Here is a 70,185-nt window from a genome sequence, read left to right as displayed (position 1 = left end):
ATACACCATCAGTCTCTTGACACCCAGTGATATGGCGATGTTTAATCCGTGTATCAAAGCTTCATACTCGGCTGCATTGTTAGAGGCCGGGAATAGCAACTGGAGAGCATACTTGAGGTGATCGCCTCCAGGTGCAGTGAAGAGAATTCCTGCTCCTGCTCCCTGCAGTTTCAGCGAGCCATCAAAATACATTCGCCATACTTCTGCCGTTTCTGGATTGTCTGGAACTTGCTGTTCTGTCCACTCTGATACGAAATCGACCAGTGCTTGAGTTTTGATGGCAGTGCGAGGTCGGAACTCGATATCATGGGATCCCAACTCGCAAGCCCACTTGGCTATTCGGCCAATGGCTTCCTTGTTGTGAAGAATGTCCCCTATTGGAAAACCAGTAACTACTATGACTTTGTGATCGTCAAAGTAGTGGCGCAGCTTGCGGGCAGTTAGAAGTACTGCATATAATAGCTTCTGAACCTGAGGATACTTTTTCTTCGATGGGCCTAGAACCTCACTGATGAAGTAGACAGGATGTTGTACCGGATAGGCATGCCCTTCTTCCACTCGCTCGACTACCAACGCAGTGCTTACCACGTGAGTCGTGCAAGAGATATATAGCAGCAAATCTTCAGCCGGTTGAGTCGGCGTAGCTCGCCGGGGCGGTTTTAGTACTGGTGGTGTTGTCAGGAATTTCTTCAGTGCGTCTAGAGCTTCTTGTGCTTCTGAAGTCCATTGAAACTTATCCACCTTCTTGAGTAGTTTATAAAATGGCAGACCTTTTTCTCCCAGCCTGGATATGAATCTGCTCAGGGCTGCCATACATCCAGTGAGTCGCTGAACCTTCTTTTGCGATCGAGGAGCTTCCATATTCATGATAGCTTCAATCTTATCTGGATTAGCTTCAATTCCTCGGTGGCTGACAATAAATCCGAGTAACTTTCCTGCTGGTACCCCGAAAACACATTTTTCAGGATTGAGCTTCCATCTATATCTTCTCAGGCTGTTGAAAACCAGCTGTAAGTCTTCGATGAAGTTTTCCGGATTCTCCGTTTTGATCACCACGTCGTCTACGTAAGCCTCCACACGCTTGCCCCAATGGTCGGCTAAGCATGTTTGAATGGCTCTCTGATAAGTCGCTCCAGCGTTTTTGAGGCCGAACGGCATGGAGGTATAACAGAAAGCACCAAACGGGGTGATGAACGCCGTTTTTTCCTCGTCTTCTTTTGCCAAGCTAATCTGATGATACCCAAAATAGCAATCTAAGAAAGACAGCACAGAACACCCAGCGGTGGAATCCACCACCTGATCTATCCTCGGGAGCCCGAAGGGGTCCTTCGGACAGTGTTTGTTGAGATCAGTATAGTCGACGCACATGCGCCAATCCACTTTATTCTTTTTGAGTACAAGAACAGGGTTGGATAACCACTCGGGGTGTAATACTTCTCTAATAAATCCGGCCGCGACCAAGCGGGCTAACTCGGCACGAATGGCCTCTCTCTTGTCGGGCGTGAAACGACGCAGCTTTTGCCGGATCGGCCTCGCCTGAGGATAGACTTTCAATTTGTGCTCAGCCAACTCCCTCGGGACTCCCGGCATATCCGCAGGTTGCCATGCGAATACGTCTCGGTTATCTTGCAGGAACTGGACGAGCGCGCTTTCCTATTTGTCATTTAAACTGGAGCTGATGATGGCCGCCTTGCGCTCATCAGCAAACCCCAGGTTGATCCGCTTGGTTTCTTCAGTCGGCCGCATAGAGGTCGCGGCCTGAGCTTCGTTTGCCGGCACGGCGAGGTCTTCCTCAGGCTTAGAGTTCGCCGGTGTAGAAGGAACCGTTGACGGCTTGGTGGTGAGGGCTGCTTGGATGGCCACTCGGAAACATTCTGCGGCGCCTTGGAAGTCGGCGCGCACAGTTATGATTCCTTGCGGTCCTGACATCTTCAGTATCATGTATGTATAGTGTGGGATGGCCATGAATTTGGCCAGCCCCGGCCTTCCGATGATGGCGTTGTAACCGCAGTCGAAGTTCGCCACCTTGAACCTCAGGAACTCGGTTCTGTAGTTATCCGGAGTCCCGAAGGTGACCGGCATGTAGATGTGGCCCAGCGGGTATTCCCCTTCCGTCGGTACGATGCCGAAGAAAGGAGTGTCTGACTCGTGGAGCTCTTTGAGGTGAACTCCCAAGCCTTGGAGCGTACGGGGGAAGGTGACGTTGATGCTGCTCCCCCCGTCCACTAGCACCTTCTTCACCCGGCTCTCTCGGATCACCGGATCGACGAGGAGCGGGTATTTGCCCGGGTGGTCGAAGTTGAGCCATTGATCTTCCCGAGTGAAAGTGATCGGGTGTTCTGACCACCGGTATGGGGCGAGAGGGCCGCTGGTCGCCACCAGTATCTGGCGGTCGTTGAGCTTTTGTTGTCTTTTGTTCTCCTGCGATCCATGTCCGCCGAAGATGACATTGACCTCTCTGTCAACGCGTGGGAAAGCTCCTCCTCCCCCCTCCTCCGGCTGATGGGGCTGTCGTGGTTCATCTGCCTCCCCTTGGCGGAGGAGGCGGTAGAGGTTGGAAGGGTCGGCCATGCCCGACGGAGTGCTTGAAATCCCGGCAGTTGCGGAGAGTGTGGCGCATGTCTTTGTGGTACGGGCACTGGGCGTCGAGGATGTCGTCCAGCGTGCGTTCGCCTCCACGAGGCCCTCCTCGGGCGCGAGAGGCGGGTGGTCCGGCGGCGTGTACTTCTTCACGAGGCCTCTTCTCCCAGCGTTTGTCGGGTGGCTGGTTCACATCGCGTCGTGGTGCTGTCGGTGCTGGTTTTGCTCCTCCGATGAGGTCCTGGGCCCGCTCGTCGGCGGTGATGTAGAGGTCGGCTTCCCGGAACAGCTCCTCGGAGGTAGTCGGCGCCTTTTGTAGTATGGCTCGGACGAAAGCCGAGTCGTTAGATCCTCTGTAGAAGTCCTCGATCACGGCCGCCTCCGTGACCTCGGGGATGCGGTTTCTCATGGTCTGGAACCTTTTAAGGTATGACCGGAGAGTCTCATCCCCCCGGCGCTTGATGGATTTGAGGTCCCATGGTTGCGATGGCTTGTCGGAGAGAGACTGGAAGTTGGCGGTGAAACGTCGACTGAAGTCTCCCCAGTCGTCGATGCAGTGTCGGGGTAGATGTCGTAGCCACTGCAGCGCATCTTGCCCAAGGACGATGGGCAGATACGCGGTCATAACGTCTTCGGATGCTCCGGCAGCCCGAGCAGCGGTGGTGTAGACGGCTAACCAACCCCCTGGATCCTGCTTAGGTTCATATTTGTCGACATTGGATACCTTGAAGTTGGGAGGCCATTGGATGGCCCTAAGGCGCGGAGTAAGGGCGGATACTCCGCACGTGTCCTCCTGTCGTCGAGGATGTCGTCTGTCCCGGGGAGGGGAGTGGCGGTGGTGGTTCCTCGACCGTCCCCGGGCAGTTCCACCAGTTGAAGCTGTTGCCGACTCAGTTCGGGTGGCCTGGCTTTGAGTCGGGAAGCCATGATCTCGGTCATATTCCTCCCGACGGCGAATTTCGTTCTCATGCCTCCGTTCGCGCGAAGCATTGATAGAGCTTCACGCGTCTCGGCGACTGTTGATGGCGTGTCGCAAGTCGTTCGGCGGGTGGGCGAGCGGTAGAAGATGGTTGGCCGCCTGAGTGAACAGGCGTCGGTACCCCTCGGCGTCGGGAGTCCGAGGAAGTCCGTCAGCTATCCGAGCTAGAACGCCTCCGACTTCGCTCGGCGTGTTCATAGCTCGGGCGAAGTCGGGGTTCAGGTTGCGCCCGAAGAGTGGATTCTCGCGTCGCTGCCTTGCATCTTGCTCGGCTTGCTCCTGAGTTCGCCGGCGATCACGTCGTCGGGAGTTCCTTCGTTCCCTGAAGACGCGTTCTTCCGGAGTTTCTCCTATCTCCGAGACCTCGTCTCGCGAGACAGGCTGCTCCGGATCCCGTTCTCCGGCTGCGTGATGTCGTCGAACGTTCCTGCGTCGGTTCCTTCATCGGCGGGATTCTCGCTGAGGTGGTTCTTCTCCAGGCGCGGTCGGTTCGTCGTCAGAGACGGCGGGCGACTCTGCTCTCCCGATGAAGAGGACGTCGGGGTAGAACGGTACTGCTGTCGCGGCGACTTTCTTTCCGTTCTCCTTTGAGGCCGGAGGAACGGGAAGATCGACTTGCCTCTCCCTGGTCTCCTTCTTTCTCACGACCCGTGTCCACTCTTTCGTCGGGGAAGTAGACAGCGGAGTCTTCCGGGTCAGCGAGCTTCCAGCTCCAGCCTCCCCGGAGACGATCTTTTTCCGAAGAGCCGGAGGTAGCGTTTTTCCAGCATTTTCGGAGTTTGTTGGAGAGAACTTCTTTTCCGGCAGATCTGCGATGCGGTGTAGAATTCCTTCTTCATCCGCTACAGATGAGATTGTCCCGAAGCAGAATACAGATCCGGGACGCACGGCGATCTTGCTGTGGAAGGTGACGGCCATTGAGCTAGCTTGGATCGTCGACACACCCCCTACCTGGCGCGCCAGCTGTCGGTGTTTTGGGTCCGACCGCACACCCGGGGTTGCCCCTCAAGGTGTTTTTAGGAGTAGGACGGTGTCAACGACTGTAGCAAAATGGTTCGTGCCGGTCGCACGAGGGACAATGGACAAGATTTGCAGGTTCGGGCCGCTTAGAAGTGCGTAACACCCTACGTCCTGGTGAGTATACGAGCGTGGTTACAAGAGGGTTCTCTGGATAGAGGGCGCAGAGAGTTTATGTGGGTGGCTAAGTAGAACAGGGTCGATCGTTCTGAAGGGGTGCCCCCTAGGCCTTATATACTCGGCCGTGGAGCAGTACATGTGATACGATAACAACAAGTAGCTAAAAGATAGTGAACCTCTTGAGTTTATCCCTACGTAACCCTCGTCGACTTATCCTCGCATGGCTCTGTTGCATGGGGGCTTCAGCGCGGGAAAGTTGGGTCTCTGTTGCGATTCATTCGTTCGACGTTGTGGGCCGCCTGGGTTTGCACTAATCAGTCTCACGTCTTCTTTGTTGGTTGTCTTTCCATAGGCCCACGAAAGAATGACCTTACGAATTATCGGGCCCTTGGGCCTTTCGTGAGGCCTTTTACTTCTTTAGTGGACCCAGGGGATATCTATCCCCCACAATTGATACCTTCGGCTTGCTTGAAGGTGCTGACGCGGGGACGATTACAATCCAGCGTGAACATACAGTGTTACTGTTCATCTATTTATAGGCACAGGACGCAGCCCAGGTAAAATTACATTTATGACCTTCAACATTTGCTCATAATCATGACATAAATCACTAGGGACTAGCTAGTCTTTTCATTCTCTGTTTGGTTTGAGCCGAAGCTAGTGGCAGCTTTGGCGCTTGCCATCGTTGCTTCCAGATGAGATCTTCGTCTTGAGGAGCTTCGACAGAGAGAAAGGAAATCCTCAGTATTATTTTGCCGATGGTTTATGTCTTGAGGACCTTCGGTGAAGAAGAAGACCCCCAACATATACTTAGGGGGTATCACGGGAATGTACCTTCTTATCTTTTGCCATGAGGCAAGTGTGATGTTCGTTGGGGAAGAGGGAGGATTTATTGAAGGCAGAGGTAGCAAGTCCTTCATCGTCGGAGTTGGATGAAAAGCAGTCCGAGTTCCATTCCTTGCCAATTTGTGCCTCGCCCTTTGTCTTCCTGTAGAATTTATTCTTCTCCTTCTTCCCTTCCTTATCTTGTACCTGGTCATTCTCATTATCGGGACATTGAGCAATAAAATGACCAGTCCTACCGAATTTGAAGCATGAACGCTTTCCCCTTGATTTGTTCTTGTTGGGGGTAATCCTTGCGTCCCTTTAATGCAGTCTTGAAGCGCTTTATTACAAGCGTCATTTCTTCCTCATTAAGTCTGATAGCCTCCACTTGTGCCACCTTGTTTGGGAGTGTCTCCGTGCTGGTCGTTGCCTTGAGTGCAACGGGCTACGGCTCGTAAAGAGGAAGAGGTCCATTGGCGATGTCGTCGACGTACCTTGCTTCTTTTACCATCATGCGCCCGCTTTCAAATTTACCAAGAATTTTCTTGGGCGACATTTTGGTGTACCTAGGTTTTCACGAATAATGTTAACAAGATGGGGATCAATTACAGTTAATGACCTTAACATGAGGCGCACGACGTCGTGATCCGTCCATCTCGTGCTTCCATAGCTTCGTATCTTGTTCACCAGGGTCTTGAGCTTGCTATATGTTTCTGTTGGCTCCTCCCCCCTTTTCATGGCAAATCTCTCCAGTTCGCCTTCCACTAACTCCATCTTGGCGATCATTGTACTGTCATTTCCCTCATGAGAGATCTTGAGGGTATCCCATATTTGCTTGGCGTTCTCCAAGCCACTAACCTTGTTGTATTCATCCCTGCATAGAGATGCTAAAAGAACAGTATTAGCTTGGGCATTTTTATTGATTTGCTCATTGATGAATATGGCATTATCACTACTATCAAAATGCATTCCATTTTCTACCACTTCCCAAATACTAGGATGAAGAGAAAATAAATGACTTTTCATTTTATGACTCCAAAAAGAATAATCTTCCCCATCAAAGTGAGGGGGCTTGCCAAGTGGAATAGATAATAAATGGGCATTTGAGTTGTATGGAATGCAAGAATAATCAAAAGAATAATTTTGATTAATCATCTTTTTCTTTGTAGAGGAATCGTCATCATCGTCATCCTTTGGTGAAGACGAGGAGGCGTCGCTGTCGGAGTAGATGATCCTCTTGATGCACCTCTTTTGATTTCCGTCTTTTCTCTTGTTGTTTGATCCTGAGTTAGTGGGCTTATCACCTTTTGGCTCATCAATGTTGAGGGTCTCCTTCTCCTTATCGGTGATCACAAGCCCCTTGCCCTTAGGATCCATCTCTTCATGCGGCTAGTACCTTGATGAAGAGAACAACTCTGATACCAATTGAGAGCATCTAGGGGGGGTGAATAGATGATTCTGCAAAAATCAAATCTAAAAAAGACAAACTTAGTTTATGATACGTGTTAGTGAAAGCTAAAACCAAGTTGTTGTAAGTAGAGGTGGAGAGGAGAGTAGAACTCTTAAATTGATTGTTCCTTTGATATGTGTATTAAACTTAGGAACAACAATACAAGTGAAATATGAGAACTGTTTGGAAGACAACAATCGCAGTGAAGTAAATGCATAAGAGATAAGGCGATTTTATCCCATGGTTCAACCAATGCCTACTCCAGTTGTGGTGACCTCATTCGGTCAAGGGCTGCACTCAACCCCTATCAAATGATCCAAAGATCAAACTTGAGTACCACATTTTTCTTCCTTATATCAAATCCCTTTGTGAGGAATCTCCATAAGTTGGAGTTTCTCACGCCTTACACAAATGATCTCAATAAAAGCACAAGAGTAATGAGGGAGTAGAAACACACACAAGAACTCAATCCACAACAACAACATCCACACGAGTCAAGAAAAGAGCGCACAAAACAAAACAGCGAAGTCACATCTCAAGAACGTGCTCAAATCTCTATCTAATGAAACAGCAGCGTGGTCGCGGAGTCTCGAAGTTGTAGTAGGCTCAAAGAATGCTTGTGTGCCAGCTCCATGCGCCTAGGGGGTCCTTTTATAGCCCCAAGGGCCAAAGGAGTTCTTGCTTCTTCGTTTGGAAGGCCCTAGTTGCCTTTTATCCGTGGGTGCAACAGACTGTCCGGTGTACACCAGACAGTGAACAGTACGCGATTTCTTTCCATATCAGCCACACTGACCGTTCAATTATCTGTTGCATCCTTTGCCTGCTCGGTACACCAGACAGTCCGGTGGCACACCGGATTGTCTGGTGCTGCCACGTGTCAACCGTTGATTACGTGCCGTCTGTTGGCGCTAACGGGAGCCATTTGCTGCCTGGCTCACCGGACAGTCCGGTGCACACCGGACAGTCCGGTGAATTATAACCAGCGGACCTGGCTCTTTTCCCGAGAGCGGCCTGTTCAACCAGCTGATAGCCTTGGCACCGGACACTATCCGGTGCACTCGGGATAGTTCGGTGCGCTCAGGCTGGCGCAAGTTTGGCTAATCTTAACCAAACTTCTTTGCTCCATTTTGTCTCGACTTGGAGAATTTCCTAGCACTTTGATGAGCATAGTTAGTAACTAAAACAATTGACTAATTGCTACATTGAAACCTTTGATTCTCCATTTCAATAGGATATGTAATGTGCTCATACTCATAGTGGGCATGTTAGATCAAAGTGATGTGTTGGGCACTTAATCACCAAAACATTTAGAAATGGCCCAAGGGCACATTTCCCTTCCAGGCGTCTGTGGGCGCATCCTTCTGGATCTAGGCCAGCTTCTTAGTCGCTGCGAACAACGTTGCGAGCTCGCAATTAGCCACTCGCAGTTGTAGGCCGCCTTGAAGGAGGCGCTTGCGGTGATGATCCCATGTAGGGTGTCCATCTTCAATTTGAGGTAGGTGTGGTGGGGATAACCATAAACTTGGTGTAACATGGCCTTTTGAGGATGGCATTGTAGGACCCTAGGAAGTCCACCACATCAATAGTATAGCCGTTCAATGCATAAGTTGGTGGGGTCGCCGAACATGAAAGGCAACATGATCTACCCGAGAGGTAGGCCTGGTGCCCTAGGATGACACTGTGGAAAGGCGCTAGACTAGGGCGTAGCTTAGAGCACGTGATCCCTAGGGCGTCTAATGTCTCAATGTAAATGATGTTGAGATCACTACCCCTGTCCATGAGCACCTTAGAGAGGCGCTTGGGACCCATAATGGGCTCAACGACGTGGGGCTAGGTCCTAAGGTGTAGGACGTTCTCCGGGTGATCACGATGGTCGAAGGTGATCTGAATTTCTGACCACCGAAGATACTTGGGGACGACCGGGACTGTGGTGTATCACCTTAAGGCGGCGTTTGTTGCCGTATGCCTCGAGACCGTCAAAGATCATGAGGCATCCCATTGGTTCAGGAAAGTCCTCGATGGTGGTGTTCTGTTCCGCCACCTTGGTGGCTTCCTCTAGCTTTGCCTTCTTGTTAGGAGGGTTGGCAATGAAGCGCTTGAGAAGCTCGCACTCGTGGAGCTTGTGGCGAACGAGGTAGCCGTGATTTTGATACAGCACATCTATTAGCTTTTGGAAGTGATCACCACCATTCTTCACAGGTGGCTTGGGTTGGCGCTCCATGGTGGTGACCTCACTTTTTTCGCGTCGGGCATAATTGCCCCTTCGGCTCTTGTCGGGGTGCTCCCGATGCTGCCTTTTCATGCCGCTCGTGTCTCCGACGTCATGTGGGGTTTTCTCCTTGTGGAATATAGCCACCACCACATCTTCTCCATCGGCGAACTTGGTCACGATGTCGAGGAGGTCGGTGATGGTTTTCGATTGACTGTGGCCAAGCTCATGAACTAGCGCCTCATTTGTGGTGTCATAGGTGAATGCACTTACAACACTGGCATCGATGGCATTCGAGATCTCGTTTCTCTTCTTTGAGAACCTTTGGATGTAGTCTCAGAGGCTCTCCTCGCTCTTCTAGACGCATCGCTTGGGGTCCAAAGAGCTCCCAGGGCGCTTGTACGTGTCCTAGAAGTTGCCCACAAATGCCTTCTTAAGGTCATCCAGTCATGGATGGTGTTGCTCAGCAAGTGCTCAAGCCATGCCCTCTCCCCTTCCGTGAGATTGATGGGCATAGACTAGATAATCAAGGGATCATCCTTGATTCCTACCATGTGGCAGGCAAGGTGATAGTCTTCCAACCAAACACTGAGATTGGTGGTCCTGATGTATTTGGTAATGTTGGCTGGTGCGCACCTTCACAGAAAAAGTATGCCTTATAGGTCGCACTCTCGAAGGTGCACGACCGTGGCCCAGTTAGACTGGGGCTTCGCTTGCACCTCCTATCGGGCACGCGTGATTGCTCCACCTCATCCTGCTCCCATCGTCGATTGATATGGATGTGATGGGGGTCGCAGATGTTGCCGAGGCGAGCCTTCATAGGAATCCACGATTTCATGGATTGGGAAGGCAGTGTTTCCTTGCTCCACATTGTCACAGAATGGGTGTGGAGATTATCTATGCCGGTGGGTGCCTACTGTACAGTAGCCCTCTCAACAGGTTGCAGAGGTTCTATTACAACATCCTTGCCTCTGGCTCGTATGGCTCGGGGATGTATCGAAGCATCATGGCGCCTTAGCCATGTTCTGTCCGGGGTTAAGAAAGTATTGGGCACCATTGCTCCCTTGACGAGTTGGTCATAGACCTTCCGCGCCCAAGGCCTTTTTCCGTCGAGGCATTGTTGCTCCATGTCGTTGTAGACTCTATTGAGTCTACGTCCGAGGGCATTGACCTCCTCTTGTTGCTGCCAGAGTCCTTCCTTGCGGTCGAGGATTCACGCCTAGCACTAGCACTGGTACTCCTTATCATGGTTGGGGGCATATTCATTTCCCCCACCATTCTCACCTCGTGGTGGTGTTGCCACGACGCAAGTTCTCTCGACTGCCTCAGCGGCGTCTGTTTCGGGTTCTTCTGTCGAGCCGTGGCTCGAGTCGTCCTCGAGAAGGTCAAGGGTAGGGGTTGGCTGGTGGTCGATAATAGCCACAAATGTCGAGGGTGAGGCTCACTCTGCCTTCTACTTGATAGCGGCGGTGGGTTTGTTAAGGCGCTGCTTGAGGACGGTGGCGCGCCTCTTGAGGTGTCGCTTCTCTACCTCGCTCCTAGAGCAAGCGGGATGCGTGGGTTCTCCCGTGCTTGCCGTGACATGCGTGTCGGAGTCGAGGAGGTAGAGTTCACCGGTGGCGGTGGCGAGGAAGTCGAGGGAACCAAAGGTGATACAGCTCCTTGGTGCGAAGGCCTCGCTACCGGTTAAAGCAGATGACTGAGCCATCGAAGTGAAAATTTCACTTGGCACGCTAACTGTCCCCCTACTTGGCGCGCCAACCGTCGTGGTTTTGGGAACCGATGACAGAGTAGAATTTGTGTTCGATGGGAGAGGCTAGCGTGGACTCACTCGAAATGGTGAATCAAGTGACTTGAGAGGGTTTATACTGGTTTAGGTTCGTGCCCTAGGTCCAGTGTAGTGCCGATCATTGTATTGCTCTTGAAAGCGTGTTACAGAGTGTGCAAGTGTGGGAATGAGAGGAAGGGGAGAGTTCTGGCCAAATGCTCCTCTATCCCTTGTTCATGTTCTGCAACCTCATTTTATATTTCAAGTGGGTGGCCTCATACAAAGCGTGGGGTGATCTGAAGCGGAGCGGGACTTGCAGTCTACGGGAGCCTTACTAACGTGGCTCCCCTGATGTCACCGTCTGATACGCGTGTAAGCGTACGTCTAGTATGGTGGATCGCTTCACGGGTTATTGTAGAGACTCTGATGCCGAGGCCCCTTGTAGCGGAGCTTGATTGTTCCAACAAGGCAGAGTCGGGAGACATTAAGGGCAGTACATGGTGATGCCTCGTCATGTTTACAGAGACTCCCCGTCACTTCTTCAACGTGTCGTGTCGTTGGTCTAGACGGTGTTTGATGACGAGGTGCCTTATCGTGGCTGACGTGGGCCAATAGTGTCTGCCTCGTTTTCATACCGGGTAGGTACAGGCGCATGACGAGGAGTCATGGGACTAGGGTCCATAGACGTATTGGTCCTTGTCGCGGGCCCTTACTTCTCCGACTCGTAGAGTTGCTCGGTAGAGGGTTGCTCGATCTATCTGTCTTGTAGGGTTGCTCGACGTGTCCGCCTCACAAAGTTGCTCGACTATCGACCCGTTCGCCAAGAAGAGTTGATCGAGGTGGCCTAGTCTTTTCATCCTTATGAATTTCTGCCTAGCTAGGCCGTTATTAGTGGACCTACTTTCTCGTCAGTGCGGTTGATCCATTTTCATCCCATGACATGAATGTATTTGTATTTCTAGTGATTTTTGGAGAATTTTCAAAAAGATGAAAATATGTTTATTGTTTATAAAAAAAGGTGTTTTCCAGCGGAAGTCTGTTTATTGTGCTCGGTTGGGTGCCCTGATTGATTTATCGGCCGGAAAAACCGATTTCTCGGTATAAAAATCTCGTTCCCGCTCGTGCTCAAGCGGTATTTCTCGCTACGGATTTTGCTGCTTTCCGATTCTAAATTAAAGAATACAAAAGTCAATATTTTTAGTCAAAACTAAATTTAGTAAAAACGAAAAGGTAATCCGTGGTTGGGTAATGGGTCTCTGAGCTCAAGGAGATGCAGCAAACACACAATTGGAAAGCAAAGGCCAAAACATGTTTTGGCCAAATGCCTAATTCAAAAACTATGTGCGGTAATAGTTCCACTATACTGTAATAAACTATAATAAACTAGTTAGATACTCGTACTATTGTTTTCATATTTCACACAGCCAGACTTTATTTTATAAAATACAAAAATATGTATAAAATACAAACAAGTTTCGAACTTTGACTCATCATGTATATTCTTTTTCATACAACTGGAAGGAGAAGCGTGACCGTGAAATCGTTGAACTGCAGCGGTAAATGCTTAATATAGTGGAGATTAAAGCTGGTTGTTTGCTTCGGATTAAGGTCATGTTTGTTTCAATACTAAATTATATAAGTTAGATTTTGGTATAAGAGCAGGAGACTAAAATATTACTTTGTAATCACAAATAAGTTGAAATAAGCTACTTAATGCTAACTTATTTTAGCTTATTTGTGGTTCTAAAGTGATATTTTACTCTATTATTTTTTCCACCATAATCCAACTTATATAATTTAGTAGAGAAACAAACATCCTAAAGCGGATTATTTAGACTACAACTATAATCTATAGAAATAAAAACAATGTATAAACAATAGAAGTCGGTAGGAATTAAGGGCCTGTTTGGATCCTTGTGGCAAACAATTGCTGGCTAAGTTTAGCACATTGGCCTCAAAACAAGCGGATTAGTAAATTGTTAAGAGTAGGACAGTAAAATATTACTTTGGAATCACAAATAAGTTGAAATAAGCTACTTAATGCTAACTTATTTTAGCTTATTTGTGGTTGTAAAGTGATATTTTACTTGTTATCTTTACACCATAATTCAACTTATATAATTTAGGAGAGAAACAAACACACCCTAAAACGAGTTGTTTAGACTACAACTATAATCTATAGAAATAAAAATACGGTAGAAACAATAGAAGCCGATAAGAATTAAGGGCATGTTTGGATCCTTGTGGCAAACAATTTGCCGGCTAAGTTTAGCACATTGGCCTCGAAATAGGCTGATTAATAAATTTACTAATTGTTAGCTGGAGGGCTGGCAAACTATTTATTCATTAACCACTTGATCTTGCTATTTGGTGTTAATAGATCGTATAAAGATAAAAAAACATCTATTAGCTAGAACTCCAAACATACTCTCGTTAACTATTGCTAGCTAATTATTTGTAGGCTAATTATTAGCCACCTAGGACCCAAACGAACATGACCTAAAGCCAAGCGAAACATGCGTCAAACGATCGCCACCGTACAAATCCAAATCGGATGGCCTGGGACACCCCAGCATCCCGAACCCAATCGCCTTATCCACTAGCACATCATCCCAGCAAGCACACCACCGTGTTTCGTGTTCGCTCCACACGCGCCACCACCAGAGACCTCCCGCTGGTTACACCAATGGAGGCCGTCCTACGGCATCCATCGCTCTCGCGCACCAGGCCTCCGAACCTGAACCCTCCCACAACGCCATCTCCATCTCTTCATGCACCATCTCTTCTCCGCCTCCGCGCGCGCCGGCTCATCGCCGCCGCGGTGTTCCAGGACCAGAAGCCGAAGGAGCCAGCAAGCAAGGGAGGTGATGACGAGGAGGAGGCGTACGGCGAGGTGGACCGCATCGTCTCCAGCCGCACAGTCAGCAGCCCGGTGTTCGCGGAGGACGGCTCGGCCACCGCCGCCGTCGCCACGGAGTTCCTGGTGGAGTGGAAGGACGGGCACGAGCCGTCGTGGGTGCCCGCGGAGGCCATAGCCGCGGACGTGGTGGCCGAGTACGAGACGCCGTGGTGGACGGCGGCCAAGAAGGCGGACTCGGAGGCGCTGGCGGCGCTGCTCGCGGACGAGACGTTGCGGCGGGACCCCGACGCGGAGGACGCGCAGGGGCGCACCGCGGCGCACTTCGCCGCGGGGCTGGGGTCCGAGGAGTGCCTGCGCGCGCTCGGCGCGGCTGGAGCGGACGTGGGCCGTCGGGAGCGCGCGGGGGGCGGGCTCACGCCGCTACACATGGCGGTCGGGTACGGCCGCGCGGGCGCCGTGCGCGCGCTGCTGGAGCTGGGCGCCGACCCGGAGGCCCCCGACGGGCAGGGCCGCACGCCGCTGGAGCTGGTCCAGGAGGTGCTCGCCAGGGCGCCCAAGGGCAACCCGGCGACGTTCCAGCTTCGGCAGGGGCTGGAGGCGGCGCAGAAGGAGCTGGAGAAGGCCGTGTACGAGTGGGCCGAGGTGGAGAAGGTGATCGACGGCCGCGGCGAAGGCAAGTGGCGGGAGTACCTGGTGGAGTGGCGCGACGGCGGCGAGAGGGAGTGGGTGAAGGCGGCGTGGGTGGCGGAGGACCTGGTGAGCGACTTCGAGGCCGGGCTGGAGTACGCCGTGGCCGAGGCCGTGCTCGACAAGAGGCAGGCGGCGACAGCGACGGCGGAAGAGGAGGACAGCTGGGAGTACCTTGTCAAATGGGTCGACATTGAGGAGGCCACGTGGGAGCCCGCCGAGAACGTGGACACCGAGCTCGTGCAGAAGTTCGAGCAGCAGCAGTCGGGGTCTGCAGGCGGTGATTGATGGCGGCAGCACTGCACCACCGTCGCCGCAGGTGATAGAGATTACTTGATGAAGGTGATTGCGTTTTATTCGTCGGGTATTCAAAGCACTGCCCGGGTTGTATTTTAGGATGAAACTTTTGTGAGTATCATATTTTCACCGGAATTGCAGTTTCAACCTTCCCGCTTGGAAACTCTCTCTTTTTTAATCCCGAATAATAGTCCAGAGGCACTTATGAGAATTTTACATCCATCTGCTAGTTTGGAAATCACCTTTAATTTCAAAGGAGATTTGAGTTTCCAAACTAGACATAACTCTATAAGGTATGATGGTTCTTTTAAAATAATCGTCGACTTCTAGTAATGGTTCAACACCATAGTTAGATTCCGTCGGTTCAACACCATTTTTTTTCTCAATCACCTTTAATTTCGTATAGAAGTTGACGAAGTTGTTGACAAAGTAGTCGACTACTTTGGCAACAACTTCGTCAACTTCTAACCATCATGTTTGTCTTCACATCGACGCCATCAACAATACTGCCTAGTCGTGTCACTCGGCTTGATTGGCTAGCCCGCCTACATTAGAAATAACTTCACTGACGCCTCCCCAATCTAGTACAAAGGTTTAAGCTAAGTTCAATTGACATGCCTCACCATCACCTCTAGCAAGGGACTCATTGTTAGTTTTGGCACTGCCAAACACTCCAACTCATCTTCACCATCCTCTTAAGAGATTATCACCAATTTCGGCACCATCAACTATTTGACATTGTCAACCACTACATCTCATCATCACATTCAACTTTAGGGTTGTTAGGAACAAGGATGGCTAGAGAGAACGAGGTTGAATATCCTATGCGAAATTTCTTCAAAGACAGACACTAGGAAAGCAAATTAGTAAAACGTGTCCTAATAGTCACTACAAGTCTAGCCTATAACAATTAAAATAAGCCTTTCTATGCAATTCAAGTAGCGAAAATTACATATACTACTACATCATACAAGCTAATCAAGGCTACCTACTTGGCTAAATGAGCTACACCAGAAACAACTACTTGGCATGTTTTACTCAACTAGTCGAGCTACTCTCACAAGAATGACAAGTAAGAACACAAGTGTAGTGAAGATAAATAGTTTAGGGCAAGAGACACCATATTTATGACTACGAATAGGCGCCCTAGACCATGGACTATGGTCTGATGGTGATCGTTGTCCGAGGTGGGCAGCATACTAGTTTGGTGGCTTGTATTGTTCTCTTGTCACTCTCTAAAAGGCATCAGGTCCATTATACTTGGTCTGTAAGTTGAGAAAAAAGTAGTGTCCGATGGGACGTGTGCACTGTTCACCCAAGGGGTCCTATTGTTAGTTAACCATTATGACTAGGAATAGAGGCACTAGACCATGGATTATGGTCCGATGGTGATTGTTTTACTAGTCCAACGAGAGTTTGGTTCTCTCAGGTATGTTATGTGTGGGTCGTCAGACCAAGAGGTTTTGGTCCAACGATCCTCAGACTCAGAGGTATTAGATTATACGAACATACAATCATTAGGTGAAAGGAAAATGGCCTTAACCATTGTCTCTAATTCATTTTGGTGCTTGATGACCATCACAACCTTATGGACTAACTTGTTTGCCTAGTCTTTGATTCACAGGTGCATAAGTCCACTCAACTCAGTTCTAAGTCAGAAACAGCTCAAAATCAACCATAGAGGGGTAAAACTTGGAAAATATAAAGAACACTTAGTTTCACACTTTGGATAAGTTGCATATACCCCTAGGAACCTACTTAACACATCTAAGGGGGTTGGAAAGCTCAGGTTTGCAAAGTCAACAGTTTGGAGCTAATTTGAGCAAAAACAAGTTTACTAAGTTGGAGAAAGCAAAAGTTCAAAAAACCATGACTTAGACTAGTTGGATTGTCAGTATATATGTTTGTATAAGTCATAGGAACATCCTTGAAGACAACCAACAAGGTTTGAAGAAGATTTGAAGCAAAGAAGAAAAAATAGGCTCCTCGACATAGGCACTGGGGGCTCACCAGACGGTCTACGCACAGAGCACCCAACTCATGACGTCTTCAGCCTGGCGCACCGAACTGTCCGATGGCACACCAGACCGTACGATAGGACTTATAGTCAACCGACCAACTTTAGGTTCTTTCGACCTAGCGCACCGGACCGTCTGACAGCTGCTCCAACGGTCGCCTGCAAAGTCAGAACGACTCCCTATGCTGGCACAATTCACTATCTGGTGGTGCACCGGGCAGGTACTGCCCACGGTCCGATGCACCATCCGACTGTGCAGTAAATGCCACTTTTCTGCAACATCTATTTAGATAGTTGGGGGCTATAAATGCCCCAACCAGCACATTAAAGACACAAGAGCTACACCAAAGTGATATACATCAAGTGCAATAACTCATACACCTTAAAAGCCTCACAAGCGTGGATTTGATCGATTTGAGTGATTAGAGACTTAGTGCTTGCTCTCGAGTGTTGCAATCTCTTGTGCTCTTGATTGTTTCATTCTTGCTCTCACCCCCATTCTCATTGATTGTAAAGCAAGGCAAGAGATTCTGAATACTTTGTGTGGAGGTCCTTGCGGGACTTAGTGTCCTTGAGATAGTGAAGAAAGCTCAATCGATCTCCGTGATTGTTTGAGAGAGGGAAAGGGTTGAAAGAGATCAGTCCTTTGTGGAGTCCTCAACGGGGCGTACACTCTTTGGGGTGGAACCTCGAGAAACAAATCGTCGTGCATTTGCATTTATCACTCTCTGTGATTTGCTTCTTCCTCTCTCCCCTCTCTCTAGTTCTCTTACTTACAATAATTTTGAGTTTGCTCCCAAAGTTATCCGCATTGATTGAGCAAATTGTGGTAATGAGAATTATCTTCCGTACTCTGATTTCATTATTTCTCGTTCTAACGCTAACCTTGGGTGAAGATTGTGTTCAAAGTTTATAATTTTTAGGTTTTGCATATTCACCCCCTAGGCGACTTTCATTAGGCAACAATGATAACATTTAAATGACTAGTACATGTGGCTACATCGAAGGGAATCAGACCCATGGGTTATGGTTCAACTTTAGGGTGTCGGACTGTCTGATGTCCTATAGCTCAGAGTGGCTTGGTTCCAACGACTAGTTGAGCTTTGAGACCATAAATAGATGTTGTGCAGTCTTGGGGGAGACATACTAGCTTCCAACTGAGCTTACATCCTAGTAAGCCTAAGAAAACATCTCCCACTCACACCTAGTGATAATAATACATTCTCGGTTAAATTGGGGACTGATCCCAGTGATTTGCATCGAGAGCTTGCATCTAGTGGCGTTAGTGATCTTGTTGAGCTATGGATTCTTATTACTATTGTGGGTCATCACCACCTAGATAGTTTTGGTAAGTGGAGTATCATTGAGTTACATTGGTGATTTTTATTGGCTCCAATCATCAGATTGTAATGGGCTCTTGTGGTCATCCCCATGGGTGACCCATGAAGACCAACTCTAGTGGAATAATGGTTTGTTAGAGTTCTATCCTATAGTGATTATCACAACACGTTATGTGGATCTTGGCTTATTACACTAATAAGCACATGAATCATCTAAGGTCAGACTTTCCATAATGAGGGCATAGATTGCCATCAAGTATTTAAACCTTAGGGATAAATATCATGTTTGCTGCTTGCCCCATGTAGTTTGCACTTCAAGACAACCCTCGTGGTGCTAGAGTAGAGGTACTAGAGAAATTTGGTGAGCTCCTACATAGCACACTACCATTAGCAACCAAGGTCCAAGAGCTTAGCCTCCAGTGACATCCCAGTAGGGGCACCAGAGAAACTCAGTGAGGGTAAAAACCCTGCACTAAACATTTCGCTCAAACATGTTTTCAAATGGACTAAGGTTGTGGTATGAGTGCCTTCGAGCTTTCCTTATTGATAAGGGCTTCAAGATAGGGACAGTCAGCACCACATGTCATCATCCAAAAAAGTTCATATCCTCGATACTAGCGATATGCCTTACGAAGATCCCATTAGGAGATGGAAACTCAAAGAGGGTTGATTGATGGTACCATGTATCTCAAGGGCCTTGTATCATGAGGCCATGCTTGGCTCTAGCAAAGTCTTGGGCCCTCCATGCGAGGGGACCTGATCTTGTGGCCCTCCCATCCTTCGATGTCCTTCATGTAGGGGGATTAGATCCTAGGGTCCTCCTAGACTATAGGGCTCTTTAGGTCGGGAAGCAAGCTCACTACCAACCGAGGTCTGAGGTCCTTGAAGGGACCATGACACCTAAAAGATGAGGTGACTTAGGCAATCTATTTCACAAACTAAGGTATCTAAATTCTTCCTAGTCAAAACCTATACAACAAACAAACTATTCATGTGTAGCTATGATTTTGATTATGTATTGCTATCTCCATCTCAAAGAGATATGCAACCTAGGTTACAAACATATAGACTAGCCTATCAACTAAGATAGAAAGCTAATATGCACAATCAAGAGGGAGATCAATGAGGGGGAGGATAAGGAGACTCCTCCTAGATTTTGGCTTCATCACTGCCACTGCTATCAATCACGAAAGGATTTCGACGGCGCACCATCTTGAGATAAAGCAAAACAAATGGTCAAGGATTAAGATGCAATATATCAACAAGGAATGGTACAACAAATGAAAAAAGAAAAGGTGGAAGGTTCGTGTGCAATTCAACCGTTCATGAGTGGTTGAACTGTACATGAACATCTCACACAATCCTTCTCGACAGATGCCTACAATCTAGACTAAATCTCTCTAAGTGAGTGTACCAAGCATGCATACAATCCTTCTCCTCAAGGGGATTTATAATGCAATGGCAAAAAATATAGATCGGGGCAAAGGAATGAACCACAAGAGAGTTATCTTGATGTCAAGATTTAGCTAATGAAACTTCAAATTGATTGAAGGAGAGCGTGGAGAAACTCGAAATGTTCAAATCCTCCAAGTTTCTACAGTTTCAAACAAGTATTTTGGTCGGATTTGAAGTGGAGAAGAGAGAGGGAGAGAGAGAAAGGGAAGCGTCGGTGGCTAGGATACCTAGAGAGGTTGAAATGAAGTTGGGGAAGAAAAGGGGAAAGCTCAAATGAATAACACATGCCGGCTCTGCAGGAAACCAGTTGAACTGGGGTTCATGGCCGATTGAATAGACCCTGGTCAGAAAAGCCTGACACCCAAGCAGACGAATGAGCAATCTAACAGGTCAGAGCAAGGTGTGTTAGAGCATAACAGAGTTGACCCTAGACCGACCTCGGTTGAACCGGCCCCTAGGGGCGGTTCAACCGGTTTTCACCAGAGAGCTCCAAAACAAGAAAGCAGGTTGAAGTTCATGTTTAACTGGTAACCAGTGAACACTAGAAGATTGGGACTTGTAACTTGGCTATACTTATGCCATTCCCAATGAAAGATAGAGAATAATATATAAGAAAAATATGGTTTAGATAGTTTTATAATCCAATCAAACACACAAATTTTCTCAAACAATTTTGTGTGCAAGCCTTCAAGAAACGTTACGAGAATCCAAAATAATTAGTTCATTCCTAAGAAAGCAAAACCTAGACTCATCGAGAGGTTTAGTGAAGATATTGGCTAGTTGATTTTCGATACTCACATGATAACTTTCGATATCTCCTTTGACTTCATGGTCTCTCAAGAAATGATGTCTAATATCTATGTGTTTAGTTCTAGAGTGTTGCGCGGGATTGTTTGCAAGTTTTATAACACTCCCATTGTCACAAAGCAGCGAAATTTTTCTAAGCTCACAACCAAAGTCCCTCAGAGTTTGCTTCATCCATAGTAACAGGGTACAACAAGCACCAGCTGCTATGTACTCAGCTTTGGCAATGAAAGAGCACCATAATTTTGTTTCTTAGAGCTCCATGACACTAAGGGCCACCTAAGAGGATGAATCCTAACCAACTCCCCGAATTCGGCGGGAGATCAGGTCGGTTACCCGGTGCACATGTTTGGTACCAGAAGGAAGAAGATAGATCTACGCCACTGGACCCACATGTAAGGGAGCGACGAAACCACACGCGAGGGCCTGAAGAGAAGTGACCCTGATGGCACGCGCGCGGGAGCGCAGTAGCAAACGGGGCCCACTATGCAATGACCCAGTGAGGCGCAAGCGCGAGCGTGTGAGACTGCCCCATTGGGGCCACCTGTCGGTGCAATAAGGCGCGAGCATTGTGGGATACAGCCCAGTTAAAGGTCTCTTTTTTCTTTTTTGTTTTATTTTTCTATTTCTATTTCCTTTATTCAAATTCAAACAATTCAGGTTTTTTTGCACTTTCAAATCAATCTATTTGCACAATCAAAAAGTCAAGCATGATGCATAGTTTAGTTATTTATTTATTTATTGCCTTGTTTTATTTATTAAACAAATGCTTTCCAATGTGGAATTCATATATACACAAAAGATACTATCTGAAAAGAACACTTTCTAATATAACTTCTTAAATATTTTAATGAATATTCTTAAATATTAATTCTACCTAAATAATTTTATTTTTAATAGGATTCCTTGTTTATACTCCACTAAGAGAAGGTTTTCTAACCATATAATCCACTAGAAATAGTTCACAAATTTAAACCATTGAGGATCCTTCTATTTTATCTTATGTTTTTCTCAATTTCTAGTTTCGAAGTTTAACTCCTACTTTTGAGTTACCAAAATTTGGATATTACTATTTATTTACTTTCGAAAAATAGATTTTTATAAAGAAAGGAATCTATTATTAAACGTAATTTTAACTTGGACCTTTTTGAGAACTTTTATAAATCCCAAAAATGTGATTTTGGATGTTACAGTAACCAAGAGTAGGTGGCCTAAGTATGCCCATGCCCCGATTACCTACTACACTCCCATAATATGTTGTACAATAGGGAAACTACAAGAGTGGTTGCTTTTCTCCAATTACACCAAGCTACCCTAACGGACGCTGACTAGCGGGCCCAGAATAGCCAGGGTGTTGGCCCACCATGGTTGGGTTCTAGACGCCACCTTCGGTTCTTCGCTCTTTTGTAGTCTTCGCTTAGGGAAGGACCCTTGTATCCTTCGCAGCTCCTTGACCACAATGAGTCGGCCCCTCATGATTCAAAGGCCCCACCATTGTTAATGCCGAGGGGAAGAGGCCTTCGACCGCTGTGGTCGTTGCAAGGGCGCTATCTCCGACGCTCACCTTCACCTGTCAGGCACTTAGGCAGTTGATTAGTGGACAAATGAGGGTGGTCGAGGGGTAGGTTTGTCCTCGCTCCAACATGCACTGACATGTGGTATTGTAAGCCATGTGCAACTCTAGTGGACACATTGGTGAAGGCCTTTGGTGATGATCTCTGGGTTACTGACCCTACTGCCTACTAGAGCCTTGTCGGTGCCCTTCAGTATCCTAGCTTCACCAAGCCTGGCATTGCCTATGTGCTCCAGTAGGTACGACTCCACTTGCATGATTTGTGGGAGTTGCACTTGACAATTATCAAGTTTATCCCTCGATACCTCCATGGTACACTCGACTACGGGCTTCTTCTTCGACAGTACTCCACCCATGAGCTACTCATCTACATCAATGTTGATTGGGCAGGAGCCCAAACACCCGCCAATCCACCTAAGGCCTTGTTCGTTTACATCGGATTACATCCGGAATCGTTCCGGCTAATCAAAGTTTATATAAATTAGAGAAGTAATTCGGCTTGGAATCGTTCCGAGCCACCAATCCGACACAAACGACAAGGCCTTAGGCCTTGTTCGTTTACATCGGATTGCACCCGGAATCGTTCCGGCTAATCAAAATTTATATAAATTAGAGAAGCAATCCGACTCGGAATCGTTCCGACCCACCAATCCGACACAAACGAACAAGCCCTAAGGATATGCCATAGTACACCTGAGGCTACGTCATGTTCCTTGGGAACAACCTCATCTCTTGGTCCTCCAAGTGTGAGCCCATGGTCTCCTGCTCCAGCATAGAGGCTGAGTATAATGTCGTCACCAATAGTGGCGATCTAGCCTCGCTAGCTCCTCCATGAACTCTATAGCCCGCTCACTAGGATCACACGTCCAGCACTAGCACACAAAGCATGTTGAGATCGATATTCACTTTGTCCATGAGTGTGTTGCAATCGACGACCTTTATGTCCTCCACGTCTCGACCAGATCATAGTTTGCTAATATCTTCACCAAGGATCTTCCATCCTTAGTGTTCTTGAAGTTTCGGATCAGTCTTAACATCAATCGTAGCTAGAGTCTCAACTACAGGGGATGTTATACAATAATATATGTGTTATGATTGTGTTTAGTATGTGTAGTTGTGTGTATCATGAGTCTAGCCTAACCTAGCCCATGTATAGCTTATTAGACATATTAAGATTAGGGAAACCATTGGCCTAAATATTGTAATCCCTACATCAATCAATAGCCATAATTATTTCCTCCGACTCTTCTAACATCCTTGCTCTTGGCCTAGCAAAAATCAGAGCAAGACCTAGCTAATAAAGCGACTCCGAAGGAAAAAGAGGTGCCTACTGCCTAGAAGAAGGCAAAGAGAGCAAGAGGACTCCTGTGCAAGATCTCATTGAGCTATATGACGACGACCTCTCCTACCCACACCACCAGCTGTCAAGCGAAGTGGCATATAACTCATGTGACACCTTCTCAAACCTCTTCTTGGTCACAACTCTTAAAAGGAACATGAGTGCATGACTTCTTAGGATCAATAGTTGTGGTCTTGATCTTTCTCCAAGCAAAACCAAAGGCACTAATGGCTTGTTTGGGAGCAAGGGGATATTGAATAGAAAGATATTTTAGCCCTCTCAATTCCCTCAAGTCCCCTTCTCCCAAACACGCCCTAAAAGTGCTCTCCTTACCCTCCTTCAAGAATGTCGACAAAGGTCAAATAGATGCAAGGACGCCACCCTTAAGTGCAAGTGTGACACAAACTAACAAATTGATATATCCAAAACAAAAGTACTAGCGTAAATGATACCGAATAAGAATCTAATTGTAAAATATTTTGTAACAAACATATTTGAAGACACAAATGTTTATAATATTTTGTATTCAAAAGATAACATGCTTGGAACTGAAATATTTATCAAGTATTTCGACATTAAGGGCTTGTTTAGTTAGGAGGATTAAAGTGGATTGGAGGATATTAGGAGAAAATAAACTAATTTTTCTTTAATCCACTTCTAACCAAACAAGCCCCTAAGAGGCTAACAATTGTATTCCAAGTAGGGATGAAATCAGATACTAATTCGAATATCAATTTTTTGGTATTTTTTTCTTTAATTATGAATAAATAGGATATATAATCTGCTATACAAAATCATATTTTTGTTTTTAGCATTGAGCTAAGATTCATAAGGGATAAACATCAAATTTATCATATATATATTCTCAAATAGTAGATATAAAATTCGGATACAATTCGAATACAGATTTTTTTATTGTAGAGAGCAAATATGTACAAAACAATTTATGTAATTTTTTATTTTTATTTGTAATAATGTGTTTGATAACATAAAAAAGATTACCATTAAATGTCATACATATCTATTTTAAAGTATTAAATTTGTCCGCTCACTTTTATCCTAATTCCAAGTGATGTTGTAGGCTAAAACTTGTCTACCACTATTGGTAATGGTATTTCAACTTTCTTTTGGAAAGATAAGTGGATTTATGGGTATTCTATTATGGATATAGCTCCCCTTATTGCTGCTGCAGTTCCGAAGAAAACTAAAGATGTAAGGACTGTGCAGCAGGCCCTTACATCTCACTTCTGGGTTCATGATATCCAGAGGAATCTCTCTCTGGTTGAGATTGAGCAATATTTACAATTATGGGAGGTAATTGATTCTTTTCAGCTTTAAAATTCAAATGATCAACATGTGTGGAATTTTAGCAGCAATGGACTGTATACCTCCAAATCTGCCTATAGAGCTTTTTTCATTGGAGCGGAATCCTTTGAGCCCTGGAAAAGAATTTGGAAGAGCTGGGCAGCCCCTAAGTGTAAGGTCTTTGTTTGGCTGGCCATAAACAATAAATGTTGAACAGCGGACAGACTCAAAAAAAGAGGGCTTGATCATCCTGGAAATTGTGTTTTATGTGACCAAGAGGACGAAACTGTGCAACATATTTTATCTAATTGTGTCTTCACAAGACAGTTTTGGCATAGTATCTTAACTCCAATTGGTCTCTCTTCTGTGGGTCCTAAAAGAAGAGATTCAGACTTTGCTGAATGGTGGAGAAAGGCTTCATCAAGGATTCCTAAGAGCAAAAGAAAGAGATTTAATAGTATGGTAATCCTTGGGGCTTGGAGTATTTGGAAGCAGCGAAACAGGTGTGTTTTTGATGGTGCTCGACCCTGCCTTTCTACCTTAGAAGACGGATTTAAGGACGAGATGAGATTGTGGGTTGCTGCTGGAGCCAGGAACCTGCACTCTCTTTTCAACCCTGGATAAAGAAAAGTCTTGAAGCCTATTGAAAGATTGGGGTGTTAGTGTGTTGTATATGTCTATGTTGTGTGTGTTTTGTGGGTGTGAGTGTGTGTTTTTGTTTTGTGTGTGTTCTGTTTGTCCCGGGCCTCAGGCCTTTTTTCCTCTATTTTAATTTAATGATATGCAGCCCTCCTGCGTAGTGAAAAAAAACTTCACATAAGCGGGTATAGGGACCCACGAGTTTTTTTATATCATTAAACATCAATACATCGTATACAAGCGAATGAACAAGACCGTTTTCGTAGGATTACACATTTACAGTACAAACTAGATCTACAAATGGTTATACAACACGCTGTCTTGGGGTTTGTTCTCTCTTCTCGTAGAGCATGTACAGTCGCTACAAATTATAGTGGTTAGTTGTAAGTAGGGTAAGCAACCTTCGGATGCAACTGTGCTAGTGAACATTTGGGATATTGCTATCTAAAGACTGCATCCAGATTATTGGTTCAGGAACCTGCCAGCTTCAGTTCAGAATGATTTAATATCAATTCTGCGATATTCCCTTGGGTTGTTCTGTGCCCTCACCAACGAAGCCTGATGCTTCAGCCAGAACTTCAAGCTCTTGGTCACCGCTCAGAATCTGAAAAGGTACATAATCAACTTGTAAACAAATCAGAATAATCAAATGTGAATGCCCGTAAGTGTGTTTCAACTGTAGGTGTTTAACCCTGGCAGTGACCCAAGTTTAGCACCATTCAGTTTGCCCCATACAAAAACTGAAATAGAGGCATTGCAGGCAAGAAAACATGTTTCAACATAACAGTGTCTACGGAAGGAACACATCATGTCTTCGTGAGAACATCAAAACTGCAGGGAACTACCTTTCCGTTGATGAACCATGTTGGAAAACCTTCAAGACCAGCAGCGGCACATTCAGCGGTCATTTTCTTTCCCTTACCAGCTCCATTTGGGAAACATTCCACATAATCCAGAATTTTCGTAGCTTCATGACCAAACATCTGCATGAACATTTGGTTGGATTGGAAAGACTTTTTGATCACATTTATACTCTTTCATTTTGGAATTTTGGCCAGTGCAGCATCAACAAATAAGTTCATACCGTATTATCGTTATATTACTAGCACTATAATAGAGTTCTCCAAGCAAGTTTGGCATCTACAAGACTACAATCCCTCGCAACAGAATAATGTTCTACAACTGTGAAATCGTTTTGTATTCGGTTAGGATAAGGTGAAAGAGTGTGTACCTGTTTTTGTTCATTGCAATGAGAACACCAGAATGCTCCATACATCTTAGCACCTATAGAGTGCAAATGTTTAGCCAGTGCAATGGCAAATGGGGATGATTCGGTTGATATCTCTGTTTCATACGGCTGTAATACGAAATCATCTGTGCTGCATAAAATGAACAGGAGAATCTTAGAGTCATTTCCAATGGTATCAAAGAAAAGGAAACATAAACTACCTCCATTCCAAATTGTAAGTCGTTTTTGGCTTTTCAAGGTACATAACTTTTGTTATCTAACTAGGTATATGTTATGTCTAAATGCATAATAAAATCTTTGTATCTAGAAAAGCCGAAACAACTTACAATTTGGAATGAAGAGAGTAGTAAGTTCACATAGTGTACTATGAGAACAACAAAATAGAGCAAAGAAACAAAGCAATTTAAGGAGCAGAATATCTGAGACATCAATAAGGAAGCCTCACCCTTTCAATTGAGTAGTAGCAGAACTATATGAGTTTGTCAAAGCAAGAGCTATAATGACAGCTACAGCTAACTGAATGCCAGCGAACTTCTGGATACGTTCAAAACCGATGTCCTGGAAGTTCAATAGTGATCATGGTTACCTAACTGGATTACACAGTTACAGGCTCAAATGAAGAACAATCAGTTTTGTTAGTGGCTACATACCTTTACTCTGATGAAGAGTAGAGTGAATGAGAGAAATGCTGAGAGCAAACAGTACGAACATGACACCCCAATAAATTTAGTGCTTAGAATATAAAGAAAATAAACACTCGCAGTTGCCATAGAAGTAGCAACCAGAAGCAATATCAATCTAACATCCAGGTCATCTGATCCTTGGAGCAAGTCCTTTCCATTTTTTTGCAGAGAAAGTGCGGTAACTAAACCATATGCCACCAGACCAACTATGGGAAGAGGTATCCCTGTAAAATTGAAGAGAGACCAACCGTTAAGTACTTAAATGAAAAGGCATAGCACTGTGCATTTGTGATTAAGTGTTTTAGCAAATTAGAATACTGCAGTTTAGTAAAATCAATCATATAATTGATTTGTAAAAGGATTACCAAAATCAACCATTACTCGGAACTAAAATGCAGGAATACCATAATCAGCCACTACATGGAACTGGTTAAACCAAGAGATTACCGTCGTACCGAAGAGCAAAGCACAAAGAGATTGCTTATACAAATCGATCTAAATCTCATGAGCCTGATGCCACAGTTTAGTGCACATTTACCAACAAGCTGTCAGCAACACCACCAAGAGATTACCAAAGACGACGGAGTAGTCGCTGTCGAGGACGTCGCCACAGCCTGCGCCAGTGATGGGGCAGAACGCCTCGGAGCCCGTGAGCTTGAGGTAAGTGAGGTAACCAGTCTCCAGGAACCCCAGCCCAGCGACACCCGCAGACCAGGTGCTCGTGGAAATGCCCAGCAGAGAGGAAGGGGGCGATCTTGCAGATTTGTCCAGCGGCGGGGCGGGAGGGGCGCCGGAGATCTCCTGCTCCTGGGAAGAAGAATCCGCGCAGCACCTGAATTGTGTGGCTCTCTGCGCGAAGATGAGAACACGAAAATGGATAGCACCACAGAATTGTCGAGCCAAACAGGAGGTGGGAAGAGGGGTGAAGCTAGGAGGGCGGAGAGGAGGGGTCATGGGCTTGTACCTTGATGCGCGAGGAAGCAGAGGGCGTACTTGCGACGGCAACGCGAGTTAGCGACGGTAAGGAGATGGCGAGGGCTGCAGACATGGTCGCCATGGGCGGAGGTCAGTGGTGACCGATTAGAGCGGGCAAGGCGAGCTGACTACACGCGACCACGCCTGCACCCCAGAGCAGCGATCCAGGGGCTCTCTATCTCTAGACTCCACTCCTCATGGATTGGTAGTGGATGGGCCTGCCTATCTTCTAGTGGGCCTATTGTTTGATCCATAACCAGCCTGGCCCACAAATACATTACACATCGCCGCCAGCGCGGTGCAGCCACAGGAACGCCGTGAACGGTACCGATAGGATATTATTTGAGTATCTGATCGTTCGAAGAGGTTAATTATTCGGATGTATAGGCTTTTTGAATATCCACAGTATATTTGTATTTTTGGATTTGGAATCGAGTAATATAGTTTGGATATCAGATACGAATATAGGATGACTGATATATGTCGGAATATCCGGATATCTTCTCGGATATCCGGATAGATATCCGGATATCTTTTTCAAATACATGTGTGCATTTTGATGATTTTTTGAAGAAGAAATTAATAATGCACTAATAAGCTTAGAAAATCAATAAAATTTACGGAGGCGTAAATATGTCCATTTATATTCCTCAAAAATATTTAGACCATAAAATTCATAAGATGCCATCATTTTTCTATTTTACTTTCACTTGTTGCATGAGTTATATGTGAAATAACTCTAAACATCTAAGTTTCAATATAATCAATATTTCACTTTATCATTTTTATATGGGGACTTGAGGTTATCTTATTATAGAATGTTTATTAGTTTTGGTAACTTATTTACAATTTTCGGTCGAAACTATAATATTCTATAAATTTAATTGTATTTAATGATTTTCTACATAAAGAAACTAATAATACACTAGTAGCCTTAGAAATTCATGAAACTTTACATATGGAATAGTTTTTACTATAGCCCGTCTATAGTATTTTATAGCTCCTGACGAAAAGCCGCTGCTAGACGCCTTATCCCATTATTTAAAATCTTGCAAAGCAGCATTCAAATTTCAGAGAAGTCGAAAAAATCCATACATCCCCCTCGAAACAGAAAAAAAGGGAAATCACAATGCAAAGGAGTGAATGTCTGGATTACTTGAAATATTTTATATAAATACAGCCACAAATTGCCAAGTCTTATTCTGTATATACAGCCCAGGATGTCAGAAAACTGGACACGGATTGACCAATAGGTGACCAAGAATACATTCAGGCAAAATGATGGTACAACAAGCCTTAGATGGCGAACAGTGAATTGCAATACCCAGCTGCCGGTTCAGAAACGAAGTTTGATTGGCGAACGGTTAGCACTTCACACTGCTAACCTTTTTGTTTGGGCGCCCATGTACAACCACATTATATCCTGCAGTTTGCCGCTGTAGGATGATGCGTACAAGCACACCAAAAAAATCATTTTCTATGTGGACAAGGATCATTTTCGTCTGAAAACTGAATAGAGCAGCTGTGACAGAGACACAAAGAAATAGGAACTCACTGCAGTACACGAATTGGTTAAAATCTAAAGTCACTCTTCCTTGCTTGCTTGTATCGAACGAATTGAACAGGTTACTACATAAATGTAGTAGTAGATTAGTTAAACACAAAACTTTACCATGGACAAAACTTCACCACAGAACCCAAGAAAATACTCCAGATATAAACTGCACAGGTAGAACTATACTTTTCAACAAACAAGATAACTAGAAAGCACAAGGATTCTAGGTGTCAGGGAGAACATACCGAGCTGACTGAACAAAAATGCAGAGTGATATAAACTCATCCAATTGAATCATGCCCTTCTTGCTCTTGTCAAAGCTCTGAGAACACCCAAGTATGTTATTGAATAAAAAATGGTGCTCGAAATAAAAAATGTTTCCTCACTACTAGGTTTAAGCTGTGTACAAGGAAATTAATGTGATAGTGCAGTACCGCAAAGAAAGAACAGTGTGCTAGAGTACTAGTAGTATTCTTCTTCTGGAAGAAAGTGAACAAGATGGTAAACTACCTAGATTTACATACACCCTTGGCTCAGTTGACTAAATTGTATGACCTATTTCAACCTCCCATAAAATGTTGATGGTACAACAACTCAACTAGGAGGTTGCAGCCAAAGCAACACTGGTTTAACCAAAATGCTCAGATTGCAAGAAAAGACAGCTTAGGCTGCCTCCAACAACACCCAGTAAAGGGTTCGCTACGGTAAATTTAGCGTTTTTTGAGCTCCTGTATGCCCCCAGCAAGGCACGGTAAAAGCATCGCTATAATATAGAGGGTCCTCCTCGCCCGCTACATTTGGCGCACTTGCTTCGTTCGCTATTGTCTCCGCCTGTTCGCTCCCGTCCCGGCTTGGAAACTTCCCGTCGTGCTCGCTATGCATCACCTCGTCTATGGCGTACGGCTCCGACGACGACTGCACGATGGTGGCAAGGCTAGACGACTGTCGCCGTTGCGCTGCCTGTGGTGTCACCCGATCTACTGCAACAGGTGTGCGCTCGCGCAGCCGTGTTGGGCCCTCCGGCGATGTTGCCGCCGGTGGCATGGACCTGCTGCACTGTCGTGCCCTCGAGCACTCTTTCTTCGTCGCCCTAGACATGCTTCATGTTCCCTCACGACTCTGCCTAGTCATCTGCTCCACGGTCCTTGCTTCGCAGCCACAGCAGGCAGTACCGGGGCTTAATGCGATCTACGTGCTTGACGAAAGGTTTGTGTAGAACGAAAATGAATAAAGTATGTTGCTGGTTGGAGTTCGTCATTTTAGTACGCATGGAAGCAGTTTGTACGCATGGAAAAGGAGAGTGAAGTCAAAAAGGTGAAATACAAATTTAGAACGTGTTCTCGAATTCAATTTTACAATATATATGTATTAAAAAATTTTGTTATTTGTTTTCATAGTATATATACGTTCGCACATTTGTTGTATTAAAAAATGTTAATTATATTATTTTTTAATGACAAGCGGTCCAAATCAACTTATATGAAAAAGAATGAATAAATATGGTAGTTAGTGGATTCTGTTAACACTGTATATATAGAGGATCGATTTTATGGGACGTTGCTGGAGATGCAGAAAATATAGAGGACAAAATCTTTTAGAGGATTCCGTAAAGGACATGGAATATTCTTTTAGGGACAAAATTTAGGGGACGTTACTGGAGACAGCCTTAGGACAAATAACTTATGTGTTAAGATTTAAGTTTAAACAGGCCTAGGATGAACTCCCTTTAACAAGACAGGATTCACCATGGGCCAAAGTAGAAGGCAGCTGAATCCTCTTCCTTACCTCACAAACAGTATAGAAGGCTGGTGAATCCAACGAGAAACCAAGTTTGATTAATGCCTGTAATAAACATGGAAGTAAGAGGGGGTATAGCAACCACAAGGATCTAAGACTCCATTTGGATGAGCTAAACTTTTTTTATAAGCTGCAATAGCTAGACAGAGTCAGCTAATAGCTTATTTTAAGCTAGATGGTTGAATATAGTTCAAAATGGGCTATAAACTAGACTATGAGCTAGGCTGTTTGAATCAGCTAGAGCTTTTTTAGAAGCTAGCAACCTATTTTAGCTGATACAAAAAAGACCTGAAAGAGCTGAATATACACAGGCCGCCTAACTGGAGAAACTAACATATTACCTGGTACACCTCCTCAAGACTTAGAAATCCACGACCCCTGAAGTTAACAAGAAAACCAAGAATATTAAAACTTATAGTGTGGGTCCTTAAGAAGCTGCTAGCTAGTAGCTACAATCTATCACATACAGAAACAACATAAGAAGCTCGGTAAGAGGAAACTAAAACTCATGAAAATGCAAATCATGACAAAAAAAGACTTCAGGAAGCGCAGGAACAATCTCCAATCTTGATGTTAGAGATGTCAATAATTTTTTTAGGAAACAGGAGGGGTTGCCCTAACAGTATGTTATATATTATAAAAAAATGAATTAAAAGGGTGGGGGCACAAAGAAAAGCCAGTTCAGGGAACAAACGAAAATAAGTGAAAGACAGTACCTATCCAGGGTGGAAAACACATTTTGCACCTGCAAATTGGAAACAGGAAACACCTGCGATTACGATGAGTCGCACACAAGAAACTTACAGTTAAGGATGCAGCACAATGAGTCTATTTCTATTACTCTCAAATATACCTTTCATTGCACACCATAACTTTTGTGCATTATCATAACGAAACATCTTCTGTATAACTTATATAAGCCTAAATAACATTCTCACGGCCATTAGTTGGTATGAGACATATCAGACCCAGTTGATTATGAAACAGAAAAATTGCCTGTTGCAGAAGATGCTTGTCTGAGTGAGTAATCCACTAATCATCTAATCCTAATTCCTAAATGCGCAACAGATCCAAATTAGAGAAGCCACATACATACCTTCTGTAGGAATTTGTTAAGAGCCAGAAACTCTGCGAAGGGAAAACAGATATAAGAGTCTAGAATAACTCATAGGTCATAACTGGATAAGTCACAATGAAAGACTAGAGCTCCACCAGCTCTCTTCATTCACTTAGAGCATCTCCAAAAGTTTTTCAAAATTTCCTTCTCTAAATTATCGTTTGGAGAGTCATTTGCATAAAATCACATTCTATATCTTTTTACTCTCAGCTTTTAACCATTCTCGTTTTCTATCTTTGGTTAGCAAGAAATATGGAATGGAAGATGGTTATATTTGGATAACTATTTAAAGAAGTTGTTTAAGGATATTTTTTCCCACCAAAACCTCTATTCCTGGCAATTAAGAAGTATATAGAGTTTGGAGTTGCTCTTAGCAATAATGGTGCGCCTAACCTTCGAAGTTCATGGTGCCATTCCGATCGAAGTCATACATCCTGCACCAAAAGGCCGTTATCGTTGCTAGCCGCGAAGTAAAAAAAAAAAAACCCGGAAAAACAGAGGGAAGTAGGGAACATAACAGAAGGCAAGGGGTGAAAAGACGACCTAATCATCTGCTGCACGACGGAGATGGGGAAGTTGAGGTTGCCGACAGCGAGCGCGCCCTGGTGATGGTGGGAACCCAGCCGGTTGGAGCGCGTTAGCGATCAGCACTCAGCACCTCTAACGGTAGAACGGATCGGCGGGTGAAGGCTATGGCGAAGAGGGGAGCGAACCTGGAGCTGGGCAGCGGTGATGTTGCCGGTGCGGCCGGCGTCGACGCGGTCAAACCACTCCCGGAGCACCACCGCGTTCTCCATCTCTTGCCCCCGGCGTGGGGTGGGGACGGGGAACCCGCAAGCGCGAGGAGACGACCGGAGCGCCGGTCAGTACAAAGGACTAGACGGCAGAAGAGCAGAAATGAAGCGACGCATCAGCCCCCTCCAGGGTAAAGGTACAACTTTCTGCTTGGATTTTCGATCACATGGTCAATTTTAGAACTGCAAAGGCTGACGGCACAGCCAAATCTTGGCCACTTGCATTTTTAGTAAACGTTTGGTTTGCTGCCTCACTTAGGCCTTGTTCGTTTGTCCAGGAATGGACCAGGAATCAATCCAGCTGATCAAAACTTATATAAATTAGAGAACCAAACCGGTTAGAATTTGTTCTAGGCCTCCATTCCGAAACAAACGAACGGCCCCTTAGGCTTGTTCGTTTGTGCCGGATTGGTGGGTCGGAACGATTCCTAACCAAATTGTTTCTCTAATTTATATAAACTTTGACTAGCTGGAACGATTCCGGGTGCAATCCGACACAAACGAACAAGACCTTAGCCTCTAATCTATGGAATAAAGTTTAGAAGACTAAAACTTAGTCTCTACCTTATTTGGTTATAAGGACTAAAAATATTCAAAATATATTAAATAAATCATAAGAGGACTGAAATATCCCTCGTTAGTGCAACTGAAATAAAGGAGGAGTAAAAAGTGGAATTCATATAGTCTAGTCCCTTTTAATGACTCCTTAAGGGACTAAAGACTAAAACAGTTTAGTCCATGTTTTAGTCCCACCCTTTAGCAATTTATGGACTAAGGCCTCGTTTGGTTCCTTTAGTCCAAGAACTAAAGTTTAGTTAGGAAACTAAAATTTAGTCCCTACCATGTTTGGTTCTAGAGACTAAAATTATTCAAAACACACTAAACGAATCATAAGAATACTAAAATACCCCTTAGCATTCTCCCGCTATTAGTGTAACTGAAATAAAGGAGGGACAAAAAGTGGAATTTATATGGTTTAGTCTCTTTTAGTCACCCCTTGAGGGACTAGAGACTAAAACAGTTTAGTCCTAGTTTTAGTCACACTGTTTGTCAATTTAGGGACTAAATATGACTAAAATGAAGGGACTAATCTTTAGTCCCTCAAACCAAACGGGCCATAAATAAGACTAAAAAAGGAGGGACTAATCTTTAGTCCCTCAAATCGAACCCTTACTACAGTTTACTACATTTAAGATTATACAGATTTAACTAAATTTGACATGTTTAGCCACAGTAAGATAAGATATTTCTTTTTATGTATAGGTTTGTCGGGGACCATAATTAGGGGTACCCCCAAGACTCCTAATCTCAGCTGGTAACCCCCATCAGCACAAAGCTGCAAAGGCCTGATGGACGCAATTCAGGTCAAGGCTCCGCCCACTCAAGAGACACGATCTTGCCTCGCCCGAGCCCAGCCTCGGGCAAAGACAGCCGACCCAGGAGAATTCACGTCTCGCCCGAGGGTCCCCTCAAGCAACGGGCACACCTTCGACTCACCCGAGGCCCAGCTCGGGCAGGCTTCGCGGAGAAGCAACCTTGGCCAGATCGCCTCGCCAGCCGACCGGATCGCAGGAGCATTCAATGCAAGGATCGCCTGACACCTTATCCTGACGCGCGCTCTTCAGTCGACAGAGCCGAAGTGACCGCAGTCACTTCGCCCCTCCACTGGCTGACCTGACAGGAAAACAGCGTCGCCTGCCCTGCTCCGACTGCTATGCCACCCGCCAGGGTGAGACTGACAGTAGCCAAGTCCAGCCTCGGGCGCCATAAGAAGCTCCGCCTCGCCCGACCCCAGGGCTCGGACTCAACCTCGACCTCGGACGACGGACTCCGCCTCGCCCGACCCGAGGGCTCGGACTCAACCTCGACCTCGGACGACGGACTCCGCCTCGCCCGACCCCAGGGCTCGGACTCAACCTCGACGCCGGAAGACGATCTCCGCCTCGCCCGACCCCAGGGCTCGGAGTCCACCTCGACCTCGGACGACGGTCTCCGCCTCGCCCGACCCTAGGGCTCGGACTCAGCCTCGACCTCGGACGACGGTCTCCGTCTCGCCCGACCCCAAGGCTCGGACTCAGCCTCGACCTCGGAGGAATCACCGCCTCGCCCGACCACGCTACAGGGGGGCCATCATTACCCTACCCCTAGCTAGCTCAGGCTACGGGGAACAAGACCGGCGTCCCATCTGGCTCGCCCCGGTAAACAAGTAATGATGGCGCCCCGCGTGCTCCATGACGACGACGGTTCTCAGCCCCCTACGGAAGCAAGGAGACGTCAGCAAGGACCCGACAGCTCCGACAGCTATGCTCCTACAGGGCTCAAGCGCTCCTCCGACGGCCACGACATCACATGAACAGGGCGCCAAAACCTCTCCGACAGCCACGTCGGTCTGTACATAGGACTCTGGCTTCCCTCTGCTAGACACGTTAGCACATTGCTACACCCCCCATTGTACACCTGGGCCTTCTCCTTACATCTATAAAAGGAAGGTCCAGAGCCCTCGTACGAGAAGGTGGCCGCGCGGGAGGACGGGCTAGCGGACAGTCTCTCTCTCTCTCTCTCCCTCGCGAACGCTTGTAACCCCCTACTGCAAGCGCATCCGCCCTGGGCGCAGGACAACACGAGGCCGCGGTTTCCCCTTACTGTTTTCCCCCTTGTGTTCCGTCTCGCGCCGACCCATCTGGGCTGGGACACGCAGCGACAATTTACTCGTCGGTCCAGGGACCCCCCGGGTCGAAACGCCGACAGTTGGCGCACCAGGTAGGGGCCTGTTGCGTGTTGACGAACAACTTCTCGTCAAGCTCCAGATGGGTAGTCTCCAGAAACCTCTCCACCCCGGGACGATGCTCCGTTTCGGGAGTCTCGAGTTCATGTCCCTCGACGGCAGCTACGACATGATACTCCTTCCTCCGCCGCGCGACAACGACAATGGCGGCCGTCAGCCCGCCCGCCGGCGGCGGAATCGACGACGTCTTCCCCACGTGGCGGAAGAACAACATCCGGGTCTGTCCCGTCACCTTCCCCGCCGACGGGGGAGGAGGTGGGGCAACCATGGCCAAGCAGGAGGCGGCACCTCGTCGGCTGTCGAGCGAGTCGACGGCGCCGGCGCCCCAGCGGGGGACACGTCGGGCGTTGACCTCGCGTCTGAGACGAAGACGAGCGTCATTTCCCCACAACACGCCAACCCCAAGCAGACGGACGACGCCAGCACGCTCGTGAAGGACTTGCTGGGCGTTAGCCTCGTACCTGAGATGACGGTGCAACCCGTCCCTGATGCGACTTCGTCACCATCCGTCGATCAAGAGGTACCGTCTGTTTCCTATCCTGTGCCTTTTAGATTCAGCTTCGACCCACCGAGCGATCCCGCTTCGGTGGATGCTTTCATAAAGGCATATCTGAACCTTTCGAGGTACCATATGTGGTCAACCTGGGACCAACTGACGTCTGTCTCGACCTACGGTCCCCCAGGTTCCGAGGAAGATGACGAGCCTAACTCTGGTTGGGATTTCTCTGGTCTCGATGACCCCAGTGCCATGCGGGACTTCATGACCGCATGTGACTACTGCCTCTCTGATTGCTCCGATAGTAGCCACAGCCTCGGCGACGAGGACTGTGGCCCAAGTCGTGATTGTTTCCACGTCGATCTAGGGGGTCTCGACGAAGGCAACCATCTTGGTTTGCCGGAGGACGGCGATCCCCCTAGGCCTGCGCCTCGCGTTGACATCCTTCGGGAGCTAGCTGTGGTCCCAGTCCCTGCGGGGGGTCAGGACGCACAGCTCGAGCAAATCCGCGAGATGCAGGCCAGGCTCGATGAGGAAGCAGGACAACTTGTGCAGCTCCGGCAGAATATCGGGCAGGAGTGGGCAGGCCGAGCACCGCATCGCCGATGATGCCAGGGCAAGGCTACCCCCGGCTTCCAGTGGGGTCGGCCAGAACCTGGCTGCAGCAGCAATACTACTCCGAGCGATGCCGGAACCATCCACCACCGAGGGGTGGCGTATCCAGGGAGAGCTCAAGAATCTCCTGGAGGATGCCGCGGTCCGACGGGCCGAAAGCTCTGCCTCCAGAAGGCAAGGGTACCCCCGGAGCATCGCGCCGCGACTTCCCGATTCATGCGGGAAGCCTCAGTCCACACCGGGCGCACGCGCAACACAGCGCCTGCGGCCCCGGGACGCCTCGGCAACGAGCACCACCGCCGCGACCGTCGAGCCCACCTCGACGATAAGGTGCGCCGAGGCTACCACCCCAGGCGTGGGGGACGCTACGACAGCGGGGAGGATCAGAGCCCCTCGCCCGAACCACCCGATCCACAAGCTTTCAGCCGGGCCATACAACGGGCGTCGTTCCCGACCCGGTTTCGAACCCCGACTACCATCACCAAGTACTCGGGAAAGACAAGGCCGGAACTGTGGCTCGCGGACTACCGGCTGGCCTGCCAGCTGGGCGGACTACCGGCTGGCCTGCCAGCTGGGTGGAATGGCCTGCCAGCCTCAGTCCACAACTTCATCATCCGCAACCTTCCCCGGTTCCTCTACGACGCCGCCCGAGCCTGGCTAGAGCATCTGCCCCATGCGCAGATCTCCAACTGGGACGACCTAGTCAAAGCCTTCGCCGGCAACTTCTAGGGCACATACGTGCGCCCTGGGAACTCCTGGGATCTCCGAAGCTGCCGCCAGCTGCCGAGAGAGTCCCTGTGGGACTACATCCGGTGATTTTCGAAGCAGCGCACCGAACTGCCCAACATCACCAACTCGGACATCATCGACGCGTTCCTACCGGCACCACTTGTCGCGACCTGGTGAGCAAGCTAGGTCGCAAGACTCCCACCAGGGCGAGCGAGCTGATGGACATCGCCACCAAGTTCGCCTCTGGTCAGGAGGCGGTTGAGGCCATCTTCCGGAAGGACAAGCAGCCTAAGGGGCGCCGGCCGGAAGACGTCCCCGAGGCGTCCGCTCAGCGCGGCACGAGGAAGAAGGGCAAGAAGAAGTCGCAAGCGAAACGCGACGCCACCGATGCAAACCTTGTCACCGCCGCCGAGCACAGGAACCCTCGAAAGCCTCCCGGAGGCGCCAACCTGTACGACAAGATGCTCAAGGAGTCGTGCCCCTAATATCAGGGTCCCGTCAAGCACACCCTTGAGGAGTGCGTCATGCTTCGGCGCTACTTCCACAAGGCCGGGCCACCGGCGGAAGGTGGCAGAGCCCACGACAATGACAAGAAGGAGGGCCACAAGGCAGAAGAGTTCCCTGAGGTCCATGACTGCTTCATTATCTACGGTGGGCAAGTGGCAAATGCCTCGGCTCGGCACCGCAAGCAAGAGCGTCGGGAGGTCTGCTCGGTGAAGGTGGCGGCGCCAGTCTACCTAGACTGGTCCGACAAGGCCATCACCTTCGACCAGGGCGACCACCCCGACCGCGTGCCGAGCCCGGGGAAGTACCCGCTCGTTGTCGACCCCGTCATCGGCAACGTCAGGCTTACCAAGGTCCTCATGGACGGAGGCAGCAGCCTCAACATCGTCTACGCCGAGACCCTCGGGCTCCTGCAGATCGATCTGTCCTCGATTCGGGCCGGCGCGGCACCCTTTCACAGGATCATCCCCGGGAAACGCGTCCAACCCCTTGGGCAACTCGATCTGCCCGTCTGCTTCGGGACTCCCTCCAACTTCCGAAAGGAAACCCTCACGTTCAAGGTGGTCGGGTTCCGAGGAACCTACCACGCAGTGCTGGGGAGACCATGCTATGCCAAGTTCATGGTCGTCCCCAACTACACCTACCTCAAGCTCAAGATGTCGGGCCCCAACGAGGACATCACCGTCGGCTCCACGTACCGACACGCGTACGAATGCGACGTGGAGTGCGTGGAGTACGCCGAGGCCCTCGCCGAATCCGAGGCCCTCATCGCCGACCTGGAGAGCCTCTCCAAGGAGGCGCCAGAAGCGAAGCGCCACGCCGGCAACTTCGAGCCAGCTGAGACGGTTAAGTCCGTCCCTCTCGACCCCAGCAACGACACCTCCAAGCAGGTCCAGATCGGCTCCGAGCTCGACCCCAAATAGGTAGCAGTGCTCGTCGACTTTCTCCGCGTGAACGCTGATGTTTTTGCGTGGAGTCCTTCGGACATGCCTGGCATACCGAGGGATGTCGCCGAGCACTCGCTGGATATCTGAGCTGGAGCCCAACCCGTGAAGCAGCCTTTGCGCCGATTTGACGAAGAAAAGCGCAGAGCCATAGGCGAGGAGATCCACAAGCTGATGGCTACAGGGTTCATCAAGGAGGTATTCCATCCCGAATGGTTAGCCAATCCTGTGCTTGTGAAAAAGAAAGGTGGGAAATGGTGGATGTGTGTAGACTACACTGGTCTAAACAAAGCATGTCCGAAGGTTCCCTACCCTCTGCCTCGCATCGATTAAATCGTGGATTCCACTGCTGGGTGTGAAACCCTGTCTTTCCTCGATGCCTACTCAGGGTATCACCAAATCAGGATGAAAGAGTCCGACCAGCTCGCGACTTCTTTCATCACACCTTTTGGCATGTACTGCTACATTACTATGCCATTCGGTTTGAGGAATGCGGGTGCGACATACCAAAGGTGCATGAACCACGTGTTCGGAGAGCACATTGGTCGAACGGTCGAGGCTTATGTCGATGACATCGTAGTCAAGACGAGGAAAGCCTCCGACCTCCTCTCTGACCTTGAAACGGCATTCAAGTGTCTCAAGGCGAAAGGCATAAAACTCAATCCCGAGAAGTGTGTCTTCGGAGTCCCCCGAGGCATGCTTCTGGGGTTCATCGTCTCCGAGCGAGGCATCGAGGCCAACCCGGAGAAAATCGCGGCCATCACCAACATGGGGCCCATCAAGGACTTGAAAGGAGTACAGAGGGTCATGGGATGTATTGCGGCTCTGAGCCGTTTCATCTCGTGCCTCGGCGAAAGAGGCCTACCTCTGTACCGCCTCTTAAGGAAGACCGAGCGCTTCACTTGGATCCCCAAGGCCGAGGAAGCCCTCGGGAACCTAAGGTGCTGTTTGGATGGAGAGTGAAGTAGCATGGAGCGGTTCCATCCACAATATACGGTTGTTTGGTTAGGGAGCAGCCGGAGCGGAGCGGTTCCAACAAGCGAATATGCTCCAAAGATGCTGGACCGCGAGAGACCTCCAAAATGAGCGGACCGAGCGGCTCCGTCCCGAGCGCGCTCGCGTGATTTCTCCCGCGCGTCTGTGCCTTCTCCCGCGCGCTGTTCCCGCGCAACGTCTCCTCCCGCGCCGCCACAGGTAAGCACTGCCGCCGGCCCTTCCTCCTCATCCCGTCCAGCCCTTCCTCCTCCTCCTCCGTCCGGCCAGGCAGCCATCAGCTCCCTCCGTCCGGCCAGGCAGCCATCAGCAGGACGACAGCCGACAGGGCCTGGCTGGGCGGCCTTGGATGGAGCCGCTGGCAGGGCGGCCTGGGGCTGCGGGCAGACCGGTGCCGCGCCGGGGCGCTGGGCTTGACCGCTGGTCGCCGGGGCGCCGCAGCCCTGCCTGGGGCAATGGGGCGCAGGCGCGCAGCGCAGGGGCGGCGGGCGGCCTTGGAAGGCGGGGCACAGGCAGGGGCGGCAGCCTGGGGCGGCGGGGCGCAGGCACGGTTGCTGGGACGGCGGGGCGGCGGGCACAAGCACAGGCACAGGGGCGGCGGGCTGGTTGGGGAGACGACGGGAAGCGCTGCGTTGATTGTTAATTTTTCTTCCATATTGCGATATTGAACGTTGATTGTTAATTTTTCTCTTTTAACAGGTCTTCTGCGCCTTCATTTTGGTCCAAGAACTTTACACAGGAACGCAAGGTATTACCATTACTACCATACCTCTATTTTGCTATTGATATTGTATCTTGATGTGCTTTATGTCTTGATAATATCATCTTTGTTGTGTGTAATTCTAGATGGACAATGACAATGAAATTCTTGTGTATGTTGCGGCTGCTCACATGATGCTTTGTATGATGGCGATGGTTATTAGGTCTACAAATATGAACCGTCATGCTCATGCACCGGTAGGACAAATTACCTATGGACCTATTGATGAGAGGGATAGGAAAAGATTTGAATATCTTAATGACAAAATTTGGAGGAATGATGTCACTTTTGTAAATTGTATCTAGTTCTATAGCTCACATACATGTTCTTATATGGTAGGCAAGTTTTACCTAGTTGATGCTGGTTATGGAGCTAAGCGAGGCTTTCTACCTCCTTTTCGTGGTGTAAGGTACCACTTGAATGAGTGGGGTGTGAACCCTGTTCAAAATGAGAAAGAATTGTTCAACCTTAGGCACTCATCCCTCAGAATTACAGTAGAGCGTGCATTTGGTTCTTTGAAAAGGCGATTCAAAATTCTTGATGATGTTATACCATTTTTCCCTTTCTCAACCCAAGTAGAAATTGTGGTTGCATCATGCATTATTCACAATTGGGTCATAGAAGATGGTGGTGATGAGCTTATCCTACTGGAGTCCGATGATACACTTCCTTCTATCACTCATCAAACCTCAACACATGGTCAAGCACAAGATCATGCTTTTATGGTTGATTTTAGGCAAGAAATCGCCAATGCTATGTGGGAGGATCATCAACAATATTATGGCAGCACGACTTGATGTTATGTTTCTTTTATTTATTTGAATCTATGTATCTTTTATTTCTATGAACTTATGTACTTTAATTTCTATGGACATGGTGGTTGTATTTCTATTGAACTTTGTAATTTTCATTTCAATGTACCATTTATGTACCTTTTATATTGCTGAAAATGCATTTACTTATTTTTCCTACAAAGCTTGATCCAATGGAGGGAGAGGGGAAAGGTGGTGCTGTTTGGACAGCAAGCCAATCCAACTTTATGCAGGTTTTCCTTGCCAATCTTGTAGTGGATGGCATCAAAACAAGCACCGGTGGTTTCAAGAGGGTTCACCTCAATGCTTGTGCTAAAGCTTTGAATGAGCATTTCAAACTTAATAGGACTGCTGAGCAAATTTCTAACCACTTGAAGACAGTGAAGAAGAAGTACGTTAGGATTAATCAACTTAGGGCTGAAAGTGGGTCTGGTTGGGATGAAGATTTATTTATGGTTACAATGGACCATGAGCAGTACACAACCCACTTTGCGGTAATATATTAGTGTTGTTTTTATCCTTCTTTTGCTTGTATTATTGCTGTCATGTGAGTACTAACATGGTTGTTTCATGCTAGAATGACAAGAACAAGGGGGATGATGAGTACATCAACAAACCATTACCTTACTATGGCAATTTAGCAACAATATATGGTAATAGTACAACAACAGGAAGGTTTGTGAAGACCTCAAATGACCCTCTTGGAGTAGATGAGTTGAATACCCAAAAAGAAATGGAGAACATTGGGACACCAACTAATGGTTTGAATGACAAGGAAGGCAGCCCACCTAAGAGGGACGAAGGAGGACCTAGTAGACCATCCAAGAGAGCTAAGAAGGATGAATGTGGAGCAGATCCTTTGGTTCAAGCCTTTCAAAGTGGTGCTGAAACTATAGCTAATGCTATTGAAAAGGCTGCAGCAAGTAAAGGTTTGCCAAACGGATTGTTTGAAGCGGTGGACAGCCTTCCGAGATTTGAGCTTGAGCACAAGTCTAGGTACTACTCTCATATGCTTGGTGATCCTAATCTTGCAAATGGTTTCATGAATGTGTCCGTGCTTTACAAGATCACAATGATGACCGATTTCATGAACAAGAATATGTAGGCTTCCTAGGTACTTAAGTAGACCTAGTTGGATGATTCTATTGAGTAGTCATGGACTCTTGTGGTATGGATGATTTTGAGACATGCATTTGTATCCATGAACAAAGCTCTTTGGATATTCTTGCATGTCATGGTGGTTGTATTTTGGGATGGTGATTGATGCCATATTGAACTGGGAATCACACTATATTGGACTGCTCATATGTTGAGTATTTTGTGCTGAATGTGGCTGCTCATATGTAACCGCATTGTTGAGAACATTGTGATGGTAATGAGTTGTTGTATGTTGATCATAGTGTGTTACAATTTGAAATTATACTCTAGTTCCACTCTTGAACCAAACAAAGAATGGAGCCGATCCGTTCTACTTCACTCCGGAACCAAACAAAAAATAGAACCGCTCTGTTCTACAATACCAAACACAGAGCGGAACGGCTCCGCTCCTGGAATTGGAATGGAGTGGCTCTACTCCAACACACTCTTGAACCAAACACACCCTAAAGGCGCTCCTTACAAGCGCGCCCATCTTGGTGCCCCCCGCTGCCAGAGAAGCCCTCTTGATCTACGTCGCCGCTACCACTCAGATGGTCAGCGCCGCGATCGTGGTCGAGAGACGAGAAGAGGGGCACGCATTGCCCGTCCAGAGGCCGGTCTACTTCATCAGTGAGGTACTGTCCGAGACCAAAATCCGCTATCCGTAAATTCAGAAGCTACTGTACGCGGTAATTCTGACGCGGCGAAAGTTGCGACACTACTTCGAGTCTCATCCGATGACTGTGGTGTCATCCTTCCCCCTGGGAGAGATCATCCAGTGCCGAGAGGCCTCGGGTAGGGTTGCAAAGTGGGCGGTGGAGATCATGGGCGAGACAATCTCGTTCGCTCCTCGGAAGGCCATCAAGTCACAAGTCTTGGCGGACTTTATGGCTGAATGGGTTGACACCCAGCTTCCAGCAGCTCCGATCCAACCGGAACTCTGGACAATGTTTTTCGACGGGTCGCTGATGAAAACAGGAGCAGGCGCGGGCCTGCTCTTCATCTCACCCATCGGGAAGCACCTCCGCTACGTGTTGCGCCTCCATTTCCCGGCGTCCAACAACGTGGCCGAGTACGAGGCTCTGGTTAACGGGTTGCGCATTGCCATCGAGCTAGGGGTCCGGCGCCTCGACGCTCGTGGCGACTCGTAGCTTGTCATCGACCAAGTCATGAAGAACTCCCACTGTCGCGACCTGAAGATGGAAGCCTACTGCGATGAGGTTCGGCGCCTGGAGGACAAGTTCTACGGGCTCGAGCTCAACCACATCGCTCGACGATACAATGAGACTGCGGACGAGCTAGCTAAGATAGCCTCGGGGCGGACAACAGTTCCTCCGGACGTCTTCTCCTGAGACCTACATCAACCCTCCGTCAAGACCGATGACACGCCTGAGCCCGAGAAGGTCTCGGCCCTGCCCGAGGCGCCCTCGGCTCAGCCTGAGGCACCCTCGGCCCCCGAGGGTGAGGCACTGCGCGTCGAGGAAGAGCGGAATGGGGTCCCGCCTAATCGAAACTGGCAGACCCCGTACCTGCAGTATCTCCACCAAGGAGAGCTACCCCTCGACAGAGCCGAAGCTCGGTGACTGGCGCGGCGCGCCAAGTCGTTTGTCTTGTTGGGTGACGGAAAGGAGCTCTACCACCGCAGCCCCTCAGGCATCCTCCAGCGATGCATATCCATCACCGAAGGTCAGGAGTTATTACAAGAAATACACTCGGGGGCTTGCGGCCACCACGCAGCACCTCGAGCCCTCGTTGGAAACGCCTTCCGACAGGGTTTCTACTGGCCAACCGCGGTGGCCGATGCCACTAGGATTGTACGCACCTGCCAAGGGTGTCAATTCTACGCAAGGCAGACGCACCTACCCGCTCAGGCCTTGCAAACAATACCCATCATCTGGTCGTTTGCTGTGTGGGGTCTGGACCTCGTCGGTCCCTTGCAGAAGGCACCCGGGGGCTACACGCACCTGCTGGTCGCTATCGACAAATTCTCCAAGTGGATTGAGGTCCGACCCCTAAACAACATCAGGTCCGAACAGGCGGTGGCGTTCTTCACCAACATCATCCATCGCTTTGGAGTCCCAAACTCCATCATCACCGACAACGGCACCCAGGTCACCGGCAGGAAGTTCCTATACTTCTGCGATGACCACCACATCAGGGTGGACTGGGCCGCCGTAGCTCACCCCGTGACGAATGGGCAGGTAGAGCATGCCAACGGCATGATTCTACAGGGACTCAAGCCGAGGATCTACAACGACCTCAACAAGTTTGGCAGGCGATGGATGAAGGAACTCCCCTCGGTGTCTGGAGTCTGAGGACGACGCCAAGCCGAGCCACGGGCTTCACGCCGTTTTTTCTAGTCTATGGGGCCGAGGCTGTCTTGCCCACAGACTTAGAATACGGATCCTCGAGGACGAGGGCGTACGACGACCGAAGCAACCGGACCAACCGAGAAGACTCACTGGACCAGCTGGAAGAGGCTCGGGACATGGCCTTACTACACTCGGCAAGGTATCAGCAGTCCCTGCGACGCTACCACGCCCGAGGGGTTCGGTCCCGAGACCTTCAGGTGGGGGACTTGGTGCTTCAGCTACGACAAGACGCCCGAGGACGCCACAAGCTCACGCCTCCCTGGGAAGGGCCGTTCATCATCGCCAAGATTTTGAAGCCCGGAACATACAAGCTGGCCAACAGTTAAGGCGAGGTCTACAGCAACGCTTGGAACATCCGACAGCTACGTCGCTTCTACCCTTAAGATGTTTTCAAGTCATTCATATGCCTCGTTTACATACACAAATAAAGTCTAACCATCAAGGAAGGGTCAGCCTTGCCTCGGCCAAGCCCGACCCTCCCTCGGGGGCTAGAAGGGGGGAACCCCCTCTGCGTCAAAATTTTCCTCGGAAAAAGTCTTTCTGCCAGAACATCTTTTGTGCTTTTCGACTACTTCGATAGTGGGATCCTGAAAACGACGGAGTACACGTAAGCGGCAAGGCCGACCGAGCTGAGGGACTCCTACGCCTCCGGGATACGGATACCTCACTCATCACCTTCTGCGATAAGTAACTCACGCTCGGATAAGCGATTCCGCTGACCGAACAAGTCTTAACGCTCGAAAACTTTTCTGCCGAAACGATTTTTCGTGCCTTCTCGACTATATCGATAACAGAATCCTACGGACGAGTAAGAGTACATGTAAGCGGCAAGGCCGACCGAGCCGAGGGACTCCTACGCCTCCAGGATACGGATACCTCACTCATCACCTTCTACGATAAGTAACTCACGCTCGGATAAACGATTCTGCTACCGACGAACAAGTCCTGATACTCGAAACAAGGTGAAAAGAAACGCAGCTTTACAACACGACGACGGTATGTTTGGGCCTCGGCGGCCGCAAAAAAACATACGCACACTACAGATAAACTGTTCCAGCAGGATCAGACATCAGTAGGGGGAGCAGCAGCACCCTCGGGGTCGACTCCACCTTCGACGGAATCCAACCCGGCCTCGGACGGCGACACGGTCGGAAGATCTCCCCCTCGAAGGAAGATGTCAGCACCGCGCCTGGGTCATCGCCGCCAGGGTCTCCTCTAGGAACCTGGCCCAAGCAGACGGCTAGACCGGCCGCCCCGAAGCCTCAGCCAGCTGTCCCCCGAGGACGTCAGCCCGGCTCATGGCCTCGGCAGCTCGACTCCAGGGTTGGTCCCGCCAGTGGACGACCCGGCCAGGCTCCGGCCGCCGCTTCTACGCCTCCTTGGCCGGGGAAGTCCTTTGCTCCTGGGCCGACTGATAGTCGCCTAGAGGGGGGGTGAATAGGGCGAAACTGAAATTTACAAATATAAACACAACTACTAGCCGGGTTAGCGTTAGAAATAAAAACGAGTCCGGGAGAGAGGGTGCAAAACAAATCGCAAGCAAATAAGAGGTGTGACACGCGGATTTGTTTTACCGAGGTTCGGTTCTTGCAAACCTACTCCCCGTTGAGGTGGTCACAAAGACCGGGTCTCTTTCAACCCTTTCCCTCTCTCAAACGGTCCCACTGACCGAGTGAACTTCTCTTCTCAAATCAAAACCGGGAACAAAACTTCCCCGCAAGGGCCACCACACAATTGGTGCCTCTCGCCTTGATTACAATGGAGTTTTGATCACAAGAACAAGTGAGAAAGAAAAGAAGCAATCCAAGCGCAAGAGCTCAAAAGAACACGGCAAATCTCTCTCGCTAATCACTAAAGCCTTGTGTGGAATCGGAGAGGATTTGATCTCTTTGGTGTGTCTAGAATTGAATGCCTAGCTCTTGTAAGTGGTTGAGACTTGAGAGGTGGAAAACTTGGATGCAATGAATGGTGGGTGGTTGGGGGTATTTATAGCCCCAACCACCAAACTAGCCGTTTGGTGGGGCTAACTGTCGTATGGTGCACCGGACAGTCCGGTGTACACCGGACATGTCCGGTGCGGCAGCCACGTCACCAAAGCCGTTGGGATTCGACCGTTGGAGTTCTGTCTTCTGGGCCCGCCTGGATGTCCGGTGGCGCACCGGACATGTACTGTAGAGTGTCCGGTGCGCCACTACGCGCGTGCCTGACTTCTGCGCGCTCTGGCGCGCAATAAATGCGCTGCAGGTAGCCGTTGGCGCCGAAATAGTTGTTGCTCCGTAGTTACACCGGATAGTCCTGTGTACACCGGACATGTCCGGTGAATTATAGTGGAGCAACCGTTGCAGTTTCCCGAAGCTGGCGAGTTCCTGAGGCCGCTCTTCCTTGGAGCACCGGACACTGTCCGGTGTACACCGGACAGTCCGGTGAATTATAGTGGAGTTGCCTCTGGATTTTCCCGAAGGCAACGAGTTTGAGCTGGAGTCTTCTGGTGCACCGGACATGTCCGGTGGCACACCGGACAGTCCGGTGCGCCAGACCAGAGGTGCCTTCGGTTGTCCCTTTGCTCTTTTGTTGAACCCAACATTGGTCTTTTTATTGGCTAAGTGTGAACCTTTGGCACCTGTATAACTTATACACTAGAGCAAACTAGTTAGTCCAATTATTTGTGTTGGGCAATTTAACCACCAAAATCATTTAGGAACTAGGTGTAAGCCTAATTCCCTTTCACCGACGATGTTTCTTCTCCAGTCAACTCTGCCTCTGTCCATGCTGACACCGCTGCCTCCGGCTTTGGCTCATCGCAGAGCAGCCGAAGGTTCCTTCACTGAGCAAGAGAAGCCTCGGGCGGCAAGGCTGACCGAGCCGAGGGACTCCTACACCTCTGGGATACGGATACCTCACTCGTCACCTTCCGCACGAGGCAACTCACACTTGGTTAAGCGGTCTAGCTAGCCAACAGGCGAGTCTGGTGCTCGAAAGGAGGAAGAAACACGGTATTGCGCTCAAATACCCCAATGTTCAGGCCCCGACAGCCGCAATGAACAGACATCGGCACTCAAGGTGCCATTACAAACGGAACTTCGGTTCCACTCCCGCGGGTATGAACAACCTCCACATCGGAGAGCCTGCGGGACGACAAACTCCGGGTGACTCGCTGGCGACCTCTGCAGCAGCAGCGACGGTCCCAGGACGGACGCTACCGCTGGAAGGCTCTCGTTCGTGTCCCCTCGCGGGGGACGAGAACCAGATATTAAAGCCAAAGAGCCGGAGGTCGGTCCGCGGGTGGCGCTGACGGTCTCGTTGGCGGAGAAGCTTTCTCCAGCTGCCACCACCTCAGCACCGACGGTGACGTCCACCTGCCCACCAACACCGCATCAGCGGGCGCCGGGCGCCCCAAAGCGCACCGGCAGGTCCTCGCTCCCGTCCTCGTCACGAAAACGAGAATGGGACCGTCCCAGAACATGAGTACCTCCCTTGAGGCGTACGACGTGTTGTGAGACCCCCGGTGCGGCTGGCCACCGTCGCCCGGACAAAGGACGGAATGCTGCACCCTGGACTGGGCAGCAGCAGTTCGCCTTCCCCAGCACGGCTGGAGGGCGCCTCCTCCGCAAAGCTGGAGGATGGTTTCCACCCCCAGAAGCCAGAGGAAGAAGCGGGACGCCGGCCCACGCGAAGGCAGGCCCCGGCTCGCCTTGGCCTCCTCCCCAGCAAGGATGATGAAGATCCTTGAAGCTGAGGGCGGGGCAGAGGTCGCAGCCCGGCTTGCTTCTCCCACCATCAAACTGGTGGTCACCGTCTTGGGTGGCCATCGGCAAGGGGATGCAGCCGGGCTGCCTGATGAAAATCCTTGAAGCCGAGCAATGGCTGAAAGGTACCAACTTCCACGAAGTTGCGTTCCTCCAACGACAGCAAGACGAAAGCAACGCGGGCGCTCCCCATCCGGGGGCTCGGAAGGTGGAAGGGAGCAATGCATAAAGGGGAGTGCGAAGGCATGGCTGCCATCCAAGGAGGTCGCCCCCTTTTTAAAGGCGACTCTCCCCACTTGCGTCCTCAGTCGTCGCGGACTGAGTCTTCACCAACACGCTCCAAGGTCTTCCCCCCCGACACGGGGGCTGGGTCCCACGCGTCATGCAAGCTGGCCCTGGATAGAAGAAGCCAAACCGGCGCGCGCGGAGCGCGGAACTGCTCAGCGGTTACGAGCACTCCTCCACTTTCGCCCAGACCAACGGGTGAAAGGGCGGACTGCCATGCAGGCGGCTTGCAACTACACCAAGGGGATGCACCCTTTCGACCTCGATGCGTCCAACATGGAGGCCCAGGCCCACACGTCATGTAACCGGCACGCCGGTTACTACGTGCGAGAAACTGCACCGCCACTTGCGCCAGTACCGCGCCTCCTCGACTGCGGAACCGGTGCCACGACTCGAGGCAACCCTGCGCATGGCCCAACAGTGCCAACCGAGCACATCGGTCACGGGTCAGTCAGCCGCGGGAGAAGGCGCAACGATCGATAGGCCAAAAGTGGGCCGGCAGCAACGACGACGGCAGGCGGGCGGAAGCAGCAGTCAAATCGACTGCAGGCTCACGTCCCCTCCTGGAGCAGCAGGAGAGCCCTCTCCCACGGCGTGAAGATGACGCGCCCGTGTTCTGTTCCTCGAACGGCTCGCGCACGCACAACGGCTGCCCCGCGAACCACTCGTCCCGTCGCATTAACTCTGTGGCAGGGCAGGCGACACCTTTGGCAAGCAAAGCGGGCGACGCTTCACCTCCGCCATGATGACCGCGTCAAAAAAGGTGCACCACATCGTTCAATTTCGTATCTTTTTCCTCTTCCCCTTTCTCTCTCTTGCTACAGGGACTCGGAAAGGGGATACTCCGAAAGGGATCCTTCTCCACGAAGGAAGCGGGCCTCGAGCCCTCCTGCTGATCAGAGGTTCGAAGGCTGGCCCCTCGGAAGGGTTCGACAGCCGCCTCAGAGCACTCGGGCTCCATGCCCACTACTGTTCAGAGGTTCGAAGGCTGGCCCCTCGGAAGGGTTCGACAGCTGCCTCAGGCCACTCGGGCTCCGCGCCCACTACTGATCAGGGGTTCGAAGGCTGGCCCCCCGAAGGGTTCGACAGCCGCCTCAGAACACGCAGAGCGAGGGATGACTCTGGGTACGTCCGATACATGGCCGAGGCTCGGGCTACGCTCCCGAGGTACCCTAGGACATTTCTGAGACCAGCAGGAGCGATTCTGTAACGGAATCCCATCAGAGAGAGGCATCGAGCCCTCGGACCCTATCAAACGGGACTGGGTCCGGCAAATCACCTGCATGTACTTTTGGAGCGTGCCTCTGGGCCACTAGCCGACCCTTATCAAACGGGGCACGGGCGTCCACTCGGATCACCCATTAACAACTCACTGGAGACACCATGTTCGGTGCCCTCTGAGGGCAGCATGGCGCTTTCCCCCCTCCTCCTTGCGGAAAGGCGTTGAAGGGGCGTATGAAAAAAGCCGAGTCAGTCCTTGACCGTCCTCTCGCTCTGTGTGGAGGCTCGGGGGCTGCTCTCGCAAACCTGGCTCCGGCCAAACCGTTGACAACGTCAACATACCAGCCCGAGAACTCGGAACCTGACTATGCACCCGGGCAACGACCAGTTCGCATGAGGGAACAACCAGACCGGCCGAGGCGTCACGAAAAGCGCTAAGACCTCGGAGGAGTCAAACCACTCCTCTGAGGCCTCGGACCCGGCGGGTGCGCTCGCGCGCACCCACCGGAACAAAATGCAACCGAGAGAGGCCGGTCCCCTTGCAAAAAAGTGCGACAAAGCCTCCAAACGAGTACCCACACTCCCTTTGAGGCTCGGGGGCTACTGCCGGGGACCATAATTAGGGGTACCCCCAAGACTCCTAATCTCAGCTGGTAACCCCCATCAGCACAAAGCTGCAAAGGCCTGATGGGCGCAATTCAGGTCAAGGCTCCGCCCACTCAAGGGACACGATCTTGCCTCGCCCGAGCCAGCCTCGGGCAAAGACAGCCGACCCAGGAGAATTCACGTCTCGCCCGAGGGTCCCCTCAAGCAACGGGCACACCTTCGACTCACCTGAGGCCCAGCTCGGGCAGGCTTCACGGAGAAGCAACCTTGGCCAGATCGCCTTGCCAGCCGACCGGATCGCAGGAGCATTCAATGCAAGGATCGCCTGATACCTTATCCTGACGCGCGCTCTTCAGTCGACAGAGCCGAAGTGACCGCAGTCACTTCGCCCCTCCACTGGCTGACCTGACAGGAAAACAGCGTCGCCTGCCCTGCTCCGACTGCTGTGCCACCCACCAGGGTGAGACTGACAGTAGCCAAGTCCAGCCTTGGGCGCCATAGGAAGCTCCGCCTCGCCCGACCCCAGGGCTCGGACTCAACCTCGACGCCGGAAGACAGCCCCCGCCTCGCCCGACCCCAGGGCTCGGACTCAACCTCGACCTCGGACGACGGACTCCGCCTCGCCCGACCCCAGGGCTCGGACTCAACCTCGACCTCGGACGACGGACTCCGCCTCGCCCGACCCTAGGGCTCGGACTCAACCTCGACGCTGGAAGACGGTCTCCGCCTCGCCCGACCCTAGGGCTCGGACTCCACCTCGACCTCGGACGACGGTCTCCGCCTCGCCCGACCACAGGGCTCGGACTCAGCCTCGACCTCGGAGGAATCACCGCCTCGCCCGACCTTGGGCTCGGACCGACCACGCTACAGGGGGGCCATCACTACCCTACCCCTAGCTAGCTCAGGCTACGGGGAACAAGATCGGCGTCCCATCTGGCTCGCCCCGGTAAACAAGTAATGATGGCGCCCCGCGTTCTCCATGACGACGGCGGTTCTCAGCCCCCTACGGAAGCAAGGAGACGTCAGCAAGGACCCGACAGCTGTGCTCCTACAGGGCTCAAGCGCTCCTCCGACGGCCACGACATCACATGAACAGGGCGCCAAAACCTCTCCGATAGCCACGTCGGCCTGTACATAGGACTCTGGCTTCCCTCTGCTAGACACGTTAGCACATTGCTACACCCCCCATTGTACACCTGGGCCTTCTCCTTACATCTATAAAAGTAAGGTCCAGGGCCCTCGTACGAGAAGGTGGCCGCGTGGAAGGACGGGCTGGCGGATAGTCTCTCTCTCTCCCTCGCAAACGCTTGTAACCCCCTACTGCAAGCGCATCCGCCCTGTGCGGAGGACAACACGAGGCCGCGGTTTCCCCTTACTGTTTTCCCTCTTGTGTTCCGTCTCGCGCCGACCCATCTGGGCTGGGACACGCAGCGACAATTTACTCGTCGGTCCAGGGACCCCCGGGGTCGAAACACCGACAAGGTTACACTCGTCAATAACTTATAAAAATATGGCGATATTTTGTTACGTATGTTAAGGTTTGATATAGAATTTAAGCGTCTAAAATCTTAGCTATATATAAAAAAAGTGTGTAACAATTTTTTGTAACTTAAATATACAACCAAACATCCCGTTGAACATAATATACGACCAAACATGCCGTTAAATGTACAGCAGTTAACCATGTTTGTGCCATTCAGCCCATTCTGTTAATTGTGGTTTGTACATTTGCCGTTGAACAATGTTAAATAAAATAGTAAAAAGTAAGTTTTGTGTTTTGCGTTGATCTAGAGACCAAATATATAAAAGGGTATCTTATTATAAAAGGATAAGCGAGTCATTCTCACTCTTCTTGTCAAAAGATATGTTTCTCTGGTTGCTACGAACCACATAATATAATTTGGTGGTTTCTAATCTAGTCTTGATGAAATCACTTGTAAAGAGTTGTCTATTTAAAAAGGCATCTTCACTGTCTATTTAAGGAGGTACGTGCTTCATAATACTTCTTCTTGGTTGAATTTGTTGGCGTCGATCTGGGCAGCGCCAATCATTAAGATTGTGTTTGGTTGGATGATAAGAAGGGATGGAAGGAAGCAGTCACAATTTCTGTAGTGTTTGGACAAGAGTCACGTGGGGGCAAGGTAAACACCAGATTAATTTTTTGGTGGCGGTGTGATCCAAAAAAATTGAGGGGACGATGTCGCCCTCACCTCATCCTAGTTTGACCTCAAACCAAACACACCCTAAGGGTGTACCGTCTGACGGTGCCCTCTGTGGCGGCACGGACGATCCACGACCTAGGCGCTGGAGCGACGCCTTTCCTACATCGCACCGAACGGTCCGCGCACACGGTCGTCTTCCTCCTCGATCAAACCTAGATCTCACCCCTTTAGGGAGAGATCTTAGGGCTGTCTGGGTCGATAGGTCACCCGGTGTTGGGGGCCTTCGGCTTCCGAAGGTCCTCAAAAACATAATTTGACAATGTTTTCCAAGTATGCGAGCAGGCATCTTCGGAATCAGGTTGCGGATATACAAAAGAATGGTCAAGACGAAGCTTGACTGAAATGGAAGACGATCATGACGAAGGATGAAACGATCACGAAGCTATGTACAGAAAACCTTCGGCATGACAGCAGAAAAGGGGAACCGACTTAAAGATGAAAAGTCAAATTAGACCTCGGAGAATTACTATAGAGTTAGTGATAAAAGCAAAGGGCATTAATGTAATTTTACATGGGCTGCATCCCGTGCCTATAAATAGATGAACAGTACTCCCATACTGTTCACGCTGACTTTGTATTGACATCTCGCTTGTACCCTTACTTTCCTTCAAGCCGAAGGTACATTTGTAATTTGTTATTATTTATATAAGTAAAATAAATAGAAATAAATCAATAATAATGTTCAAATTAATCATGTTATTTTCCGTATTTTATGCATAAATCTTTTCTTATCTTTTATCATGATTATGAAGGTGTGACCTTCATAACCTTCGTCCAAAATCCATTATATCCAAGGGAAAATAATGCTCCGAAGGACGAAGGGCTTTGATATTTAACATTTTATGTTGCCTTGTTCTTAATTCATAGCATTTGAGAACAAGTCTCCAACATTGGCGCCCACCTCCGGTGAACTCACTTCCATTTCTTGAGCTTTGAACACCTTCGGCAAGCATCACCTTCGTCATGCCGCCGAAAAAAGCTTCAGCGACAGGGGCTGCCACTCTGCAGCCGTTGGACCCCAATCAGGACATCCTTTCTCTTAGGGAGGCCCGAAGCCAGAAGAGGAAGGCCACTAGTCCAACGCCTCCGGAGGACGACTTGGATCAGGAGATCCAAAACCTGGAGATCCTTCAGCAACAGGTGCAACGAAAGAAGGAGAAGATGGCTCGTTTAGCTGACCTTCAGAGACAGATAGATGAAGCTTCGGAAGAGGTTCGTCATCTTGTTCAAGATGACCAGAACCGAAGGCCTCCGCGTAGAGAGCTTCATCAGGAAGGTTTCTACAATGAGGACGACTGGTATGAAGATTTCCATCATGGAAATTTTGCTTTTGATGATGCTTTTCCTCTATCAACAGAATTGCAGGCTACATCATGGCCCCAGTCTTACAAGCCACCCCAGCTCCCCATGTACGATGGTCATACAGACCCGAAGCAATTCTTGATGAGCTATGAAGCAACCATATCTTCGTATGGTGGCAATACTGCAGTCATGGCAAAGTCTTTTGTCATGGCCGTCAAGAGTGTCGCTCAAACCTGGTACTCCTCTCTTCGGTCAGGGACAATCACCTCTTGGCAGAAGCTGAAGGATATGTTGATAACCAACTTCCAAGGGTTTCAGACGAAGCCAGTTACTGCTCAAGCTTTATTCCAGTGTACCTAGGACCACGAAGAATACCTCCAGGCGTATGTCCGAAGGTTTCTGCGTCTGAGGGCACAGGCGCCAACAGTGCCCAATGAAATTGTCATTGAGGCCATGATTAAGGGACTTCGGCCGGGACCTTCAGCGCAATACTTTGCCAGGAAGCCACCACAAACTTTGGAGAAGCTGCTCCAGAAGATGGACGAGTATATCCGAGCTGACAATGACTTCCTCCAAATAAGGGAGGAGGCATTCAGGTTCTCTAAAATGACCAGGGGCTTCGGAGGAAGATTTCATCCGAGGCACGTCAGGTCAATTCATAACTCCACCCAAAGTGATGATAGAGGGAGCCAACAGCAAAGGCCACAATACTCTTCGCAAGCTTCGGGGCAACAGCAAAGCTCTGTTCGGCCGCCAGCGCCAAGGGGCAGAGGCGCCAGGGGCTTCGGGGGAAGATTTGGGGATCAGCCAAGAAGAATTTACTGTCTATTCTGTGGTGAAGACAAGGGCCATACCACCAGGATGTGCCACGTCACCATCCAGAAGCAAAAGAAGATAGCAGAAGCTGCAGCACAACAGAGTCAGCCGAAGCAGGTCATGCACACTGCTTCGTACCATTCGCCTTACATTCCAGAATATGTAGGCAATCACTCTACAGCTTCTGTTGCTTCGGCAAGTCAATCCCAAGCATCTTGGCAACAGCCTCCACCGCCACCACCAACACAGCGAGGACAGCAGCCAGAAGGGAGTCAGCACACTCACCTTTAGAGGGACTTCAGAGAGGAGTCCGAAGCTCGCACAGTCAATAGCACTGTGCCAGAGTCGAAGCACATTTATTGACAAATATCCTACCTCGACAGCAGTTTTTTCGCATTTTTACATTCAGTGTTACTTTTTTGTTAATAAGGAACAATTATGGGAAGTATAAGTGTTTTTTATCGTTTTTCAATTTCTTGTAATAGTTTCGTCTTTTGCCATAATGAAAATATATCTTCTCCATAGGCTTGAGTTGCCGAAGCATACGAATTTATGGTGGCACGAAGGACCTTTGAATTATCAAAAACTTGTTCTAAGGGACACAGTGCAATTTATTCGAAGCAGTAAAAAGTCGTTCCTAAGGGAGCGCAGTGTAAGTTTTCTGAGCCTACAGCGAAAAATAAGCGCTGATTCCGCCGAAAGTAAAAGGCGAAGAAGCTCCTAAGGGAGGCTTACAGCGAAAAATAAACGATGATTCCGCTGAAAGTAAAAGGCGAAGAAGCTCCTAAGGGAGGCTTACAGCGAAAAATAAACGCTGATTCCGCTGAAAGTAAAAGGCGAAGAAGCTCCTAAGGGAGGCTTACAGCGAAAAGTCAGCGCTGATATAAAAAGATTGTGTGCTCTATTGCAGGGATGTGTGTATCTTTGGCACAAATATCATTTTGCATAACATAACATCATCACATCATTTTGCATAACATAAGCATCATACAACATATTGCATGTGGAACAAGAAGGGGATACAGTATTGATCTTCGGAGAATGTTTTGAAAAAGAGAAAATCGTGCTAAGGCACAAGATAAATTGAGAAGTGTAGCTTCATTAGAGAGTCAACATAAAACTTTTTTATAGCTTCGGAGAATATTTTCACGAAGCTTGGATATTCCTCATTAGAGAAGTATGGAAATTCTTGTGATATATAAAAGATTTTCTTCACGAAGCATGAAAAGAAGGGAAGGTGTTTTTTCGCTGAATGCTCAAAAAACGGTATGTATGCAAAATTTCATGCATCGTAAAGAATTGAACTATAAATAGATTATATATTACATTCAAAGTTACAATGTATTACACATGTTACATTCCAAATATTTTTACAATAGCATCTAATCTTCCCTAAGAACTACTTCTGCAGCTTCGTTCAGTAGCTGATCGACAACCTTGTCCATGATGGCTTCGGCCATTTTTCTAATTTCGTCGTCCCCCTTCGGGTGGGGGCCTGGAGATGCCTTAGCAGGTTCTGAGGGAGGAGAAGATACGACTATATTACTATTACAAACCACGAACAAAGTCTGAAATAAAAAATTACAACAGAATAAAAACCACTAGTTAATACCTATTTGCCCTTCGGGCTCTGCGCTTTTCTCAGCAGCCTCTGCTATCTTCCTAGCATCATGGATGCCTTTTTCGCTTCTTTGAATGATTTCTTGAGCCATTTCTCGGCCGCCATTGTCTCAAATGTCGGTGAAAATTTTTCCACCAACCAGGCTTGCTTCGGCCAAGGGGTCCTTTATATCTTCGGAAGACAAGGCGGTTTCGGATTGCGCTAAAGATTTCACATGATTACAGCCTTTTCTTTCCAAAATAGTAGCAATCCCCCTGGCGCCTGAAAAAGCACATATGTCTCCGCGGCTATTCAAGATTTCCTCGAAGGCCTCAGCTTCGTGACTGATCCACTCAATCGGGCCTTCTGGATTCCCCCTTGTGAAATTTTCTTCGCTAGAGAATGCGCCAACGCTGGCGAAGCTGGATTTTATCTTCTTAACACACTCTATGGATTTATCATAGTACCTTTTCTTGGAAGCACGAAGCTCTTCAACATTTATTTCCAAATGATTTGCCCATTGATCACTAAGTTCTCGTTTTGTTTCTTCTAGTATGCGTTCTTCTTTAGCTCTGGCCAGTTGTTTCTGAAGATCCTGAATTTCGCGCTTTTGGGCTTCAGCTTGAGCCTTAGAGGTAGCGTCGTCTTCCTTTATTTTATCCACTAGTGTAAGCAGAATTTTATCTTTTTCCAAAGCTTCGTTCCTCAGCTTGATAACCTCTGCTCGTAGGTTGTTGAAAGCAATATTATAGCTCTCGTCTTCGGCATTGTTTTGCGCTCTCAAAGCGTTGCTCAGTATTAAACCCTATATGAAAAAAGAATTAGTATAAGAATAAAAGAATGATTCAAAAATTTCCAAATATACAATTCTCACACCTTCAGACTATTATATGCAAGGCTATCCGCAAGATCGTCCTTCGTTATAGCGTAGAGTCTAGCTTCAAGCTTCGGAAACCCCATACTTCTAGCCATCTCCCGGCAGACAGATAATTCTTTGTTGTCAAGGAGGCAGTATAGGAAGTCATCTTCGTCTGTCCCATTGAACACTAGTGCCCCCTTCGGATATTTCAGTTCTCTGGCATAGTGATTAGCTTCAAAAATCTCTTCTTCAGATAATTTCTTCCCCGAAGCATGTCGCACAATATAATCGCATATTTTGGAAGGTGCTTCGGGGGGCAGCAGTGTCAATTTCTTCAACCAAAATTGGCTCTGACATTTTTATTTTTTTGGCTTCCAAAGCTGCCTTTGTAATTTTTGTTTCTTCGGTTTCCAAAGGTTTTACCTTGGTGGGCTCTGAAGGCCCAGCTTCAGTTTCAAATTGTTGCGTCGAAGCTTCAGCAACAAAGGCTTCAGTAGACACTTCAGAAGTTTCAACAGTTTTCTTTGGAGTTATGCTTGAAGATTTAATTGTCTCCAAAACATCTAACACATTAACCATCCTTCTTCTTTTCGGGGTCACCGTTGGACCCTTCTGGCTTTTTCCTGTCTCAATTTTTGCTGAAGGACTTAAAACTTCTAATGTTTTTGCTTCTTCAGTCCTTGGTTCTTCTATCTTTTCTGTTGCTGGCACTTCGGCCAACTCTTCGATTTCTGGCAGCAGTGTTGATTCTTTAGCTTCGGTGGCCGAAGAGGTCTCACCGACGAACTCAGGCACTGTGGCCAGTTCAATATAACGTGACCGGTGTGTGAGAACCTTTACCCTTTTCCTCTTCGGCGCCGGCTCACTAGGAGCGGCTGAAGTAGTTTCCTTCGCAGAGGAAGTATTCTTTCTTTTTTGACCCCGCACTCGATAATGGTAGTCGGGGTAGACAAACCCAATTGTGTCAAATACTCGGTTGAGCCTTTTCTTCTTTCGGCCTCCGAAGGCCGCTGATAATGCAGTATCTTCGGCCTTTGAGTATACGCCAAGCAGTTCATCACTTACAGTCTCAATGCTTTTTAGCCAGTCATCATCTGGCTCAACGAATTTATCTCCGTACCTGAATGTGTATTTTAGCCTGACTAGTCCACCTTCGTCAGGTTCTTTAACGGTTTCCTTCGGCATTTCCCAGTTATCTGCAAGTGGCCATACTCTGAAGGCAATATGTTCTTGCATTAAATCCCTTGTCCCAATAAAAGAGCACACTGCGCCGAAGGCTCTTTGGCATTCTTCGGTTGTTTCATCCATCACCACCTTCGGCCTCCGAAGGCCGAAGCGTTGCCAAACAGGGCGCATAATGATACCTTTAATATCTTCCCGGATTTTTAAATCATTCTTCACATAAAACCATTCTGTCATCCAGTTGCCGGGCCATCTTTTCCGAAAGGTTGGCACGGGGCAACTTGACCCAGATCGGGCGCCGAAGCTATAGCAGCCAAAATTGTTGTGATACTGCTCTTTGCCCCAAGGTTTCGTCTCGTACAACAACTCATGTATGTTGCAAAAACTTTTAGCATTTGGTTCCAAACCTTAGCTCCTCACGGCCCAGACAAAGATGCCCATCCTTATGATTGATTCGGGAGTGAGTTGGTGAAGGTAGACTTCAAAAACCTTCAGTACTTCCACAACAAAACTGCTTAAGGGAAATCGTAGTCCAGCTTTCAAGAAGCTTCGGAATACCACGACTTCATTTTCTTCGGGAGTAGGCACAGTTTTCTCCCCAATATCCGCCCTCACAATAGACATGTCTCGAAAATACCTTCCTTTCATGGTATCAAGATGACTCTGCTTAATGCTCGATTTGCCGAAGACTGTGTGACTCGGTCGCCACGGTCGATCTTCGGAGTCTTCGCCCCCACTTTCTACATCATAACTGTCACTGTCACCAGTATCTTCAGACAAACCCTCCAAAATTTCTTTAGTAATCTTCTCTGTATTAGTCTTCGACGTTGATTGAAGAAAGCCCAGATGCATCTCCTCAGAAAGACTTAGCTTCGAATCACTAACAGCTTTTTTATCCTCAGACATCCTTGCAAACGCTGAGAAAGTGCTCTCGAAACCGAAGCTTAAAAATCCAAAAGGCTAAGCAAGTGTTGTTGCGCGCAGGCTAATAGTTGGGTGAGTAAAAGCAGTTGGCAAGAGAGCGTGCCAAATAAACTCGGGATGAGCTCTTATTTATACACCCAGTGCGTTGAAAACTGGAGGGTCCCGCTTGTCAAAGACTGTTGCTATTCTAGCAAAGAGAAGGTGCTTTTTCGGACCTTCGGCTTAATGCCTTCGTCCATATCGCAATATGAATTTATCATTATAGCAAATTAATATTGCGAGGGGCTACTGTTGGGGGCCTTCGGCTTCCGAAGGTCCTCAAAAACATAATTTGACAATGTTTTCCAAGTATGCGAGCAGGCATCTTCGGAATCAGGTTGCGGATATACAAAAGCATGGTCAAGACGAAGCTTGACTGAAATGGAAGACGATTGTGACGAAGGATGAAACGATCACGAAGCTATGTACAGAAAACCTTCGGCATGACAGCAGAAAAGGGGAACCGACTTAAAGATGAAAAGCCAAATTAGACCTCGGAGAATTACTATAGAGTTAGTGATAAAAGCAAAGGGCATTAATGTAATTTTACATGGGCTGCGTCCCGTGCCTATAAATAGATGAACAGTACTCACGCTGACTTGGTATTGACATCTCGCTTGTACCCTTACTTTCCTTCAAGCCGAAGGTACATTTGTAAGTTGTTATTATTTATATAAGTAAAATAAATAGAAATAAATCAATAATAATGTTCAAAGTAATCATGTTATTTTCTGTATTTTATGCATAAATCTTTTCTTATCTTTTATCATGATTATGAAGGTGTGACCTTCATAACCTTCGTCCGAAATCCATTATATCCAAGGGGAAATAATGCTCCGAAGGACGAAGGGCTTTGATATTTAACATTTTATGTTGCCTTGTTCTTAATTCATAGCATTTGAGAACAAGTCTCCAACACCCGGGGTGTACTCAGACGACGTGAAGTCGCCTAAAAATTAAGAGATCAATTCGAGGAAGAGATCTTGAGTGGATAACTAGATCTTGCCCACTAGGAGGGGTAAGATCATAGAGTCGTCTTGGGGTCGGCAGGCCACCCAAGACGGATCTAGACGACGTAGAGTCGAATAAGGGTGGAAGTGAATATACGGAAAGCTACAACTAAGGCTAGGCTACATCTACTCCTAGGGCAGGAATGATAAAGGAATGATGAATAAGGTAATTGGTTTGATTGGAATGTGTTCGGGGTTCTCAATGGGTCGTACCCCTTCATATATAGAGGGGGTCTGGACCCGTTCCTAGACGATAGCTAACAAATCCCACGTTATTAGATGGATAGTCTATAAAAATTTCCCTATGATCTTATAAAACAGTAGTGCAAAGTTTAATTAGAATAAAAGGTGACGCAATTGTTGCTCTAACTCTCATTCTAAAAGAAGCATGACTTCTTAAATAAATCTAGTGCTATGTCACTAGATTGATTTCACTTAAAAAGCACCCTAACTAGCGGCAACACAAAATCACTAGGGACCTAAAAACAACTAGTTACAATAATAAGCTACACTAGAGTTACTTAAGTATCTACACATAAGTCAATAATATAAATGTAATTGCAAGTACAATAGTGATCAAACTGAATCAAACAAGTGAATAAACCAATTTATCATCGAGGTTCGGTTGTTTATCGGCAATCTATGTCCTCATTGTGGCATCCAAACTAGGTGGTTCACGTGCTAAATAGAATAACACGTCAAGCGCCCAATTAAGACGTTATTAGAACCACATTAGAGATACACTCTAACTAATCACAACTCAAGTAGAGTTGTTTTTCTTGAATCTTCTATAGGGAATGAGCACAAGATCTTCTCATGATCAATGACTGAAGCCGACAACAATCTTCTAATAGACACTCCACGATACTATGAACTTTGGGTCATATATGTGACAACAATCACTAAGAGAAACAAGAAAATGATCCACCCAAGTCGCTCAACTAGTGTCACAAGATGTAAGAACTAAATACAATGCATTGGGAGCTCTCCAATCTCACAAATGATGATCCAAAGAATGCAAGTGAGTGGAGTATGTTTCTTACCTATTTAGAAGTGTATACAAGTGAATGGGTGTTGAGGTAGTAGCTAAGGTCGGGCACAAGGTTTATTTGTAGACTCACAATTGAATACAATTGTTACCTGTTAAGTAGATTTTAGGGGCACTGGACATGTCTGGTGCACCGTAGGTGTCCGCAGCGAACACATTTGGTGCATCTACAACTGCTATAATTTTGATGGCTCTAAACTAGGTATTTGATGCACTCATCGAACATGGCACCAAACATGTCTGATGTGTGTTATAGCAGATGTGCATATTTTACAAGCTCTTTGAGTTCCATGTCCAGTGCGGCATCCAGTGCCTGCACCGGGGACGTCTGGTGTATGTCGGAGCTGAAAACTCGTTAACAAACTCTCTATGTCCACTATTTGGTGCACCATTTGGTGTTGCACCAGACATATCTAATGAGGGACATCTAGTGCATACTGTACTCATCTATGTTCGGGTGAAAACTATGCAGTGTATAAGAAATAGCCTCATGACTGGTGCACACATCCGGTGCTCCACTGGACACATTCGGTGCATGTAGAATTACTACACCAAGAGTATTCTCTTAGTTTTTTCTCAAATGTGTCAACTTTCGGAAATTTTGACGAACATTGAAGTCAAGTTAGCATTTTTCAAAGAGTTTTCCATAAATATTGTTGTTTTCTCTCCAAATGTATCACTAGGCTCATGTACAATTCACATAAATTCAACACCTAGTGTCACTAGATGACCATCTATTTCTAAAACCGATCCTGCACTTTATTGTGTATCGTCGACAAAACAAAATGTCCTAGTTATACCTCTGCCTTTAGCCCTATCATTTTGCTTTCCCTCTCTCCTTTTTCATTTGAGCACTTGATTGACGCTTATGGTTGTCTCCATCTCCATGGTTGACATCCATGGTCATTCTTGGATGTGAACTTAACCTAACTCATATGCACCACTAGAGTAAAGCTTAGTCCACTAGTTGTCTAAACTACCATAACCACACATGGAGCTTTCAATCTCCCTCTTTTTGTAATTGATGGTAACCTTATAAAGATATGAATTAGGTTGAAATTCCAAGGTGGTACTTCATACAAATATGAGTTACTAACTTGGTGTGGATTTGTGTTTCTTGCCCAAGCATTTTGCACGCTTAAAAAGATTTGGACAAGTTTCATAAACCCTATTTGGTAGTGTTAGCTCCCTCTATATATGTGCTATTGTGTTCGGATTAAAGTTTACACATATGTTGGTTTGATATTTTGAGAGAGACAATGCTACCAAATGATGCTAAGGTGCATAGGATAAACCTTTGAATCATTTATACCACTTGCAAGTATTGATTCATCTTTCGACATCCATCCTAATCACTTCGAATAGATATACATCAACATCACTAGAAACCTTTATGACATCATGAGTCCCACATGCACTTGGTTGATTATTGTTTAGCACACTTGATGGGGGAGTGCATGATTTTCTTCATCTTCTATCACCTCTTGTGGATTCAAATCTCTAATTGACATGTTCCTAATTGCATTGGAGTTTAATACTCCTCATATCATCTAATATTGTATCTTTATATTCAAATCCATTTGCTTACTCAAACTCAACATCATGAACTTCTTCAACTATGACATGGGTTTTGTTGAAGACTCTATAAGCATTGCTTGATGTGGAATATCCAAGGAGAAAGCCTTCATCGCATTTATTTCCAAACTTACTTACTCTAGTGCTTTTATTGGTAATGTAGCACTTGCAACAAAAGACTAAAATACGCAATGTTTAGCTTTCTTCTAACTAATAGTTCATAAGGCGTATTCTTCAATAATTGATGACAATATAGCCTATTGTTTGCATGACATGATGTGTTGATTGCTTCCGCACAAAATGCATCACTTGCATTATACTCATTAAGCATAGATCTTTTCATATCAATAAGTGTTATATATTTCTTTCAACAAGACTATTAGGATGAGTATGATACTTGGCTTAAAGCTCATGCTTGATTCCCATCTCATAACAAAGTTCATCCATTTCTAAGTTTTTAAACTCACTTTCATTTTTACTTCTTACTTTCTTGATTTTCAATTTAAAATCATTTACACTTCTCTTAAAAGTGAATTGAAGATATTGTAGATTTCTTTCTTGTTGTTGAGGAAGAATACCCATGTATATCTTGAGAAATCATCTACTATGATAAAGCCATACTTAATTATTTCCACCAAAGCATATATAAGTTGTAGGTCTAGATAAATCCATGTCTAATAACTCAAATGGCCTACTAGCTCATCATGCTCGTATTAGGATGGATGTTTCTAATTTGTTTCGCGGTTTGACAAAAGCAACATAGACTATCCTCCTCAAATTTGGCATCATTTAAACCTTTGACTAGATTATGCTTAATGAGTCTATCCAATTGCTTCATTCCAACATGTGTCAGCCTCCTATGCCAAAGCAAACCCAAATTTGATTTAGAGAACATTGAAAGGGAAATGGACTTTAAGCTATTTCTATATTAGTTTTGGTGCTTGATGACCATTACAACATTATGGACTAACTAGTTTGCTAAGTGAGTGGTTACAGGTTCATAACATGGAAATAAAAGATTTAATCTGAACTATGGCTCAAAACTCAATTTGAAAGTGCATAATTCGGAAAAGATGAATTATGAGTAGTTCAACTACTTGGATAAGTTCTAAACGGTCCTAAGAATATATATATTTGAGCACCTAAGAGAGGCTAGAAAGGTCAGATATTAAAATTAGTGTTTTAGAGTTAAGTTTGAGCAAAGATGAGAAAATGAGTTAAGATGAGCAAGAGTATAAGGAAATATGGTTTAGACTATTGTCTAAGTCGTAGAAGTACTCAAGAAGACAACCAAACTAAGACAAGGAAGAAAAACCCAAAAAGGACTTAAGACTAAGCTCTATGGTGCACCTAACTGGTTACATAGAGAGAACTTTCCTTTGGCTCAGACGACTTGGCGCACCGAACCGGTAACGTAGAGAGCAGTTTTCTAGGCAACTGAAGTTTGACGCATTGGACCAGTCCGGTATGCAACTAACGGAGCACCGGACCACTTACACAGAGAAGATGTTTTCAGAGAAGAAGGAGATGGCACGCCGGACCTATCAGGACTCAACAGTTGGATTCAGGCTTCAATGGTCAAGCTGATGTGGCTTGGTCCGATGGTGCACCTGACAAGCTGACACTTGATTCAGAATGGTCACTGAAACTGTAGGCATGGAAGAGGTCTGTTGTGCATCGGACCTGTATAGAGTGAGGTTCGGTGCACCCCGAATTCAGCCCAAGTTTTGAGATTTTATCCCAACGGCTATATGGGTGGTTGTGGACTATAAATACACCTCCAACTAACCCATTCATTATCCAAGAGTTGTGCAATAACTCCCACACACAAGAGCAACACTCCCAAGTGATGAAAGCATCCCAAGTGCCACAAATCAATTAGAGAGCTATTCTTAGCCATTACTTTGTGAGAAATAGAGCTAGTGCGTGAGTGATCTGAGTTGAGGAGCTTGTGTTGTGATCATAAGTCTTGGTGCAAGGCACCCGTCAATTTCAAAGTGATCAATAGCCTCCAAGCATGTGGAGAGCCTTGAACCGATTGAGAAAAGCAAAGAGATACTCAAGTTTGATTTTGGTGATAACTTGTGTGAGGAAAGGGTTGAGAGGCCCTGTCCTTAGTGGACTCTTCAAGGGAGACGTAGGCTTCTTTATGAAATCGAACTTCGGTAAACAAATTGACATGTCTTTCTTACATTCTTGCAATTGCAATTTGCTTTACTCCTTTCCTCCCTAAGTTCTATTGCAGTTGACCATATAATCTTGTATTGTTCTAAGTCTTAATCTCCCACTCATTTAAAAGAGCAACTACGTGCAAGAACTCATCTCACCCTGATTGACTTGTCTGTTGTTCTAACCTCCAATTGGGATGGGATCAAATTTTGTTTAAAGTGATAAATTCCAGGTTTGGCCTATTCACCCCCTCCCTTTAGGCGACGTTCAAATAGACATGTTGAAAGTTGTGCTTCTCTTGAACCAAAATCTTCTAAATATAAATTCTCATATCTAAATCCCTTGAATATGGGATTTAATATAATCCATCCACACTCACTATTTCCACATCATCAAACCCCAAAATGCATTTGAAACTCAAATCACATAGTTGTGCCATTGAGAGTAGGTTGAATTCGAGGGTTTTAACTAGCAACACATTGGATATGCTCATGTCGTTGGGTAGTGCAATTTTACCAAGTTCCTTGACCTTACCTTTGACATTATTACCAAAACTTGTGCTCTCAGATTTATCTCGGGTCATGTGTTAAGTGCATCCATTATCGAGCAACCAATGACTTCCTCTGGACTTGTAATTTACGTATATGAGAAATTATCTTTTATGTGCCCAAATTTGCTTGGGTGCCCCAAGGTTAGTCACTATATTTTTGGTCACCAAAATCACCTTCTTTGGGCCAACAATGGTTGCACCAATAAATTTAGTCTTTACTCAATTAGTGTCCTTAGTGAGTAAATAACAAGAATCAAATTTGATGGAAGAATTAGCTTTGTTCTTGTTTTTATATTGTTGCTCTAGGTACCCTACTTGCTTGTATTTTGAAAAAGAAAAAGGTTCATGTCCCTTCACAAAACTAGTATTTTTGTCTCTGTCTTCTTTCGAGTGAGTGCAGTTAGAGCTAAGCAATATTAATAACCATCTAATACAATTACTAATGCCTATTCTAGTCTTGATGAAATCACTCGTGAAGAATCGCCGAGTCTATTTGAAGAGACAAAGAGATGTATGTTCGAAGACGCATATCAGCATATGTTTCACAACAATGGAGACGCAGGCCTAAAGTTTTCCCTAGCAAAGAGATTGATAAGTGCACGCCCTATGTTCACCGAAAGGATTCATGGGAGTTTAGCTACAACTGCACATTCGAGTTCCTTGATAAAAATTCTGAAATACGTCTACAGTTGTCGTTGTGGTCATCTTGCAACACAAGAAAATTCTGAACAACTCGATTGCTTTGCAGCACTGACTAAAACCAGAAAAGGGCTGCCTAGTTTGTTGAGTGAACCCTATGCTTCACTACGATTAAAACAATGCGGACAATGGAGGTAGGCTTCCACCAGCAACATCTGCAGCAGCGCCCTCATCCTCAGTAGATTCGCATGGTAACTTGTCGTACATTGTGTCCATGATCACTTTACCGAGAACAAATCGGACCTCGGCAAGATCCCCAAGTTTCAGCGACGAGTAATCAATCCCACGCATCCCTCTTCTCCCATCATATGAATGTAGGTCAGAAGCAAGGCCCTCAAATACGGCCGACAACTTTTTCCTATCATTGTTAGATGCGACTACCTGGAATCACAATTCAGAGAAGATGCCGTGAAATTAAACTAGCACAGATCATGGTGGTGGCATATACAAAGGGATACTTACCACTCCTGAAAATTGCAGAGGTTCCGAGAATCTGGCTAGCGATTGCTCCAGATCATGAGGACATGTCAATATATCTACTGAAGAATTGACTAGTGATGCTAGATGTGACGTTTGTTCCTTAAGACAATCCAGTTTGGTCCGAGAAGGCCCCATTGTCTCTGGGGCAAATGGAACTTCAGCTCCAACTTCTTCTCTCAGAAATTTGACTGTTGTTTCCCATGTTCCGAAATACAACACTGCAGCAAAAGCTCTTATTACCAAGGTGTCTTGTGGATATATAACCAATGTACTGTGAAATGCCAACAACGCCAGCCTGCAGAAAAAAAAATACGAAATGTCATGGGTGTGGCAGACAAAAACGCTCATACTGATTGTGATGTTACTTGGTTACTAGATAAACTGAATGAATGAAACAGTTAGCCTGTTTGATTAAATAAGAGGATTGGTAGGCACAAAAGTCACTCAGACTGAAAGTGGTGTGGAGTAGGACTATAGGAGCATGTCTCCACAGGAAAATTGTATGGTACTTCAGAATATACAAGCATTCTCCACAAAAACATAAGGTAAAGTCTGATACAGCTGCAAAGCCATGCATATGTTTTGAAGGTAGTCTAGAAATCAACTCCCTTATTGCCTTGGGAGCCTGGATTATTTGGAATCATCGGAACCGAATTGTCTTTGATGGAATCTCCCCTAGTGTTTCTGCAGCTCTTTGTCAGGCAAGGGAGGAACAACAGTTGTGGGAAATGGCAGGAGCTAAGGGTCTCTCCTTTCTTGCCGCAACCATCAGGGGCACCTAGCTGCCTGGTTTTTTCGCTGATGGGCTGGTTTTGTTTTCAGGATCTGCTTGCTCTTGTTTTTTTTTTCTCTTCTTTTTTTCTTTGGTTTTTTTATCCCCTCCGGGGAGGTCTTTTGTACTATGGTCTATTTTGGACCCTCTTTTTCCCCTACTTAATATAATGATGCGCAGTTCTCCTGCGCTTTCGAGAAAAAAAAAAGAAATCAAGGAGATGTCAAATTTGTTGTATGGGCATGAGCTGATGATATAAATCAGAACAACCACTGGACTACATAAGTACATAATACACATCCAAATCTCCTGGAACAGTCCCTAAAGGATAGCTTAAATCAGTGTCACTAGTTGTAAAGAACAAGATTATAACTCTGTAATTTCGTTGCTTTTTGGTATTAAATTCGGTTTTACCGTGGTGGAAAAAATATCGAGAACAAGATTACAGAAATAAAGGAACCAATATATGAGCCAGTTCAATGGAACCCAACAAGCTAAATTGCCGGTTTAGCAAGATAGCATACATAGTGCTCATGAATTCCTGGGAAATATGCATTTAATAACTAGGTACAGCAATAAAAATGTTATGCACCAAATAGGTATTTAAGGTTTCTTACCACAAAGAGCTATGGCATGGTCGGTCCGCAGAGAGTAACCTATCAAGATTAGACAGTAATTTCTGCAGATGTGGAGTCAACAGCATAAGATAGGATAATAAGCCTTATGTACAAAGTTTATTATCACATTAAACTAACCTGAAAGATAACCATAAAACATCTAATTAACATGGCACTATGGCAATAAAAGTTTTAAAAGGGTATCGATAGGAAGTAAACTCTGAACTGAAGCAACATAGGGTCTGCTTGGTTCCCAGGCGAGCTGGCCTTGCCTCGCTGGCTCAGGCAAAGGCAAACCTTCCCAAACCAGGCGAGCCATTTTAGCTCACTCGCGGTGGCAAGGAAAATGAAAAGCTAGCCAACACAGGCTCCAAGGTGATCGAGCAAGCCAACCAAACGCACCGCCAGTTCTAGACCCTTGCTCTGCAAGGCAAGACTAACCTTGCTGGACAAACCAAGCACGCCCATAAATATCATATTGTTCATAAATCGTAAAGAAACTATAGACCATAATAAAAGCTTACAATAAATCGTCAAGAAAAAGATAACAATCCCTTTAGTTCAGACTGCAATATTAGGACACCGACATCCTATGCTTACCCCAAAAAAGGACCCCTTTAGCCACTGTACACCACAAAATAATGCGTTTTTTTATAATTCATTTTTAAAGAAGTACCAAACAAAAAAAAGGATAGTAACCATCAGATCTCTAAAGCAAGGTGAAACATTTTCAGAGTTAACTCACCATAAGCATCAGATGTCTGTCACTTGAACCACCTTTCATCTGCTCAGACAAATATGCTGACTAAAACACAAATTGCCATTCAAGTTCATTAGTGGGCTGAAATATTCGCGGGGTTACAACAAGGAATGTACTTTTTG

The 70,185-nt window shown here is 47.4% G+C and overlaps 5 protein-coding genes across 8 annotated transcripts in view; 2 read left to right on the top strand and 3 right to left on the bottom strand.

Moving 5' to 3' along the window:
- The first annotated feature begins 13,317 nt into the window (after nt 1-13,317).
- LOC100382705 (Probable signal recognition particle 43 kDa protein, chloroplastic-like) lies at nt 13,318-15,009 on the top strand. The gene has a single exon (NM_001175428.2). It carries the CDS (start codon nt 13,503-13,505, stop codon nt 14,781-14,783), a length of 1,281 nt encoding a protein of 426 aa, NP_001168899.2. The 5' UTR covers nt 13,318-13,502; the 3' UTR covers nt 14,784-15,009.
- Nucleotides 15,010-25,438: 10,429 nt separating this feature from the next.
- LOC100193951 (Thiol-disulfide oxidoreductase LTO1) lies at nt 25,439-28,300 on the bottom strand. The gene is made up of 7 exons (NM_001139020.1): nt 28,161-28,300; nt 27,769-28,045; nt 27,164-27,420; nt 26,959-27,071; nt 26,496-26,643; nt 26,110-26,247; nt 25,439-25,868 (listed from the first exon to the last, which is right to left on the bottom strand). The coding sequence occupies exons 1-7, from the start codon at nt 28,251-28,253 to the stop codon at nt 25,773-25,775; spliced, it is 1,122 nt and encodes a 373-aa protein (NP_001132492.1). The 5' UTR covers nt 28,254-28,300; the 3' UTR covers nt 25,439-25,772.
- Nucleotides 28,301-29,301: 1,001 nt separating this feature from the next.
- On the bottom strand, nt 29,302-33,631 carry LOC100277112 (uncharacterized). 4 transcript variants are annotated; one of them, XM_035965699.1, is made up of 10 exons: nt 33,354-33,631; nt 33,184-33,242; nt 33,034-33,074; nt 32,620-32,651; nt 32,240-32,292; nt 31,865-31,901; nt 31,512-31,568; nt 29,972-30,048; nt 29,727-29,800; nt 29,302-29,607 (listed from the first exon to the last, which is right to left on the bottom strand). In XM_035965699.1, exons 1-10 carry the CDS (start codon nt 33,435-33,437, stop codon nt 29,588-29,590), a joined length of 534 nt encoding a protein of 177 aa, XP_035821592.1. In that variant the 5' UTR covers nt 33,438-33,631; the 3' UTR covers nt 29,302-29,587. The 4 variants fall into 4 exon arrangements, with proteins under 4 accessions (XP_035821592.1, NP_001144244.1, XP_035821593.1 ...); NM_001150772.2 differs by having other exon boundaries at nt 29,324-29,607; nt 32,240-32,268; nt 33,354-33,541; XM_035965700.1 differs by lacking the exon at nt 29,302-29,607 and having other exon boundaries at nt 29,727-29,892.
- A 6,821-nt stretch (nt 33,632-40,452) lies between these two features.
- Nucleotides 40,453-43,570, top strand: LOC103631655 (uncharacterized). Its single transcript, XM_020547089.3, has 4 exons — nt 40,453-40,701; nt 41,200-41,248; nt 42,237-42,566; nt 42,650-43,570. Exons 1-4 carry the CDS (start codon nt 40,553-40,555, stop codon nt 43,175-43,177), a joined length of 1,056 nt encoding a protein of 351 aa, XP_020402678.2. The 5' UTR covers nt 40,453-40,552; the 3' UTR covers nt 43,178-43,570.
- A 23,797-nt stretch (nt 43,571-67,367) lies between these two features.
- LOC100502264 (uncharacterized) overlaps nt 67,368-70,185 on the bottom strand; it is a 20,362-nt gene continuing 17,544 nt past the window's right edge. Inside the window, exons 11-14 of the mRNA NM_001366997.1 lie at nt 70,049-70,108; nt 69,304-69,365; nt 67,897-68,209; nt 67,368-67,815 (exon numbers count right to left, since the gene is read on the bottom strand). Coding sequence (NP_001353926.1) covers nt 67,546-67,815; nt 67,897-68,209; nt 69,304-69,365; nt 70,049-70,108 — 705 coding nt within the window. The 3' untranslated portion in view covers nt 67,368-67,545. The remainder of the gene's footprint in view (nt 67,816-67,896; nt 68,210-69,303; nt 69,366-70,048; nt 70,109-70,185) is intronic.

Source organism: Zea mays, chromosome 1, assembly GCF_902167145.1.
Source record: "Zea mays cultivar B73 chromosome 1, Zm-B73-REFERENCE-NAM-5.0, whole genome shotgun sequence".
NCBI classification, from domain to species: Eukaryota; Viridiplantae; Streptophyta; class Magnoliopsida; order Poales; family Poaceae; genus Zea; species Zea mays.
This window is presented reverse-complemented; position numbering and strand designations above follow the sequence as displayed.

Coding starts and splice junctions, on each gene's coding strand:
- LOC100193951 (NM_001139020.1), bottom strand. CDS start 28,253: ATGGCGACCATGTCTGCAGCCCTCGCCATCTCCTTACCGTCGCTAACT. Junction 26,644..26,958: donor GCTACTACTCAATTGAAAGG/GTGAGGCTTCCT, acceptor CATTTTATGCAG/CACAGATGATTTCGTATTAC. Junction 26,248..26,495: donor ATTGCAATGAACAAAAACAG/GTACACACTCTT, acceptor ATGTTCATGCAG/ATGTTTGGTCATGAAGCTAC.
- LOC100277112 (XM_035965699.1), bottom strand. CDS start 33,437: ATGGAGAACGCGGTGGTGCTCCGGGAGTGGTTTGACCGCGTCGACGCC. Junction 33,243..33,353: donor TCACCGCTGCCCAGCTCCAG/GTTCGCTCCCCT, acceptor CACCATCACCAG/GGCGCGCTCGCTGTCGGCAA. Junction 33,075..33,183: donor GTCGTGCAGCAGATGATTAG/GTCGTCTTTTCA, acceptor CTTTTGGTGCAG/GATGTATGACTTCGATCGGA.
- LOC100382705 (NM_001175428.2), top strand. CDS start 13,503: ATGGCCTGGGACACCCCAGCATCCCGAACCCAATCGCCTTATCCACTA.
- LOC103631655 (XM_020547089.3), top strand. CDS start 40,553: ATGCTCCAAAGATGCTGGACCGCGAGAGACCTCCAAAATGAGCGGACC. Junction 40,702..41,199: donor CTCCTCCCGCGCCGCCACAG/GTAAGCACTGCC, acceptor CTCTTTTAACAG/GTCTTCTGCGCCTTCATTTT. Junction 41,249..42,236: donor ACTTTACACAGGAACGCAAG/GTATTACCATTA, acceptor TTTCCTACAAAG/CTTGATCCAATGGAGGGAGA.